Raw genomic sequence first — 60948 nt, 5'->3', positions numbered from 1 at the left:
AATGGTCTAATGTTGTTATGGTCTAATTTGAATGAATGTTGTTATGTTCTAATGTTGTTATTCTAATGTTAATGTTCTAAATGTTTGTTATGGTCTAATGGTTATGGTCTAAATGTAATGTTATGGTCTAATGGTCTAAATTGTTATGGTCTAATGGTCTAATGTTGTTATGGTCTAATGGTCTAATGTTGTTATGGTCTAATGTTGTTATGTCTAATGGTCTAATGTTGTTATGTCTAATGGTCTAATGTTGTTATGGTCTAATGTTGTTATGTTCTAATGTTGTTATGGTCTAATGGTCTAATGTTGTTATGGTCTAATGTTGTTATGGCATGGTCTAAAATGGTCTAATTGTTATGGTCTAATGGTCTAATGGTGTTATGTCTAATGGTGTTATGGTCTAATGGTCTAATGTTGTTATGGTCTAATGTTGTTATGGTCTAATGTTGTTATGGTCTAATGTTGTTATGGTCTAATGTTGTTATGATCTAATGTTGTTATGGTCTAATGGTCTAATGTTGTTATGGTCTAATGGTCTAATGTTGTTTGATCTAAATGGTAAGTTATGGTCTAATGTTGTTATGGTCTAATGTTATGGTCTAATGGTCTAATGCTGTTATGATCTAATGGTCAATGTTGTTTTAATTGTCTAATGTTGTTATGGTCTAATGGTCTAATGTTGTTATGATCTAATGGTCTAATGTTGTTATGGTCTAATGTTGTTATGGTCTATGGTCTAATGGTCTAATGTTGTTATGGATCTAATGTTGTTATGCTAATGGTCTAATGCTGTTTGGTCTAATGTTGTTTTAAAAATGGTTTGTTGTTATTATATACCATACTGAACGATGACGTCTAAATCATTGTCGTGGTCATCATTGTCCTGCTGGCAGAATACTGGTGGCTTGAGACCTGCAATTTGCCCTTTTAAAAAATCGCACTCTCATGAGTCACTGCAAAGCTGGCTGTTAAAGGCGCTACATGGTCAATCTGGAGGCTGCATTGGCCGTGAAGCATTTACGGCGATATGGCCTCTGCAGAGGTCAGGTCAGGGCAGCGCCGAGCAGCGCTGTTGTGAAGGAAGTTGTCAAGGAAGTGAGTTTGTGTTTATACAGGACCTCCCGCCCTCACCTGTCCTCAACCAATCATGTCAATGCGGAGCTATACCGAGCCCTCCCTATTGTTACAACGTTTGAGGGGCATACCGCGATGTGGTACAGAACTCAATTTGGCCTCTGCGTGCCTGCTCCGGATGCTCCGCGATTGCGTCACACCATCCATTTAGTGGCTTCGACCACATTTTCAGGTCAGGCATATATTGGCTCTTGCTGTTATGAGAGTTCGTTCGTAGAGTCAGAAGGTGTAGCCTGGTAGCGTATTCAATCATGTATTTTTTGAAACGGAGGAGTCGGACAGGATTTTTCAGTCAACATTAATATCCTAACCGATGGCGCCTAGGCAGCTGAAAACATGTGCTCAGCATGTCAGTCTGCATGCTGTGAAAGGAATATAGCTCCACTTTCTATTTTTCCCCAATGACGTCTGAAAGCTTAGGATAGGCTATGATTTTCTGCAAACCGAATGGCGTTGTTTGTGTATGAAATTGGATTGTGAAACGATGCCCACTTTCTCGCTGACCTGACTCACTGTGGCTCTGGACGGTTTAGATTTGGTCTTTTATTTTCATAAGGGATCTTTGCTCCACATGAAAATCTCGAACGATAAATGCGCACAAAACTGAATGCCATAGGGGTGAACAGGTGACGTCAGTTTAGTATGCTCAGACTGGAGATGCTGGTCCCATGGATGTGTCTCGACGGGAATACGGTTCAGTGATTTGCAGTTCCAGCCCGAGCGCGTTCTACTAACGGAATCGCTTATGATGCCCAGAGGTCTACGGAGGCTCGTGCACCTGGTGCTGTTTTGCCCTATGTCGAAGGGGCTGCAGGTGGGACCACTAGCTGAGATTTGGCTGCGTTTTTGTGCCCTATATGCCATCAGATCGTTACAAATAAGAGTATTCTATCTCTCTCTATTTGTCAGTAAATTGCTAAACTATAGACTTTTAATTAGGTAATAACACAATATACCATTGTATTGATTTGATTGTGTCTGCACAAAGTTTAGACCAGGCTATTTGCCTTATGGACACGGGTGCTATTGAATATCAATGTTGGAAAGATTTGAGTGATATACATCCGTGGTATTCATTTCTTGAATACACAAGCCTTTCAGTTTTGGCTGCAGTGAAGGCCCTGAAACTGTGAATAATGGCTTGGCAAGTTGCATTAAAATCGGGACAATTTACTACCCCCAGAGTATAGGTTCTGCACGCACTTATGTATTAAACGTGATTATTCATATTCATTTGCAACCTTGTCTCAGAGCATTGCATATCATTCTGTACGTACACTAATCAAAAATATACATGCAACATGTAAAGTGTTAGTCCCATGTTTCATAAACTGAAATTAAAGATTCCAGAAATGTTCCATATGCACAAAAAGCTTATTTTTCTCAACGTTGTGTTTACATCCCTGTTAGTGAGTATTTCTCATTCGCCAAGAGCATCCATCCACCTGACAGGTGTGGCATATCAAGAAGCTGATTAAACAGCAGTTTTGTCACACAACACAATGCCACAGATGTCTCAAGTTTTGGGGTAGCGTGCAATTGGCATGCTGACTGCAGGAATGTCGACCAGGGCTGTTGCCAGAGAATTGAATGTTAATTTCTATACCATAGGCCACCTTCAATGTCATTTTAGAAAATTTGGCAGGTACGTTCAACCGGCCTCACAAACGCAGACCATGTGTATGGCGTCGTGTGGGTAAGCAGTTTGCTGACGTCAATGTTGTGGTACAAAGTTCCCCATGGTGGCGGTAGGGTATGGTGATCACACCAGATACTGACTGGTTTTCAGATCCATGCCCTTATTGTTTTTTAAGCTATCTGTGAACAACAGATGCATATCTGGGCCTAATGAATTTATTTAAATTGACTGATTTCTTTATATGAACTGTAACTCAGTAAAATTGTTCAATGTTGCGTTTATATTTTTGTTCAGTGTAAATCCTGGACACTCCATTTTAGTATGATATATTATGTTTGGTATGGTTACATAAAACAGATGGTTACTTAAGACAAAAACGAAGGAGGGTGGCTGGTCGGTGTGACTGGGTAGGCGTATAACGTGAATGTTTAGCAACCCAAAGGTTGTGAGTTCAAATATCATCACAATTTTGTTTTGCATTTTAGCACATTTTAAACTACTTACTACTTCTGAGCTACTTTGCAACTACTTAGCATGTTTGCTAACCGTTCCCCTAACCTGAACCCTTTAATCTAACTCCTAAACTTAACCCTAACCCCTAGGTAACGTTAGCCACCTAGCTAGAATTCGTAACATAGCTTACATTTGCAAATTTGTGACATGTTGTACATTTTTCAAATTCATAAAATATTGTACGTTTTTCAAATTCGTAACATATAGTACAAATCGTAATTGGTAATATATCATATGAAATGGGGGATGGACATCCACAAATGAATACATGCCATACGAAACATAACATAACATACTAAATGGAGTTTCTCAGGTTTGCGTACAGCATAATACAAAATGCTCTGAGACCAGGTTGTCATTTTGTGACAACCAAACCTTATACTCGATGAACGTTTGAGGAGTAAAAGAAAGGTGCCAGGAATGGAAGACTGCAAATTTATTTGCACATTAGAGAGTTCAACAAGAGGGCATCTGTTTAAAATGTAACTTTGTAGATGCCCCTCTCTGATATGGCACTACAGCCAACAGTAAATTGCCACACATGCTCCTGCGCCCATCATTACACACACCTGTCACCATCGTTGGCTTGAGAGGTTTTCTTGCCTCGGTTGGCTCGGCAGGCTCCTACCTCAGCTGACTCGTCAGGCCCACGCCTCAGCCGGCTCGTCAGGCTCCCATGCCTCAGTGGGATCGCCAGGCTTTCACGCCTCAGCCAGCTCGTCAGGCTTCCATGCCCAAGCCGGCTCCCATGTCTTGGCCGGCCCATCAGGCTCACCCAGGTGGGACGCTGGGTGGCACCCCTAGAGGGGGTGGGGTACTGTCACACCAGCTCCCGCTCCTCCTGCCTGGCGCTCGAGGACGCCAGGCTGCCCATTATTACGCACACCTGTCACCATCGTTACGCGCATCTGTGCTTCTTTGGACTCACCTGGACTCCATTACTTTGTCGATTTTTCCCTCCTATATCTGTCTTTTCCTCGGTTTGATCTCCGTGTCAGTATTATTGTTGTTGTTTCCCCTGTTCAGACGATGTCCTTGTTTGTTTCATGTCAGATATTTATTAAATGTTTACTCCCTGTACTTGCTTCTCATCTCCCAGTGTCTGTCCTTACATAAATACAGGTTTGAATGGGTCATTGAGTTAGAGCATGCTGCTGGCCAAATCAGGGTTGTGCATTTTCTTCCCCGCAATGGCCATGCTGATAGTTCTGTATTTCGCCTTGGAGAAGAATGTCTTCCACAAGACCATATTATAAAGATTGCTTAGCTTTCTCAGTGTCTTTATGGCCTAAAACCCCTCTCTTCCTCCGTATGTTTGTCTTGTTTGGGATAAAGCAGAAGACCCATATCTGTAGGACTGTGGACTTTGGTCAATGTGTAATCTTCTCCTCTCCTGTGTAGAGTCGTCTCCCGGCGTTAAAGGTGAAGTACCTGCTGCTGGCCTGGCTGGGGATCCTGGTAGCCAGCTGGGTCCTCTACATGCAGTACGCCTCCTACTCAGAGCTCTGCCGAGGACACGTCTGCCACATGGTCATTGTAAGTATGAAACAGCGTGAACACCCTGACACCTCCTACGAAGGAAGGAGAAAGAGAGAGCGTGGGAGTAATGGATTGGAAGAACATTTAAAGGGACTGGAAGGGCAAGCTGTGGGTGGAAGATGGAACACTAAGGTCTGGAAATGGACAGATGGAAAGAGTGAATGAGAATAAGAGTCATCTGTATTTAGTGTCAGTGACTGCTGAGTGCAGGATGGTTCCTCTTATAATAGAGCAGGAAAGAGTATTCACAGAATACCTGATAAGAGTCACACTGGATGAAAAATCAGTGATGTAACAGAGAGCCTGCATTCAAAATGTCATCTTATTTACTCAGGCTCTGTCCAAAATGTGTGCACTAAATAGGGAATAGGGTGCCATTTAATGGTAGCCAGGCCACAGGAGAAGTGACTCTACTCTAGTTTCCTTAAGCATTGTTCCCTGCGATGAACAGTGATGAGAAGTAACCAATCATTCCCAGATCAGCAACGTCAGCACAGTCATTTCCCTCGTCACATATTTTACATTACATTTCAGGTTGAATTTAAGCAGCAAGGGCGAGATCCCTGTGAAATATTACATTTATACTCTGAAGTGGGACTGTTTGTTGCTCAGCAGTCAGCACACACATATTCAGAAGTAAAGGATCAAGAGAGAGAGAGGGGAAGGGTAAAGATGAATGGCCAGCCTGAGGTGGTCCTGTTTTGGTGTCTTTATCTATGTATAGTGTTATTGTGATGAATACGGCAGTACTATCGTGCCCTACTCTTCCTTGTGCTGTGAGAGGGAGAGGCAGGCTGTCTGTCTCAGGACATACAAACAGGGAAAACAGTGTCTGGAAAGGGGGAACATGGAGAGAAGGTAGCGGGATGGAGAGTGTAAAAGAGAGAAGGAAGGAGTGAGAGAAGTGTTGCCATTGTGTGTGTCCCGCTAGGCTAATTTGCACATTAGTGCGACATTAAGGACGACTGGGCCTTTAATTGGTTGGCTCGCAACCAAAGTGGCCAAAATGAAATCCTATTACCATAGCAACTGTTATACCGTGGAGAAGGTCACAGCCTATAGTCTTTATTTATCAATTTTGCTTTGCAAGAGTGAAACTGTTTGGGTGGATCTCGTCTTACTGTGGCACAAGCTACTGGAGCAGTGGATTTAGCTACAGGCTGGCGTGCTGCCTGGATGTTTTACCTGTATGTTTCCTAAACAAGATAATCTCACACCCACACATGCTCATTTATGCAATGACTTTACATCTCCTTTCTGCTTCTGCAAACAGTCTTTTCCAGATATTTTTTGGGGGTTGGGGTATATCGCTACTCAGTGCCAACAATGGTGCCCAGATCAGGGTGGACCAAATATAACCGATACATGTGTATGAACACATAAGCCATCTCACAGGGGGTGAAAATAAGTTGACATCTGTATGGAGACTGGAAAATCCTCACCATTGTTATCTACAGTATAAAAAAAAACGATGGTTTGCGTACAGGTGGGTATCTCCACCTGGGATATAGGCCATAGTACACATGAGGGAGAGATACAATTATTCACATTTGACAAAAGCTGTATTTTTTTTTTTTAGCTCACCCATTTCCTAACCTTTACCTAATTCACCTAACCTGCTAAGTAAGTTCTCCGAACCTGCTATATTGTAGGATCCTTGGATCCTCTTCCTGTTGATAATGTGATGACGTATTTCCTGTTTCCTGTCTGTCTGTCTCAGTGTGACCACTACAGAAGAGGCATTATCTCAGGGTCGTCCTGCAAGGCCCTGTGTGAGGAGAGGAGCCTGACCCTGCAGCGATGCATGTCCACCTCTTCCACACACCAAGTAGGTAACACATACCAAGTAGGTAACACATACCAAGTAGGTAACACATACACACACATCAGGTAATACCCACGCACACACACTCTATCTACTCTGTCTCTATGTAATGGGTATATTTACCTGTGGTTCTAGGTGTACAGTGGTCTGTGGAAGGACAGGCCTGTGGTGATAAAGTGTGGTCTAGAAGAGCCTCTGAAGGGGGACGTGGCTCCTGACTCTGTACTGAGACAGGAAATTACCCTGTTTGACAAGCCCACCCGCGGGACCTCCATGGATGAGTTCAGAGAGATGTTGCACAGCTTTCTCAAGGTCTGGTTGCCCATTTCACTTCCTGTCAGTCAGATTAGATAGAAGAGCTTTCCACAATAGACATGTTGGTTGTTTAGCAACAAAACTGAGGTGTGTGTAACTATGGGGAAAAACGGACAGGGTTGGCTAAGATAGAAGCTATATTTAGTCTCCGATGTTTATTGAAAACTTAAATACATTTGTACAATGACCACTTTTCTTTCAATTAAATCGTTAGTTGTTGGTTAACTAGCTAGTGAACCATTTTAGCATTGACTTGAAATCAGTCAAAACATAGTATCAATAACAAGCTGAAACGAGCCACTTACGATTCCCCACATTTTATTTCTTTACTGTTTTATTTCACCTTTATTTAACCAGGTAGGCTAGTTGAGAACAAGTTCTCATTTACAACTGCGACCTCGCCAAGATAAAGCATAGCAGTGTGAACAGACAACACAGAGTTACACATGGAGTAAACAATTAACAAGTCAATAACACAGTAGAAAAAAGAGAGTCTATATACATTGTGTGCAAAAGGCATGAGGAGGTAGGCGAATAATTACAATTTTGTAGATTAACACTGGAGTGATAAATGATCAGATGGTCATGTACAGGTAGAGATACTGGTGTGCAAAAGAGCAGAAAAGTAAATAAATATAAACAGTATGGGGAAGAGGTAGGTGAAAATGGGTGGGCTGTTTACCAATAGACTATGTACAGCTGCAGCGATCGGTTAGCTGCTCAGATAGCAGATGTTTGAAGTTCGTGAGGGAGATAAGTCTCCAAATTCAGCAATTTTTGCAATTCGTTCCAGTCACAGGCAGCAGACAACTGGAACAAAAGGCGGCCAAATGAGGTGTTGGCTTTAGGGATGATCAGTGAGATACACCTGCTGGAGCGCGTGCTACGGGTGGGTGTTGCCATCGTGACCAGTGAACTGAGATAAGGCGGAGCTTTACCTAGCATGGACTTGTAGATGACCTGGAGCCAGTGGGTCTGGCGACGAATATGTAGCGAGGGCCAGCCGACTAGTGCATATAGGTCGCAGTGGTGGATGGTATAAGGTGCTTTAGTAACAAAACGGATGGCACTGTGATAAACTGCATCCAGTGCTGAGTAGAGTATTGGAAGCTATTTTGTAGATGACATCGCCGAAGTCAAGGATCGGTAGGATAGTCCGTTTTACTAGGGTAAGTTTGGCGGTGTGAGTGAAGGAGGCTTTGTAGCGGAATAGAAAGCTGACTCTAGATTTGATTTTAGATTGGAGATGTTTGATATGAGTCTGGAAGGAGAGTTTACAGTTTAGCCAGACACCTAGGTACTTATAAATGTCCACATATTCTAGGTCGGAACCATCCAGGGTGGTGATGCTAGTCGGGCGTGCGGGTGCAGGCAGCGAACGGTTGAAAAGCATGCATTTGGTTTTACTAGCGTTTAAGAGCAGTTGGAGGCCACGGAAGGAGTGTTGTATGGCATTGAAGCTCGTTTGGAGGTTAGATAGCACAGTGTCCAAGGAAGGGCCGGAAGTATACAGAATGGTGTCGTCTGCGTAGAGGTGGATCAGGGAATCGCCCGCAGCAAGAGCAACATCATTGATATATAAAGAGAAAATATTCGACCTGAGAATTGAACCCTGTGGCACCCCCAGAGACTACCAGAGGACCGGACAACATGCCCTCCGATTTGACACACTGAACTCTGTCTGCAAAGTAATTGGTGAACCAGGAAAGTCAGTCATTAGAAAAACTGAGGCTACTGAGTCTGCCGATAAGAATATGGTGATTGACAGAGTCGAAAGCCTTGGTCAGGTCGATGAAGACTGCTGCACAGTACTGTCTTTTATCGATGGCAGTTATGATATCGTTTAGTACCTTGAGCGTGGCTGAGGTGCACCCGTGACCGGCTCGAAACCAGATTGCACAGGTACGGTGGGATTCGAGATGGTCAGTGACCTGTTTGTTGACTTGGCTTTCGAAGACCTTAGATAGGCAGGGCAGGATGGATATAGGTCTGTAACAGTTTGGGTCCAGGGTGTCTCCCCCTTTGAAGAGGGGGATGACTGCGGCAGCTTTCCAATCCTTGGGGATCTCAGAAGATATGAAAGTGAGGTTGAACAGGCTGGTAATAGGGGTTGCGACAATGGCGGCTGATAGTTTCAGAAATAGAGGGTCCAGATTGTCAAGCCCAGCTGATTTGTACGGGTCCAGGTTTTGCATCTCTTTCAGAACATCTGCTATCTGGATTTGGGTAAAGGAGAACCTGGAGAGGCTTGGGCGAGTAGCTGCGGGGGGGTGGAGCTGTTGGCCGAGGTTGGAGTAGCCAGGAGGAAGGCATGGCCAGCCGTTGAGAAATGCTTGTTGAAGTTTTCGATAATCATGGATTTATCGGTGGTGACCGTGTTACCTAGCCTCAGTGCAGTGGGCAGCTGGGAGGAGGTGCTCTTTTTCTCCATGGACTTTAGTGTCCCAGAACTTTTTGGAGTTAGAGCTACAGGATGCAAATTTCTGCCTGAAGAAGCTGGCCTTGGCTTTCCTGAATGACTGTGTGTATTGGTTCCTGATTTCCCTGAACAGTTGCATATCGCGGGGACTATTCGATGCTATTGCAGTCCGCCACAGGATGTTTTTGTGCTGGTCGAGAGCATTCAGGTCTGGAGTGAACCAAGGGCTATATCTGTTCTTAGTTCTGCATTTTTTGAACGGAGCATGTTTCTTGCCATTCTTGCTAGCAATCTGGCCATCCAGAATCACAACAACAGGATGACATCTGCCTGTGACGTTGTCAGCTAACCCATCTATAGGGAACTGGTGTTTTCTGGTACAGGCTGTGTTACAGGCATGCACATTCAAAATGCAAATGAACTCAACCCCTCAATCAGAGAGGAGGGAGATAGAGAATAGAGTGTGTGATGGAACGAGGCGGTAGGGGGAGGGAGGGAGAGGCAGAGAGAGGTTAGGGGCTGAAGCCCCGTGCCAAATATAACCCTACACGTCATTGTCAGTACAATGGCTCCACTCTCCGCCATATAGAGAAGTGCTGAGAGTGGGGAAGGAATAAGTTATATGGAAGAAATCTAGCACATTTCAATCATTCCTCAGTCTCCTTTTTATTATGGTGTGTACGACTAACTGAACTGAAAAGTGAACTGTTTTTGGTTGTCTATTTTTTTCTTCTTTAAATAGCATTATATGCAGTTTATTAGGTACACCACCCCATTCATGAAAATAGTTTGCTCCTACAGACAATAGCTATATTTCCAGTAACTTGTCCAGCGATTATTATTTTTTTATTTATTTATTTTATTTATTTTCCGACATGTAGAACATTTGAATAGAAAATAGATGTGACAATTGCCTGTTAGTTCAATGGAAACGCAACCTATCTTGAGTCGATTTAAAAACAGCGGGATGTAATGAATTCACACCTAAACAGTTTTCAGAAAAACCCCGTGTCTAATAAAAATGTAGTGGTTGAAGTGTTACCATTGTCCATTCAGGCAAATTGCACGTTAATACATTGCTGGCATTTGTATGCCATCCCATCTGTTTCATGTCTCAGGTAGCATGCAAAAATGGACTAATATTTCCACACTCTAATAACTCCTATGTTCCTATCAAATCGGCTGCCTAGGCTAGTCCGTGCCATAGTGAAATTTGCACTCCTGTAGAGCTGAAATAATTGGATGGTGAAACTTGCCAGCCAACCAGAAAAGCAAGGTGATCAGTGGAAACGCATTCTCTGGAGTGATGAATCACGCTTCACCATCTGGCAACCCGACAGACAAATCTGTCCAATACATAGTGCCAACTGTAAAGTTTGGTGGAGGAGGAATAATGGTCTGGGGCTGTTTTTCATGGTTCGGGCTATGCCCCTTAGTTCCAGTGAAGGGAAATCTTAAAACAACACCATACAATGGCATTATAGATGATTCTGTGCTTCCAACTTTGTGGCAACAGTTTGGGGAAGGCCCTTTCCTGTTTCAGCATGACAATGTACCGTGCACAAAGTGAGGCCCATACAGAAATAGTTTGTCAAGATTGGTGTGGAAGAACTTGACTAGCCTGCACAGAGCCCTGACCTCAACCCCATCGAACATCTTTGGGATGAATTGGAATGCGGACTGCGAGCCAGGCCTAATCGCCCAACATCAGTGCCCGACCTCACTAATGCTCATGTGGCTGAATGGAAGCAAGCCCCCGAGCGATGTTCCAACGTCTAGTGGAAAGCCTTTACAGAAGAGTGGAGCAAATGGAGGACAAACTCCATATTAATGCCCATGATTTTGGAATTAGATGTTCGACAAGCAGGTGTTCATATATTTTTGATCATGCAGCCATATCTAGAAAAAAATAATTCCAAAGACTGGACCTAAAATTGTATATGAACAATAATTCCTATGTCGAAGATGTGAAAAATATTTGTTGGTCTGATTTGTCTAATGAGGAACATTCGGATGCTGCATTTATGAAAATGCTTCTTCTGGTTACTGAAAGGCATGCGCCCATCACGAAACTGACTGTTAGAACTGCCAAATCCCCATGGATAGATGATGAATTGAAAAACTATGGCTGAGAGTGATGAGGCAGAGGGAAATGTCTGACAACAAAGCAGACTGGTAAACATACAGTAAATTGAGAAATCACGTAACTAAACAAAAATAAGAAACTATATTATGGAACAAAGATGAATAATAAAGTACTTTGAATTAAATTTTTGTCAAAAAACAAACTCTGCTCTATCCTTCATTGAGGCAGATGGCTTGTTCCTTTGATTTTGCCAACCACTTTAATAACTGTTTTGTTGACAAGATTAGCAAACGTAGGTATGACATGCAAACAACAAGTATTTAATACTGAACCTCCATATTCATGCATAATTGTTATGGGATTTTTATCATGACTAAGGTATACTGCACTATAACTGGCAATAATTCTACCCTGTCTTTCTTGTAGTATTAAATTATGTTAGGAAGGGGTTATATGGCATGTACCTAGGAAGAAAGGAATGTATGTGGAGATAAGAGAGGACAGGGAGCGCTCCTCCAGAGTTATAGTGTCTGGGGGAGCCTGGAACGGTCAGCTGAGGGGTTAGACTCATGAGAAAATCCATGTTGTATGTATGTATGTATGTATGTATGTATGTATTTATGTATGTATGTGCATAGTTTAGGATGGTATAAGAAGAAATGTATTTGTGAGAAGTTGAGAGCTCTCGCAAATAAATTGGGATCTGATCAATTGTGAGCTGGGAATTCTGTCTGTTTTATTGAAGACCAGAACTTTACAACCTCTGGGTGTCAGACAGATAAATATAATTGGAATTTATGAACACTGATTAAATAATTACTTGACAATAATGGACAAAATAATTAAAGACAAGCACTGTAGTTTTGAGTTACACCAAGGTAAATTGCTGAGGTTGGTAGCAGAGTACATTGTGACTCCTGTTTGCCACATCTTCAATTTAAGCCTGGAAGAAGGCATGTGCCCTCAAACATGGAGGGATGAAAAAGTCATTCCACTGCCCAAGAATAGCAGAGCATCGTTTACTGGCTCAAACAGCCGACCAAACAGCCTGTTACAAGTGCTTAGAAAACTTTGGGGAAAATTGTGTTTTATCAAATACAACATTTATTTTACAGAAAACAAATTAAAAATCATGAACTGGCACACACCCAGAGAAGATGATTTAGTGTAGAGGTGCTGACTAACGGTGAATAAACTGTAAGCTATAAAAACCAAGTGTCACACAATCCATATACAGTTGAAGTGGGAAGTTTACATACACCTCAGCCAAATACATTTAAACTCAGTTTTCACAATTCCTAACATTTAATCCTAGTAACAATTCCCTGTCTTAGGTCAGTTAGGATCACCACTTTATTTTAAGAATGTGAAATGTCAGAATAATAGTAGAGAATGATTTATTTCATCACATTCCCAGCGGGTCAGAAGTTTACAAACACTCAATTAGTATTTGGTAGCATTGCCTTTAAATTGTTTAACTTGGGTCAAACGTTTTGGGTAGCCTACCACAAGCTTCCCACAATAAGTTTGGTGAATTTTGGCCCATTCCTCCTGACAGAGCTGGTGTAACTGAGTCAGGCTTGTAGCCTCCTTGCTCGCACACACTTTTTCAGTTCTGCCAACAGATGTTCTATAGGATTGAGGTCAGGGCTTTGTGATGGCCACTCCAATACCTTGACTTTGTTGTCATTAAGCCATTTTGCCACAACTTTTGAAGTATGCTTGGGGTCATTGTCCATTTGGAAGACCCATTTGCGACCAAGCTTTAACTTCCTGACTGATGTCTTGAGATGTTGCTTCAATATATCCACATAATTTCTCTTCCTCATGATGTCATCTATTTTGTGAAGTGCACCAGTCCCTCCTGCAGCAAAGCACCCCCACAACATGATGCTGCCACCCCTGTGCTTCACGGTTGAGATGGTGTTCTTTGGCACAATTGGCCTAGCGTGGTCCGGGTCAGGGAGAGTTTGGCCGGTAGGGATATCCTTGTCTCATCGCGCACCAGCGACTCCTGTGGCGTGCCAGGCGCAGTGCACGCTAATCAGGTCGCCAGGTGCACAGTGTTTCCTCCGACACATTGGTGCGGCTGGCTTCCGGGTTTGATGCGTGCTGTGATAAGAAGCAGATAGTAATTACTAACAATTGGATACCACGTAATTGAGGAGAAAAGGGAGTTACATTTTATTTTATTTTTTTAATGACCCCAACCTAAGTGTATGTAAACTTCTGACTTCAACTGTGTGTGTGTGTGTGTGTGTGTGTAGACTTTCAGTTTGCTTATATGGACGCTACCGTAGGGCAGCCGACTTGTGCCATTATTGTTTTTACAAATGACCTTTCACTGACCTTGAGTAAAGCCTGTGTGTCAATGAACACTGATGACTCAACAATATACATGTCGGCTGCATCAGTAAAATAAATAACTCTGACGCTTCAGTTTTAGAGGGTAACTAGCAATAGGCCTGTGCTAAAAATCTCAAACTAAAAGCATATTTTTTAGTGCAAATTACGTATGCAACTCTAAACCTTTTTTAGATCTATTTTTGAATAATATGGCTATTGAGCAAATTAAGGAGACAAAACTGCTGGGTGTAACCCTAGATGGTAAGCTGTCATGGTCAAAAAATTTGCACTCAATGGCTGCTAAAATGGGAAGAGGTCTGTCCATGATAGGCTGTTGCTCTGCCTTCTTGACATCTCAGACGACCAGACAGGTCCTACAGGCCCTATTTTATTTTGCACCTGGACTACTGCCCAGCTGTGTGGTCATGTGTGGCAAATAAATGTTTTTTTATATATCTTGTATTGTAATTTGCACTGTACTATGTATTAGACCTAGATATTGTGTGTACTGATATGTAGGCTGTGTGTGACATTTAAATCTAGAGTGCTTTCGGAAAGTTCAGATCCCTTCCCTTTTTCCACATTTTGTTGCGTTACAGCATTGTTCTAAAATTGATCAAATGACCCCATAATGACAAAGCAAAAACAGGTTTTTAAACATTTTTGCAAACGTATTAAAAATAAAAACAGAAATAGCTTATTTACTATAGTATTCAGAATCTTTGCTATGAGACTCAATTGAGCTCAGGTACATCCTGTTTCCATTGATCATCCTTGAGATGCTTCTACGACTTGATTGGAGTCCACCAGTGGTAAATTCAATTGATTGGACATGATTTGGAAAGGCACACACCTGTCTATTTCAGGTCCCACAGTTGACAGTGCATGTCAGAGCAAAAAACAAGCCATGAGGTTGAAGGAATTGTCCAAAGAGAGATGAGACAGGATTGTGTCTGCAGCATTGATGGTCCCCAAGAACACAGTGGCCTCCATCATTCTTAAATGAAAGAAGTTAGGAACCACCAAGAACCCAATAGTCACTCTAACAGAGCCTCAGAGTTCCTCTGTGGAAATGGACAACCACCTCTGCAGCATTCCACCAAGAGTGGATGATCGAGTGGCCAGACGGAAGCCACTCTTTAGTAAAAAGCACAACAGTCTGCTTTGAGAGTGCCAAAATGCACCTAAAAGACTCTCAGACCATGAGAAACTAGATTCTCTGGTCTGATGAAATCAAGACTGAATTATTTTGCCTGAATGTCAAGCGTCACATCTGGAGGAAACCTGGCACCATCCTACGGTGAAGTATGGTGGTGGCAGTATCATGCTGTGGGGATGTTTTGCAGCGGCAGGGACTGGGAGATGAGGGTAATATGAACGGAACGAAGTACAGTGAGATCCTTGATGAAAAACTTCTCTAGAGCACTCAGGGCCTCAGACTGGGGACAGGACAACGACCCTAAGCACACAGCCAACACAATGCAGGAGTGGCCCAGTCAGAGCCCGGACTTGAACCCAATCAAATATCTCTGGAGAAATCTGAAAATAGCTGTTCAGCGACGATCCCCATCCAACCTGCCAGAGCTTGAGAGGATCTGCAGAGAAGAATGGGAGAAACTCCACAAATACAGGAGTGCCAAGTTGATAGTGTCATACCCAAGAAGACTCGAGGCTATAATTGCTGCTAAAGGTGCTTCAACAAAATATTAATGTAAATGAGTAAATGATATGAATACTTGTGTAAATGTATCAGTTTCTTTTTATATACATTTGCAAAAAATCCTAAACCTGTTTTTGCCTTGTCATTGTGGGGTATTTTGTGTAGGTTGATGAGAATTTTTTTTAAATAAGGCTGTAACAAAATGTGGAAAAAGTCAAGGTGTCTGAATACCGAATGCACTGGATTTCAGTCCTTTACTAATAATGTTCTGTATTATGTCATGTTTCATGTGGACCCCAGGAAGAGTAGCTGATACTTTTGCCATGGCTAATGGGGATCCTAACAGCAGATCCCAACGGATCTGTGACCAACAGATACATATCTGGATTTCCATGTGAAATCCATAGATTTAGGCCTAATATTTATCAATCGACTGATTTCCATATATGAACTGTAATTCAGTAAATCTTTGAAATTGTTGCATGTTGCGTTTTTTATATTTCAGTGTAGATGGGTGTACCTAATAAACTGTCCATGAAGTGTATATTTAAACTGTTATTCTAGTCTTAGCTGGCTGATATTTACGCCGTTGCTTAGTGGTCAAAAACTGTAACATTCGATTGCAAGGTTTGAACATCATGGTCTCCTGTACATATCAGTTCCTCACTTCGTTTTCTCTCTGTCCTCCCTGCAGTCTAACCTGGGAGAGCAACCTTCTCTCACCACCTTGGTGGGTCGTGTCATCACCCTGGCCGATGTCAACAAGGACCGCAAGGTGTCCCTGGCGGAAGCCAAGTCTGTGTGGGCTCTCCTCCAGATTAACGAGTTCCTTCTGATGGTAGCCCTGCAGGAGAAGGAGCATACCCCCAAACTGCTGGGCTTCTGCGGGGACCTGTACGTGACTGAGCGTGTGGGCCACAGGTAAGGACTACTTTGGAAATAAGGGTTTTAATTAAAGAATGACTGTATTGGCTGATTTTAATTGGTTTTGTCCATGTAATTTTCAAGAAATGCCACTACAAACATTTGTGTCTTGGATGTGTGGTTTGATTAGGTGTTCATTGGTTTCAAATTATATTATCTGGGATTAAATGCACATCTTGTTGGTGTATGTATTTTTTTTTAACCCAGAAATAATATTACATTAAATCTACAGCTCCCTCTATAAGTTTGAGGTCCCCAGCTACCTGCAGGCATTAGTCCCAGAGGCCCTGAGCTCCAGCCTGAACCAGTGGCTGGCCCCGGCGTGGCCCCGGAGGGCCCGCATCACCATCGGCCTGCTGGAGTTTATAGAGGAGGTAAAGATAAGATAGGAGGAGCCATAGAGATAGAGGACTCATCTTTGTATCTGTGCCATTATAGCGTATGTGACAGCATGGGCAGTGCCATTGAGGCCACCTCCATTTTAAAGTAGTCAATTTTCTTCACGATTGGCTGATCCCTCCTGATGACATGGTTGAACATGACTCCAAAAGGATCACCAGGAGGGATCAGCCAATGAAATTGGAAGTTTCCCCCTGGGTTGACTCAATTAAAATGGTGGAAGCCCAATGGTACTGCCCATGCTAATATGACCTTTTGGCCACTGGTTGCGGCTCTGTGAATACATAAAACATATCAAGCTTAGACAGAGGACAGACAATTTATAATCATTGGGAATAGAAAGTGTAGTTGTCTGATTTATAATAATCTATACACTAAACATCTGTACCCCATCAATTCCAACAGGTGTTCCACGGGGCCTACGGCAGCTTCCTGATGTGTGACGCCAGCCTGCGCCACGTGGGGTATAACTTCAGGTATGACTGCAAGATGGCAGACCTGCGCAGCGTGGCGTCCGAGATGGCGGTCCGCAGGTTTCTGCGGGGACGTCACTGCGAGACAAACGCTGACTGCACCTTCGGGCGTGACTGCACTGCCACCTGCGATCGGCTGGTGAAGCAATGTAACACAGAGGTGGTCCAGCCCAACCTAGCCAAGGTGTGTGTGATGCTACAGGACTATCTGGTGTCTGGGGCGCCCCAGGACCTCCGCATAGACCTGGAGAATCAGCTCCGTACGTGTGTGACGCTCAGCGGCCTGGCTAGCCAGATGGAGGTGCACCACTCGCTGGTCCTCAACAACCTCAAAACCCTGCTGTGGAAGACCATCTCCAACACACAGTACTCCTGAGGACCACAGAAGAGCTGCTGGGAGCCATATGTAGGCCTGGGTCGTATTCATTTGACACCAAATAAAGGAAAATGGATTGAAACAAATGGACAATCTGAAGTTGTCCAGTAAGAAATGCAACTGTATAAACTGTTGCATAATTTTCTACGGTATGCCCTAATGACTACAACTCATTTTTCCTTAGACCGACCTTAACCAGGAAAAACAAAACACCAGGACCTACCCATAGGAGTGAGGGAGGTCCAAACTCTACCCTATTATTTACCCTAGAGGTACTTCCCCTCCTACCCTACTTTTTTACAAACATGCCAAAAGCTTGAGTAAAACAGACTAGTAAATCACTGGCTGAAAGTGAAAATGATTTAAAAGTAAAGGCAGTTTATTTTTATGGAAGGATTCTTTATTTTGTGAAGGAGGAAACTGTCTGGTCTATTCTCAGGGCCTTGTCTATGTAATGATAATTAACTGTACAGTATTCTACTTTAAAGAGTAGTTAAGTGTATAACTTCTATCAGGGAACGTCAATGTAGAGGTGTAATGCCATGAAAATATGGGCGTGATGTAACAGTATGTGAAAAAACGACTATTTTATCTGTGTGTGAATGGTCCATCAGACAAGGTCAAATGAGATGGAAATATGGAGGGATCAATTGAGCTTTTGTGATAGATCATAACCAATCTATATTACTCAGATGAAAAGAAAAAAAATACAGCACTCCAAACTATGGCAATTTTTCTAGACTAAAAAAATTGAAGTCTCAGTATTTTATGAATTATACAACAGGTTGGTCTAATGCTGATTGGGTAAAACCACATTCCAGCCAGTGTCTGTACCACCATCTAACTTACTATTTACTGTTCCATCCGATTGCGCAATCCACTGTCTGGCGATATCGCACCTCATTAGCTCATTGCTATGATGCATCCAAATAAACAATAAACATTATCCAAACAAATGTCACAAAACAGCTTAAACAAATGCAGCTATTCAGGCTGCACTGTTTGACGTGACTAAGTTAGCCGTAGTTGGCTAGCTAGCAAGCAAGGGATAAGAAGGTTGCCAGCCAGCATGGCAATGGAACGTTAAGAATGAACGACTGACACAACATAAAATTGAACGACTGTGGCGCGTCTCTGGCAACCGAAACACCAGCTTGGGTAGCAACCCTAGATCTGTGTCGGGACTGTCTTGTGGAACGATGAAATAGTATGAACAAATTCATCAAATCAAAATGTTAATCATTAGTTGAATATGTTGATAAAAGTGAATATGCACTCAAAGCCGGTGTGGAGGATATTGGCACGGTTTGCCGGCCCTAGTCATGGGCCTAACACCCGTGCCAATATATACTCCAAACACCGGCTTCTCTGGCATTATCACTTAAGGGGAAAAAGCTGTCTTTTACCATTGTGTTTTCGCCCCAACAGTATTTTGCAATTCACATTCCAACCAACCATGTTCTCGCCTCAAGTTCCATCCATCTTTCCATGGCACCAATATATTAATTTTACAGGTGTACTTGTTAAAATAGTCTCCAGTATCAGTAGATACATTGTAATAGTGACATGTTTCGGTATCTGAAGGGGAACGCTCATAAGAAAATATATTTCAACCAGTGAGATCAGCTTGAGATTTGAATTAGCTTGAAAATTGCATCATGATAAAAGTGACACTCAAAACCAAAGTCTGGTCCATAAGGCAATTTGATTCTTAAATTGGATCCAAATACTGCCTATTTAAATAAAGGGTACACAGTCCAGAGGTTAACATGATCATCCATCTACCCAAATACAGTGCCTATCAGATTCTACCAACTTTACGCAACTCTTATAGCAACATGCACAGTGTACAAAAAATTATGAATACCTTCATAATATCAAGTTGCACCTGATTGTGCCCTCAGAACAGCCTCAATTTGTCTGGCCATGGACTCCACAAGGTCTAGAAAGCTTTCCACAAGGATGCTGGCCCATGTTGACTCCAATGCGTCCCACAGTTGTGTCAAATTGGCTGGTAGTGGATCTCTATACCGAATAGTTCATTCCATCTCATCCCACAGATGCTCAATTGGATTGAGATCTGGTGACTGGGCAGGCCACTGCAGTAAGCAGAATACATCATTCGTGGAACCATTCCTGGACAATCCAAGCCTTGTGCCATTATCCTGCTGAGAAAAAAAATCCATTCACAGATTGATACACTCCTGCCATGAAGGGATGCACCCGATTGACAATGATGTTTATATATCCCTTGGCATTCAAACATTGTGCCACTTATCAACTGGCTCAATGTGTGCCATGAAAACACACCACCAACCTGCAATGTTGACATGCGGCATGATGGATGCATGTACTCGTGGTTCTCAACATACCAAAGCCCTCCCATCAGCGTGAAACAGCAGGAACCGGGATTCATCAGACCAGGCAATGTTTTTCAAATTCTCTATGGTTTGTTCCTTAGTCCACTGCAACCCATTCATTTTTTTTGTGCTGAAAGAGGAACTCCAAGGTCGTCGACTGCCACACCCCATTCGTGTCAAGGTACGACGAGTTGTGCATTCTTTTGGGTCTTTGGGCACCAATGTTGTACTGGGCTGTCAGTTGACTAACTGTAGCCAGTCTGTTGCTCTGCACAATTCAGGTCAGCCTCCTTTGTCGTCTTTCGTCAAAGACCCATTTTCGGCCACAGGCCTACCGTTGGCTGGATGTCCTTTAGGCGGTGGACCATTCTTGAGACACGGGAAACTTGAGCGTGAAAAACCCAGCAGCATTGCAGTTCTTGACAAACTGATACGCCTGGCAGCTACTACCATACTCCGTTACAAAGGCACTTCGATCTTGCCCATTCACCCTCTGAATGGCACACATACACAATCCATGTGTCTCAAGTATTAAATCTTTTAACCCATCTCCTCACCTTCATTTACACAGTTTGAAGTGGATTCAACATGACATCAAGGATCATAGCTTTCACCTGGTCAGGCCATGTCATGGAAAGAGCAGATGTTCCTAATGTTTTGTACACAGTGGTTGTTGCCGTAAGAGTTCTGCAAAGTTGGTAGAATCTTATTCCAAATGATTCAGAACTAATGGATGCCAAAGGTGCTTCCAAGTACTATGTTTAGGATGGAGACTTGTCCAAATTATGGTATTTCAGTGTTTAATTTGTTACATTTTCTATAACTTTAACGTTGGTTGTGTAGATCTGTAGGAATATAATAAAATGTAACCAATTAATGCAGCAAAACAGTGCCCTACACTATAGAAGATGTCACCATAAACAGGCAAGAGTGTGGCCTGCACAATACTTTCTCTACCATCACCTTGAATCTTCAACTTTGAAACTGGCCACATCTTGGCTTCTTCGTCACATCTGCAATCTGTCAAAGAATCAGGAAATGGGTGAGAAATGGGTGAGACAACGATAGCCAAAAGACCTATCAATCCTCCAAAATGATCAAGAAAAGTAGACCTCGGATCAAAGTCAATCAAAACTCAAAGTCTTGGACTAATGGCAGTTACCAGTCAGTAAACAAATTAACACAAGAAACACAACTGCTGAGGGTGAGGGATCTTGAAGGAAAAGTCCACCACAGTTTTTGGTGTTTGTTCCATTGTTGACATAAGTAAAACATTTTTGGTGTTTGTTCCATTGTTGACATAAGTAAAACATTTTTGGTGTTTGTTCCATTGTTGACATAAGTAAAACATTTTTGGACAATGTCACCAATGGACTAAAACAATAAATACCAAACTATTTTTTCTTTAACTGGCTCACTCCTGTTCAAACACTTCCTGTACACTAAGAACCCTTTTCAGAGGGTCTAAATGGTTCCTTGGTGGCCAAAAGCTATGATCATTTCAAGTACCCACCGTTCTGGGTCCTCAGCATATAAATATCTTTCACTCTCCGCCCCTCATCACACAGGCTCAACATGTAAAGTCAGACTGCAACGCCTCGAGGGGCGGATTGGTCAGAGACCAATACACTTAGCCAGTACGTTACCCAGTGAGGAGTGTAATGACCATGGCTTATGGCTTGGTCATCCCCCACTACGACCACAGTCGCTACTGCTGCACCTCCAGACTGCTCTTCATCTGAAATTAACATCCAAAAGACTATAGGTTAGGTTTGAAGAGCCACAAGGAAACGGATTAAGGCAACAAAGTCAAAAGTACATAAAGTAGTTAGTCCAAGTACATTGCTGCTAGTTCTACAGCATCCATTTTACACCAAGATGAACCATTCTTTGATTAGACTGGTTGGCTGACAATGTCACAAATTACGTAGGTGTCGATGTGGCCTGAAGGCTTGATTCTAACATGTCAGATAGCTATCAACAATGACAAGAAGCTGCCATGTGGGGAATCGTAGGTGACACATCTCAGCTAGTTCTCTTGTTGAGACCATGTCTTGTTTAGAGGAATTTTCACAGATTTCATGTCAATGTTAATATGGCTCAAATTTTCTAGCCGGCCAACAACTTTCAATGTATTTGAGACAAGTGCTCATTTTGTATTTGTATTTATTATGGATCAGCTACTCTTCTTGGGGTTCAGCAAAATGAAGACAGTTTACACAATCTTAAAAACATTACAATACATTCACAGATTTCACAACACACTGTGTGCCCTCAGGCCCCTAACTCCAACACTACCACATATCTACAGTACTAAATCCATGTGTATGTATACTGCGTATTTTATTGTGTGTGTGTTTCTGTGTGTTTGTTTGTGTGTGAGTGTGTGCATGTGTCTGTGCTAATGTGTGTGTTGCTTCACAGTCCCCGCTGTTCCATAAGGTGTTTTTTAATCTGTTTTTTAAATCAAATTTTACTTGATGTGGAATAGAGTTCCGTGTAGTCATGGCTCTATGTAGTACTGTGTGCCTCCCATAGTCTGTTCCGCACTTGGGGACTGTGAAGAGACCTCTTGTGGCATTGTGCAGATGTATTTATGTTTTCAATAAACATTGAGACGAAAGTTCAAATGTTGTCAATCATCTAAGCCAAACCCATGTGTTTTACCCCATAGTTGACACACATCGGTTGTTGCTAAATAACCAGTCTATAGGTTAAACATACCCTGTCCTTCTGGTGAGGGTCAGGGTTTATCTGGCCCAGTTCCGTACCCGCTGGACAGGGCAGTAGAGCCATCATGTGTCAGTTTGTCTGCCCGGTCAATGCACAACCGTGGCACTGGTACCACAGTTACATCTGAAGGGAGGAATAAACCCAGAGACTATTGTTCTTACCAGTTCCAGAAGAAACAGTTAGAACCCATGAACCGTTATTACAGGCCCCAGACATACCATTCAAAACAACCTTGTGAGCATGCATTTGTATGTGGCTGCGCAGGTCTCAGATAATGTGCATGATTTCTCATCACAGACCTATATATTTCATGCAGACTGAATTAAGGCCACCCGTTGCTTACTATTAGGTGTGCACACCATTCTTTCAGGGAGGAACGACAGGCTGTTATTTTCCTGTTTCATCAGCTTGGCCAGTGGGACCCAAATGATCATGGTGGTAGAGAAAATAGATCATTTGAGAAATGACTGACATGGATACCAGTAATTATTTACCCTCAACATTTTATATACACTGACCAAAAATAGAAACGCAATAATTAAGATTTTACGGAGTTAGTTCATATAAGGAAATCAGTAAATTGAAATAAATTAAATTGATCAATTAGGGCCTAACCTATATATTTCACATGACTGAGAATATAAATGTATCAGATTGATCACAGATAGCGTCAATAAAAGGTGGGGCGTGGATCAGAAAACCAGTCAGTATCTGTTGTGACCATTTGCCTGATGCAGCGTGACATCTTCGCATTGAGTTGATCTGTTGATTGTGGCCTGTTCAATGTTCTCCCACTTTTCAATTGTTTTGTGAAGTTACTGGGTATTGGCAGGAACTGGAACGTACTGTCGTACACATTGATCCAGAGCATCATAAAAATGCTCAATGGGTGCCATGTATGGTGAGTATGCAGGCCATGGAAGACCTGGGACATGTTCAGCTTACAGGAATTGTGTACAGATCCTTGCAAAATGGGGCTGTGCATTATCATGCTGAAACATGAGGTGATGGCGGGGGATGAATGGCACTACAATGGGCCTCAGGATCTCAAGATACAGTGCCTTGCGAAAGTATTCGGCCCCCTTGAACTTTGCGACCTTTTGCCACATTTCAAGCTTCAAACATAAAGATATAAAACTGTATTTTTTTGTGAAGAATCAACAAGTGGGACACAATCATGAAGTGGAACGACATTTATTGGATATTTCAAACTTTTTTAACAAATCAAAAACTGAAAAATTGGGCATGCAAAATTATTCAGCCCCTTTACTTTCAGTGCAGCAAACTCTCCAGAAGTTCAGTGAGGATCTCTCGATAATCCAATGTTGACCTAAATGACTAATGATGATAAATACAATCCACCTGTGTGTAATCAAGTCCCCGTATAAATGCACCTGTAATGTGATAGTCTCAGAGGTCCGTTAAAAGCGCAGAGAGCATCATGAAGAACAAGGAACACACCAGGCAGGTCCGAGATACTGTTGTGAAGAAGTTTAAAGCCAGATTTGGATACAAAAAGATTTCCCAAGCTTTAAACATCCCAAGGAGCATTGTGCAAGCGATAATATTGAAATGGAAGGAGTATCAGACCACTGCAAATCTACCAAGACCTGGCCGTCCCTCTAAACTTTCAGCTCATACAAGGAGAAGACTGATCAGAGATGCAGCCAAGGGGCCCATGATCACTCTGGATGAACTGCAGAGATCTACAGCTGTGGTGGGAGACTGTCCATAGGACAACAATCAGTCGTATATTGCACAAATCTGGCCTTTATGGAAGAGTGGCAAGAAGAAAGCCATTTCTTAAAGATATCCATAAAAAGTGTTGTTTAAAGTTTGCCACAAGCCACCTGGGAGACACACCAAACATGTGGAAGAAGGTGCTCTGGTCAGATGAAACCAAAATTGAACTTTTTGGCAACAATGCAAAACGTTATGTTTGGCATAAAAGAAACACCCTGAACACCCCATCCCCACTGTCAAACATGGTGGTGGCAGCATCATGGTTTGGGCCTGCTTTTCTTCAGCAGGGACAGGGAAGATGGTTAAAATTGATGGGAAGATGGATGGAGCCAAATACAGGACCATTCTGGAAGAAAACCTGATGGAGTCTGCAAAAGACCTGAGACTGGGACGGAGATTTGTCTTCCAACAAGACAATGATCCAAAACATAAAGCAACATCTACAATGGAATGGTTCAAAAATAAACATATCCAGGTGTTAGAATGGCCAAGTCAATGTCCAGACCTGAATCCAATCGAGAATCTGTGGAAAGAACTGAAAACTGCTGTTCACAAATGCTCTCCATCCAACCTCACTGAGCTCGAGCTGTTTTGCAAGGAGGAATGGGAAAAAATGCAAAACTGATAGAGACATACCCCAAGCGACTTACCACTGTAATCGCAGCAAAAGCTGGCGCTACAAAGTATTAACTTAAGGGGGCTGAATAATTTTGCACGCCCAATTTTTCAGTTTTTGATTTGTTCAAAATGTTTGAAATATCCAATAAATGTTGTTCCACTTCATTATTGTGTCCCACTTGTTGTTGATTCTTCACAAAGAAATACAGTTTTATATCTTTATGTTTGAAGCCTGAAATGTGGCAAAAGGTCGCAAAGTTCAAGGTGGCCGAATACTTTCGCAAGGCACTGTATCTGTGCATTCAAATTGCCATCGATAAAATTAATTTGGATGTTGTCCATAGCTTATGCCAGCCCAAACCACATCATGCTCACACAACACCATACACCTTGTCTGCCATCTACCCGGGATTCATCCGTGAAGAGCACAATTCTCCAGTGTGCCAGTGACCATCGAAGGTGAACATTTGCCCACGGCGCCAAATTGCAGTCAGGTCAGGACCCCGGTGACGTTGATGAGCACACAGATGAGCTTCCCCGAGACGGTTTCTGACAGTTTGTGCAGAAATTCTTTGGTTGTGCAAACCCAGTGTCATCAGCTGTCCAAGTGGCTGGTCTCAGACAATCCTGCAGGTGATGTGGAGGTCCTGGGCTGGCTTAGTTACATTTAGTCTGTGGTTGTGAGGCAGGTTGGAGGTACTGCCAAATTCTCCAAAACAACATTTGAAGCGGCTTATGGCAGAGAAATTAACATTCAGTTCTCTGGCAACAGCTCTCATGGACATTCCTGCAGTCAGCATGCCAATTGTACGCTCACTCAACTTCAGACATCTGTGGCATTGGGTTGTGACAAAACTGTACATTTTAGAGTGGTCTTGTCCCCAGCACAAGGTGCACCTGTAATGATTGTGCAGTTTAATCAGCTTCTTGATGCCACACTTGTAAGGTGGATGGATTATCTTAGCAAAGGAGAAATGCTCACTAACAGGGATGTAAACAAATTTGGCAAATGAGAGGAATACATTTTGTGCGTGTAGAACATTTCTGGGATCTTTTATTTCAGCTCATGAAACCAACACTTTGCATTTATATTTGTTGGCAATTTGAATGCACAGAGAAACCAAGACAATATTATCGCAAGGCCCATTGTTGCCAGGTTCTGTACACAATTCCTGGAAGCTGAAAATGTCTAATTTCTTCCATGACTTGCATACTCAGACATGTCACCCATTGTGCATGTTTGGGATGCTCTGGATTAAAATGACAGAGTTCCAATTCCAGCCACTTCACACAGCCATTGAAGAGTGGGGCAACATTCCACAGGTGGATCAACTCCATGCTAAGGAAAGGTGTCAGGCTGCATGAAGCCAATTGTGGTCACACCAGATACTGACTTGTTTTCTTAGGCTGCATCACATCCGGCCGTGATTGGGAGTCCCATAGGGTGGCGCACAATTGGCCCAGCGTCCTCCGGGATTGGCCGGGGTAGGCCGTCATTGGAAATAAGAATTTGATCTTAACTGACTTGCCTAGTTAAATAAAGGTTAAATAAAAAATAAAAATACATTCTTATCCACGCCCCTACTTTTTAAAAAGGTATCTGTGAAATGTTTACTGACAAGCCCTTAACCAACAATGTGGTTTTAAGAAACTAAACCCCCAAAAATAAGAGATAAGAATAACAAATTATTAAAAACAAGCAGTATAACAATAGTTGGGATGTATACGGTACAGAGTCAATGTGCGGGGGCACTGGTGTTGAGGTAATTGAGGTAATATGTGCATGTAGGTAGAGTTATTAAAGTGACTATGCATAGATAATAACAGAGAGTAGCAGCAGCGTTCCAGCTGTTCAGGAGTCTTATGGCTTGGGGGTAGAAGCTATTTAGGAGCCTCTTGGACCTAGACTTGGCACTGTCTATGACTAAGGTGGCTGGAGTCTTTGACATATTTTAGGGCCTTCCTCTGACACTGCCTGGTATAGAGGTCCTGGATGGCAGGAAGCTTGGCCCTGGTGATGTACTGGGCCATACGCACTACCCTCTGTAGTACCTTGCGGTCGGATGCAGAGCAGTTGCCATACCAGGCAGTGATGCAACCCGTCAGGATGCTCTCGATGGTTGTTAAGGGATTTTTATGAATAATGACTAAATTATGTATACATTTCAATCAGAACTATGACTAAACAGAATACTACTATGTTACTGTATGGATGTATGTATCTTATTATAATCATAATACTGAATGTAATGTGTGTAGTTTTCGTCCAGAATTAGAAGGACTGTCTGTTCCTTGTTAGAAACAAATGGAGCTATCGTAAGACTGGCTGGAATGCTGTGTTCCTTACAGGACATCCTGTCTCTACACAGGGAGAGGAGAGACCTTGGGCTAGTAGTAGATTATTTAACAGCTGGTGGACAATGTGGGAAGGCTTGTGAACTGTACTGCCATTGTATCGGAGTGGAGGAAGGACAGAATAAAACCTATGATGTCATTTTTAGTATATAACCTGTTGTAAATTGTACCATGATCAGTACTCTCGAGAATAAACTCTATTGATTGATTTTGAAACTGGTCTCTGTCCATTTTATGCAAAATAAGTATGTTACAAATCCTTAGAAATGGGCAGAGTGTTTTAATTGAATTGGTTGATAAACATATAGGAATCAAATTCTTTTAACAATGGTGCAGCTGTAAAACCTTTTGAAGATCTGGGGACCCATGCCAAATCTTTTCAGTCTCCTGAGCGGGAATAGGTTTTGTTTCACGACTTTCTTGGTGTGCTTCGACCATGTTAGTTTGCTGGTGATCTGGACGCCAAGGAACTTGAAGCTCTCAACCTGCTCCACTACAGCCCTGTTGATGAGAATGGGGGTGTGCTCGGTCCTCCTTTTCCTGTAGTCCACAATCATCTCCTTTGTCTTGATCACGTTGAGGGAGATTGTGCTTGCACCTCACGGCCAGGTCTCTGACCTCCTCCCTATAAGCTGTCTCATCGTTGTCGGTGATCAGGCCTACCACTGTTGTGTCATCAGCAAACTTAATGATGATGTTGGAGTCGTGCCTGGCCATGCAGTCATGAGTGAACAGGGAGTACAGGAGGGGTGTAAGCACTCACCCCTGAGGGGCCACCGTGTTGAGAATCAGCGTGGCAGATGTTTTGTTACCTACCCTTACCACGTGGGGGCGGCCCGTCAGGAAGTCCAGGATCCAGTTGCAGAGGGATGTGTTTAGTTCCAGGATCCTTAGCTTACTGATGAGCTTTGAGGACACTATGGTGTTGAATGCTGAGCTGTAGTCAATGAATAGCATTCTCACATAGGTGTTCCTTTTGTCCAGGTGTGCAAGGTCAGTGTGGAGTGCAATAGAGATGGTGTCATCTGTGGATCTGTTGGGGCAGTATGCAAATTGGAGTGGGTCTAGGATTTCTGGGATAATGGTGTTTATGTGAGCCATGACCAGCCAGCCTTCCAAAGCATTTCATGGCTACAGACGTGGGTGCTACGTGTAGGTAGTCATTAAGGCAGGTTACCTGTTCTTGGGCACAAGGACTATGATGGTCTGCTTGAAACATGTTGGTATTACAGACTCAGACAGGGAGAGGTTGAAAATGTCAGTGAAGACACTTGCCAGTTGTTCAGCGCATCTTCGCAGTACATGTCCTGGTAATCTATCTGGCCCTGCGGCCTTGTGAATGTTGACCTGTTTAAAGGTCTTTCTCACATCGGCTGAAGGGGGGCGTGATCACGCAGTTGTCCCGAACAGCTGATGCCCTCATGCATGTTTCAGTCTTATTTCTCTTTAAGCGAGCATAGAAATTATTTAGCTTGTCTGGTAGGCTTGTGTCACTGGGCAGCTCTTGGCTGTGCTTCCCTTTGTAGTCTGTAATAGTTTGCAGGCCCTGACAAATCAGACGAGTGTCGGAGCTGGTGTAGTACGATTCGATCTTAGTCCTGTATTGGCGCTATGTTATGCACGGCCACACAGTCGTGGGTGAAGAGGGAGTACAGGAGGGGACTAAGCACCACTCCTTGAGGGGCTCCCGTGTTGAGGTTCAGCAAGGCAGATATTTTATGCCTACCCTCAACACATGGGGGTGGCCCGTTTGGAAGTCCAGGATCCAGTTACAGAGGGAGGTGTTCAGTCCCAGGGAGCTTAGCTTAGTGATGATCTTTGAGGGCACTATGGTGTTGAATGCTGAGCTATAGTCAATGAACAGCATTCTCACGTAGTTGTTCCTTTTGTCCAAGTGAGAAGGGGCAGTGAGTGCAATAGTGATTGCGTCATCTGTGGATCTTTTGGGGCAGTATGCGAGTTGGAGAGAGGCCAGGGTCTCTGGGATGATGGTGTTAATGTGAGCCATAGATTCGGGGCAATAGTCATTTAGACAGGTTAACTTGGCGTTCTTGGGCACAGGGACTATGGTGGTCTGCTTGACATATGTAGGTATTACAGACTGGGCCAGGGAGAGGTTGAAATGTAATTGAAGACACTTGCCAGCTGATCAGCGCATGCTCTGAATACGCTTCCTGGTAATACATCTGGCCCTGGGGCCTTGTGAATGTTAACCTGTTTAAAGGTTTTACATTGGCTACGGACAGCGTGATCACACAGTTGTTTGGTTTGTGTCATAGGGCAGCTCGTGGCTGGATTTCCTTTTGTAATCCGTGATAGTTTGCAAGCCCTGCCACATCCAACAAGCATCAGAGCCAGTGTAGTAGGCTTTGATCTTAGTCCTGTATTGATGCTTTGCCTGTTTGATGGTTCATCAGAGTGCGTAGCGGCATTTCTTATAAGTGTCCGGATTTGTGTCCCGTTCCTTGAAAGCATCAACTCTATAGCCTTTAGCTCAGTGCGGATGTTGCCTGTATTCCATGGTTTCTTGTTGGAATATATACGTAAGGTCACTGTGGGGACGACTTGGTCGATGTGCTTATTAATAAAACTGGTGACTGATGTGGTAAACTCCTCAATGTCATCGGATAAATCCCAGAACATATTCCAGTCTGTGCAAGCAAAACAGTTTAGCATCCACTTCATCGCACCACTTCCGAATTGAGTGTGTCACTGGTACTTCCTGTTTGAGTTATTGCTTGTAAACATTCTTCAGGATCGGTGGGTCCCCTGTGGGATGGTTAATGTGATTAGCATGCAGTTCTAAGTAACAAGAACATTTCCCAGGACAGAGACATATCTGGTATTGACAGAAAGCTTAAATTATTGTTAATCTAACTGCACTGTCCAATTTACAGTAGCTATTACAGTGAAATAATATCATGCTATTGTTTGAGGAGAGTGCACAGTTCTGAACATGAAAAGTTATTAATAAACAAATTAGGCATATTTGGGCAGTCTTGATACAAGATTTTGAACAGAAATGCAATTGTTCATTGGATCAGTCTAAAAATTTGCACATACACTGCTAAATTGCACCTTGGCTGGAATAATACATTAAGGCCTTTCTCTTGCATTTCAAAGACGATGGTACCAAAAAAACAAATAAAATGGGTTAGTTTTTTCTTTGTATTATCTTTTACCAGATCTAATGTGTTATATTCTTCTACATTCCTTTCACATTTCCACAAACGTCAGTGTTTCCTTTCAAATGGTACCAAGAATATGCATATCCTTGCTTCAGTGCCTGAGCTACAGGCAGTTAGATTTGGGTATGTCATTTTAGGCGGAAATTGAAAAAAAGAGTCAGATCCTTACTTGAGATGGAGTCAGGAGTATAGGGTTATGGTCAGATTTGCCAAATGGATAGCGAGGGAAAGCTTTATATGCGTGTGTGGAGTAAAGATTATTTTGTTTTTTACCACTAGTTGTACAGGTGGCATGCTGGTAGAAATTAGGTAAAACGGATTTAAGTTTTCCTGTATTAAAATCACTGCCAACTAGGAGCGCATTTTCTTGTTGGCTTATGGCGCTATACAGATCGTTGAGTGCAGTCTTAGTGCCAGCATCGGTTTGTGGTGATCAGTATACAACTACGAAAAATATTGATGAAAACTCTCTTGGTAAATAGTATGGTCTACAGCTTATCGTGAGATATTCTAACTCAGGCGAGCAGAACCTCAAGATTGTGCACCAGCTGTTGTTAACAGACACACACCTCTGCTCTTGAGTTTACGAGACACTGACGTTCTGTCCTGCCGATGCATAGAAAAAAACAGCTAGATTCATATTAACCATGTCCTTGTTCAGCCAAGACTCCACGAAGCATAGGATGTTACAATAGGACATTCTCAAACGGAGCCTGTCTCATTTGTTCTCCAGTGATTGTACAATCGCCAATAGAACAGGGGGTAGAGGTAGTTTCATCAGGCTGCCCCCACATCTCTGTCTTTTCCTCTTCCGGGTGTCGGGGATTAGGACCTGGTCCAGGGTGAGCAGTATGTCTTGAGCGGCCAAACCGGTCATATGAAACAATGGCAGAAACAATGTACAAAATAAAAAGTTAAGATCAGCGGAAAATAGTATAATTGGTCAGGAACCCATAAAACAGCCACTATACATGCCAGTGCCATTTTGTATTTTATTGCTACAATGATAAGGATGTTAGATGAATTCAGACATTGATTTTATATGACTGGGAACACTAAGATTTTAGCCCAGTATTACAATTCAAGGAAATAGTTGGAATGTCGAAAACGCACGAGACCACACATATTTAGTGAAAAGAAAGTTTACCTAATAAATAGTATGAGTGCATTCATGTCATTTGATACAGAAATAGCTTCTTTTTTATTTTATTTGACCAGACAATGTCAAGCTGAATGTTAGAAATAATCTGGAAACATGATCAGTGTGATGGAGCAAACACTGCAATTACATACTTTGTAAACCTCAGTTTCTTCAGATAAATCTAGACAAAGAGCAATAACTCTGTACAAATGCACCAAATCTGTTGCTGAAAAACAGTGCTTCATATAGCATTTTAGCAGTAGTCCTTGGCCATATTTGACTATATATATATTTTCTACCTTTAACTAGGCAAGTCAGTTAAGAACAAATTCTAATTTACAATGATAGGCCTAGGAACAGTGGGTTAACTGTCTTGTTCAGAACTACAGATGTTTACCTTGTCAGTTCGGGGATTTGATCAAGCAACCTTTCGGTTACTGGCCCAACACTAACCACTAGGCTACCTGCCGCACCTAAATGAATGCTTTACCCACCCTTGGCATAGATCCCTAATCTGACATGAACATAATATTTTTTTATTTCTTAATTCCATTATTTTACTTTGAGATGTGTGTTTTGCTGTGAACTATTAGATACTACCGCACTGTTGGCGCTAGGAACACAAACATTTCGATACACCTGACCAATAATGATATTTGTTATGTTGTTGTAAACATTGAAATGGAACACTTGCTTTCAAATACTACACTTGATCTTAACCAAAAGGCAGAGGTTTTACCTATCATTTCAGATCAGGGTTAACTTCAAGGGAGTAAAATTTAATAAGGCATTTTCAAATCACTCAAAAAGGGTCCCTTCATTAATTCCACCAGTGCCTCTCACGAGGAACCCTGTGTGAGGCCCGCTGGTGATAGACCCTGCAGCAGCTCCATCTGCCTCCTTTTGTCCTTGGCCCTGTTGATGGTCATCTTGAAGAGGCGGCAGTACAGCTCCATTGCGGCTGGTGTGTCATCATTCCCAGGCACCGGGTATGTCACCAGGCTGGGGTTGCAGTTAGAGTCCACCACACCCACCGTGGGTATATTCATCTTGGCTGCATCGCGGACCCCCACATGCTGCTGGAAGACGTTGTTGAGAGTTGAGAGAAAGACGATGAGGTCAGGCAGCCTGACCCCCGGGCCGTACTGGATTGGGGCATTGGTGAGCAGACCACCCTGCCAGTAGCGTGTGTGGGCATATTCTCCACAGTCCCCTGCCGTGCTCTCCACCACGTGGCCGAACTGTCGGCGGCGGGAGACGAAGAGGATGATGCCGCCGCGGTAGGCGATGTGGGCGGTGAAGTTCAGGGCACTCTGGAGGTGCGCCATTGTCTGGTCCAGGTCGATGATGTCCTGGCCCAGACGACTGCCGAACAGATAGGGCTCCATCAGTCTAGTAGAGAGGGATGAAGGGAGAGAGAATCAAGATCAATGTTTATTTGACAATGTGCTCCTGTTCATACCTACAGTATGCGGTCTGTTTCTGTATATGAAATCTGCAAGGCATGTTTTGGGATGGCAGGTAGCCTAGCAGTTAAGAGCGTTGGGCCAGGAACCGAAAGGTTGCTGGATCGAATCCCTGAGCTGACAAGTTATAAATAGGTCCTTCTGCCCCAGAACAAGGCAGTTAACCCACTGTTCCCTGGTAGGCCGTCATTGTAAAATAAGAATTTGTTCTTAAGTTCTTAACTGACTTGCCTAGTTAAATAAAAAGGGTTAATAAAAACATATGTATATGTTTTAATGTTGCCCTATGAAGATAATCCAGCTGGTTTTATTTTACTCTGATGCAAGAGTAAAGTAAATATGGTAGATAAGGTCAATATGAACCACAATGAGAACATAACTGTCAAATGAACTATGAAAATCAGCCATCCAACCTGTGTCTGCAGCCTTTCTTGTGTCCAAGGTGCACTCTGGCATCAAATAGATCTTTTAAGGAGAAGAGTTCTGACAAGCGAAAGAAATCTGGCGTTTCAAAGGCAAGTTCTGGATCTTGTCAGTGACAGCTATTAAAAAAAAAGATAATATCGAGAAATGGTTAGTTCTTTGTGATTGTAGAGAAGCTTTATGAATTCGTGTTAAATATCCATAGCATGAAGTACTGCAAGACAGCTAACTGTACGTGTCACTTACAACTCGGCCTACCCGTGCTGTCAGTTTGCAAAGGGAGTGTTTTGACTGCGGTAGCAGTCGCATAGAGAGGTCCACTACAGGAGTATCCGGCTGCAACAATCCGGGGCTGGCGGAACCCGCACAAACCTACAAGACACCCACCAGCAGTCAGTTAGCTAGCAGTCAGACGATAAAGACAGCAGCTAACTACAACATATAAAACATTACATTGTAACGTTGGCCATCCAACTTGATGCTACTGCTAGCTAACGTTAGCAATGGTTGTGTAATTGAATTGTCAATTAAAAACGAGGATACAGTACAGTCTTTGTAGTCTTGCAAGGTAGCAAAAGAGATGCTAAATATAGTTCATGTCATAACCAAAATATATGAATTGATTGTATAATGTAAATAAAAATGTACCTTTGGTAAGAACTCCAGCTGCCATGCTTGCTCGTGCTGTCCCCTCCCACTGAAGGTCAAAGAAATATGCGACTGGTAGTTGAAGTCCATTGGATGTCTCGTACGCACTAGATCACGTGTCAATAATTTCCTTTGGACCACAACTCCCATGAGCACGCATGTAGTTGAATGCTCATTCAAAAACTTTATTGAATTGTAATACCACATTTTATTGTCAAATTCTAGCCAAATACTGTAACATCTACATTTTTTGGGATATGTTGATTTTCAGAACTGTTTTTTTCTTCAATAAATTATATTTTAACATTAATATGAATGTGATGTAGAAGTCAATCTATAAAATGTATTGAAATGGAAAACGTTCCTCAACAACTGTCAATTTGAATATTGAGAACCCATAGCCAAATAAAAACAAACATTAAACAAACAAAAATAATTAAAACATTGTTGTACAATAACAAGTGCAATTTCAACATAACCAACATAATTCAGAATCAAACAATTCACATACAACAGACAAACCCTCTTCACCAACAATAACAGTTTTCATCCGCATGACTAAGTCGCTTTGGATATAAGCATTTGCTAAATGGCATATACGCATTTAAATGTTTGATAAGAAATCTTGAAAGATCTTCCTGTACAAAAAAACATCTGTGCTTCTGTTGCTTTACTTCCCAGTTGCTTTATTTTTCCTGCAAAGAAACATAATTCATTACACTCAATGAACCCTCCTTATCTTCTAATTTAATCATGTCTGTGCCTAATCCTTTATTTATCTATGTGTTGTACTATTGTGTTATCAAGTAGGTTAAATATGACAAGATTTGCCTACAAAATGTACCTGGATAGAGGTAGAAATTGGAGCATTCTCTTCACAGGTTTCTCAAATTTGGTCTTCTGAAAAAGAGCCCAGAAAGAATAGATTGTTAACAAACCAAGCCAACAAACACCAATTCATCACAAACCTATTCCAGACAGATTGGAACACACTGTAAAGCCCCTTGCACACTGCCCATTACAATGCCTACTAAACTCCAACAAAAACATAGGGGCACACCCAGTACTTAATTTGTAAATCGGGAGGTACCGGAACAAAATGTGAGCAGGAGAGAGGGGTGACCTAGGGAGCTCTGAGGTACTGGAACAAAATGTGAGCGGGAGAGAGGGGTGACCTAGGGAGCTCTGAGGTACTGGAGCAAAATGTGAGCAGGAGAGAGGGGTGACCTAGGGAGCTCTGAGGTACTGGAGCAAAATGTGAGCAGGAGAGAGGGGTGACCTAGAGAGCTCTGAGGTACTGGAACAAAATGTGAGCGGGAGAAAGGGGTGACCTAGAGAGCTCTGAGGTACTGGAACAAAATGTGAGTGGGAGAAAGGGGTGACCTAGGGAGCTCTGAGGTACTGGAACAAAATGTGAGAGGGAGAAAGGGGTGACCTAGGGAGCTCTGAGGTACTGGAACAAAATGTGAGCGGGAGAAAGGGGTGACCTAGGGAGCTCTGAGGTCCTGGAACAAAATGTGAGCGGGAGAGAGGGGTGACCTAGAGAGCTCTGAGGTACTGGAACAAATTGTGAGCGGGAGAAAGGGGTGACCTAGAAGTCAGGGCTGGCCCAACCCAAATCAACTCTTGGAATATCAGGCCCAGGAGGAAAATCAACTTTTTCACATTACGTTTTTTTGGTTGGGTTGGGGCAGGACAATAAATGAAGAGGTAACTCAAATTAACTTTGATCTCTTTCATTTGAATTTTTACATTGTAAAAAGTGACAACTATTTTTCATGCCATGAGAGGTACCGGATCCGGCCAAACAGCTGCCAGAACAAAACTGTCCAAAACAGGGAGGTGCCAGCTGAAATTAAGCACTAGTCACACCTATCCATCGGTTTCTGGTTGGTGTTTGATTGGCATTGTATGGACAGTGTGCAACGTGCTTAACTGTCCACGTACGTCACTGTACCTTTGGCTGATTTACAGCAACAGCTTTACACATCCATCTGAACCTCTTGCTCCTTTCCTCTGTGTTCAATGCTATGTAAGGGCTGAGGGTGATACCAGGGTCAATGGAGCTGGACAGAGACCTGGGGCAAGGCAGAGTAGGGGAGGAAACATCCGTGCATGTTAATGTAGACAGACTAATCTACACATCACCTTGCATTATAAATGACTACTCATTATGGTCGCATTCCCCTGCTCAGATGTTGCATGCATCAACCAATGGTTGCGTGCCACGTCATCGACTGTGCCGTCATACACCAGATAGCTATAACATGTTGTTCACGTGCTGTAAAATGCCTATCCAGGCATTGTAAGAGCCGGCATGCGTCAGCTAAGCCTGGACAGGGGAACACACCCTATAATTTGGGATTGGCAATCAGCGACTGAGCAAAATTTATGTCGAACACATACTCCTATCCTCACTCTGCTTATGCATTAGACATTATGAACATCATGATAACCATGAAGCCAGTACGATCATATCACTCTCAACAGTAGAGAAATGTAAACGGTGTGGCCGGCTGGCCGCAGACCAGACTTTTACATGCTGTTACCAGAGGGAAATGTTGAGAGATCAAGGAGAGAGAAGCCTTTGAGTTACTCATTCATGTATCCAAGTCAGTCTGTCTGTCTGTCTAATATAATGTATTGTGGCCCAAGGTACTGCTGAACCCCTCACTGCTGAGTAATTCTGATTTGGTAATATGATGAGGTCAGAGGACACTAAGGATTTTAACATTAACTAAATGAGTCATATAGAGGGATAATATAGCAAGAGTTACAGTTGGTTTCACAGAAATGCACATTTCTCCAGTGGAAAAGTGTCCTTCTGAAGAGTAGCAGCTGATAAGAACACCTTGAAGAGCTGTAATGCATGTACAGCCCATCTTTGTTGAGGAATATCAAGGTGTTTAGAATATTGTTGAGGATACATTTTAATTGAATTCGATAAGAGATGCACCACTATTGATGAAATTCACTCTTTATTACACAGTTGCACTTTAAAAGATACAGTCAAAGTTCTTCCTTTGACAGTGAAAAGGGAGAAAAGTTAAATTTTTGCTAATTATTTATGAAAACTGGCGATGCACAGCATGTTCAGTACAATTATTTTTTTCCTCCTTTTTTCCATAAACAAAAATAAATAATATTTTCACGTAACAAAATTCAAGAAAACTACTAGAACATCGAACAAAAAACAACCAAATTGCAAGTCAAGAAATACAAAGAGCCTTGATGATTTGTGTGCTGTTGACAGTTTGTCAGAGGGAAATCAACCATTGATATGGGAAATGTGCCTATGATTGTAGAGGAAAATCTCTTCTTGAACTTAAAAGGTATTTGTATATTGTCAGCGACAGAACAAATATACAAAAACCACATGTAAAAACAGCATTTGTGACTGGGGTTAGTTGCGTTTGTTATTTTAACCACTGCTGACAGAACCCTTAAAAGAGAACAAACATAAATATATGCCTACTTTATGACAATGTTTAAACTTGCTTGTCATGAGAATATGATACTTTTTTTGTTTAAATGTGTTAATGCCACAAAAAAAAAAAAAAAGAGGAAGACTATATTAGAATGCAAAGGGAAGATTTTGGCCGATGGACAAATTACAAGGAGGGCAAGTGGAACAAAACACAAATATTAGTTGAATACAGTCTGACGTATTTGCATGATAAAAATAAGTCCCTTCAGTCACTCATCCATGGAGCTACAAAACACTAACTCACTGCTCCCTGTAAAATGATGTCTTCAATTGATCATTTTGACCCAATATTTTATTGTACCAATTACTCATATAGTATATTTGGGTGGTTAGGCCTATATCTTTGGCCTGATAACTTTAAGAGGGCTTCGATAGGATGTTCATATGTTGTATCTTTACAAAAACAGTCATTGAAACATTGGTGAGACAAAAATAACCATCTTATTTCCTATAAGAAACAACCAACACACAGCTGTGCATTGGGTGGTACTAACATTCATGCACTTTGCTTGTTGATTCAGGGCGGTGGCTGATATTGCTTAAGGGTTTAATGATAAGAATTTAAAATAATAATCTAAGAGCACAAATTAAAAAAGGAACATTTTAGTCTTAAATTCTCAATGACATTGCGTTAGAGTATTTAAATAGATGTATAAAATGTACAAACATATAAAAAGAGGCTTTGTGTGTATTAACAACAAACAAACAAACAAACCATTGGAACCTACGAACTAACAAATGTACTTGAATTGACATGACATCCACCAGGAAGGAGGACACACTCAATACGCTAACTAATATTAAAAATTAAAAAAGATGTGATGCCGCTATGTGACCTAACAAACAAGAAAAAAAGCCTGCACTTACAAAGTGTGAAAGCCCTGCTGCTCTGGGCTCGTCCTCTCATCTGACTCGCTGACGTCGGTCTCATCTACACACTCCTCTCCTCGTCTTCCTATCTGCTCTGTCTTCCTGCACTCCCTTTCTCTCTCACTCTCTCCTGCTGGCAAGTCTCTCCTCCTTTCCTCCTTTCCCTCACTCACTTTCACCTCCCTGCTTCTGACCTGAACATGGTTGGTCTCGTTCGTGAACAGTTCAACAAACATAGTCTTGTCCTTGGCCACGTGTACCACGCTGCTCTCCGACAGCCCCGGGGTCAGGGTTGGGGTTTGACTCCAGCGGCTGCCTGACTCATGACCCTGAAGGAAGTACCTCCCTGATGGTCCTGTCTCCGTAGGTCTCCTGGTCAGGCTGGGGAACGGGGAGCTGAAGACGGCAGCCGACGTAGATATGGTCTCTGAGGATGAGGGGCGGTGGAATGGAACCAGTGGTGATCTGATGCTGCTCCCAGTCCGTACAGCAGCAGGTCGGGTAGAGACAGGTGTATCCGGTGCAGGCTCAATATTCCTCCTACGCGAATAGATACTGGCTGGTACTACACACTGATACGCTGGAGTGGTGGCTCTCTTCTCACCAAAACTAGGTGAGCTGTACTGGAATGGGTTCCTGTTATGGATCTTCTCTTTTGTCTCAGTGGTGGGGATCACTTGGCTCTTACGCCACTGCTCCGAGTCAGTCCTGGACAAGGGGTAGCTGGTGCTGGGAAATGACCTGTAGCTGTGCTCCCTTGCCATCTCAGAGTTGGCACTCAGGTGGGTATCACCGCTTCCTGGATCTGAACTAGAGCTCTTCCTCTTCTCTGATCTGGCAGCCCCAGACACAGCGCCATTGGCAGGCTCCAGCGCTGGAGGATAGGAGCTGGGGGTGAGGGTTGAAAGGAGGCACGACCCCCTGGCTGTTTCTGGGGTGTGGTTTCCTGGCACTGGCTGGATAGGGGGTGTGTTTGGAAAGATTCCTCTTTCCGGAACTCCTCTCTGCTCACAACTGCTCTGACGAGGCAGGTCAGGGAATTGAGCAACATCTATCCTTGGAATTTCAGCCAGCAGATTTTCCAATTTTATGCATTTCTCCTTGAGAGGGACTGCTGTTTTGCCTTTGCCATTCACAATCTCCTCTCTGTCATCTGTTTTCACTGTGGTAGTAGAAACCTTGGCCTTTTCTGCCAGGAACTTTCTGATCTCCTGTTCGATGCTGTCGTCACTGTCCACTGAACTGCTCTCTTCCTTGATCTGAACAACTGGGATAGTCTCTCTTGACAGGCCTTCTACATCCCTGTTCCCTTGAGATCGGTCCATCTCATCTGTCTGGTTGAGGGGCTCTTTCTTCTCATTGCTCTGTGGATACTGTGACACATTCGTACTAAATGTGCCTTTTTTTCTGTTGTTGTTACTACTCTGGGCAGTAGTAGTAGTGATTTTAAGGCTAGTTTTCAAAAGGCTGGTAGTCTTGGGCACATGGTCCATACCCAGCTTCTTTAACTCTGTTTTTCTAGACAACGGCTTCTCATCCTCAAGGCCCTTCCTTGACTTCAACTTCATATCTCTAGTCTTCTTTTTCAACTTCTTCTTAGTCTTAAGCAAGTCTTTTATTGCAGTGTCCAGGTCCTCGTCACTGTCCAGTGAGCTACTCTTGTCTCCACTCTTAGGTTCCCCTCTCATCACTGATTTCAGTGGGGATTTTTTCAGGTTGGAAACAGATGACCTTGACCTTTGGTCATGCTTGGTCAAATGCTTTCGGACTGCCTCTTCTTTCATTTTGAGATGACTCTCTCCTTCCTTGGAACCCCTCCTGCTGCCAACTCCTCTTTGAGATTTATTTTCTGCTTCACAGATAGCCTCAGTGTTTTCTTCTGGGCCGGACTCAGTTTGGTGTTTTTCTCTGGTTCTGTTATTGTGTTGGTTCCACCTGGACTTGTAGTACCAACATCTGAGCCGGGTCCAGATGGCAGTTTGTGCATTTGGGCTTTGTTCTCAAGAAACTTCCGGATTTCCTGTTCGATCCCATCCTCACTGTCAATGGAGCTCTCATCATCACTTGTATTATTATCATCATCATCATGGCAATTTGTGGAGAAAAGAGAAGTGGTGGCAGTGGACTCCGTGGAGCTACTGTTAATATTGATATGGCCTGCTGATGCTACATTAGGGTTAAAGGCCCCTGGCATTTTAATGACAGCTTTAGAAATGTCCAGAATAGCCTCAGCACACATCAGCTCAGCTGTGGTGGTGGTGTTCACCTTCAGAGTGGCTGGGCATGGGGTGGTGTGCTGCTCTTGCTCCCTCTCTCGCAGCGGCTCCACTTTAGTTGACAAGAGGAGGCCATTCCCTTTGGGGCTGCTAACTGCTAATCTCTTCTTGATAAGAGAGAGTGAGGAACCAGGAGTTTGAGAAGGTAGAGATGATTTTAAATCCCTAGTCTCAGGTTTCTTCTTTTTAGACAGTTTGTGTTTTTTCATGGCTGACGCCTGAGTGCTTGTGCTCTCTGAACAGTGCAGGGGAGCCGCTGCTTTACCCAATTGCTTTTGTTTGGGTAGAAATAGAGAGAGCGTCGGTACACCCTTCTCTTTCTGCTTCTCCAGCTGGTAGTGGCGGATGGCCTCCTCTATTCCGTCATCACTGCTGCTGGAGTCTGACTCCTCTTTGAAAACGAGAAGGGGTATGGAGGACTTAGGGCCTCCTTCATGTCTCTCTTTCTTCTTCTCCTGCTGGTAACGTTGAATAGCCTCCTCAATGCCGTCATCACTACTGCTGCTGCTGTCACTGTCAGACAAGTGTTCCTCCAACTTCACTGCTTTCAGTACAGGAATCTTCTGTTTGTCAGAGAGAGGGTTGGAATTAGAGGGGCCTCTCTTCTGTTCCAAAGATTGTTTTTTTACCACCGCTGTGTTGCTTATTGTGTCCAGTTTCCAGGGATTCTCTTTGCAGGTGGGTATTTTACTTTTCAAACATTTTTTCATGGGTAGTGCTGTGTTGTGTGTCTCTGTTTGGACACTTCTCAGAACCTGGTTGCTGGCAGTTAAAATCTTATTGCTGTCGGAATGTTGTTTAGTAGGTTCTGGAAAGGTTGGAGCAGCCTCCCTCCGGGGAATCTTCGGTGGCTGTAAAATATTAGTGGCTGGTTCTGGCTCAGCCTTGCGTTTGTGGTCATCCTTTTCCTTCAGGTACTCCTGAATAGCCTCCTCGATGCCTCTATCTACAGAGTCATCGCCGTCAGAACTCTCTGAATCAACATTATAGGAAACTTCTGGCAGTGCCGGCAAGTTATCAGTGTGAGTGAGAGGAAGAGGGCCTCTGAATTTGGGCTTGGGTCCCATAACCACAGGAGGCCCCCTCCGGACCTTGAAGCCTTGGCCCTGGGAGCCCCGGGCTCCAGCCTCCTGTACCAGTTGCCCTGATAGCACTTGGTTCCCCTCTGTCTCGTCGCCCATGTTGAGTGAGGACTGGGTGCTCCTTAGGCTCTCTATGATCATCTGGACCTTCTCTGAGATGGGTGTTCCAGTGGTGGACAAGTCGCTGTCAGAGTCATTGAAGCACAGGGGCAGACCGCTAAAGCCTCTGGGCAGACCACCGCACGATGACCTCCATTCTGTGTGCAAAGCCGCGACTGGAGGCAAGTTCAAGTACATTCTAGTGTGGTGCTGGGGTGGGTGGGGGGGCTGAAGCATGGGATCACAGCTGCCTCAGACCACACTCACATCTTTACATCTGAAACAAAAAAGGAAACAAGAGTCAAAATACAGCTTTTGTATTCATATCACAATATTTTTTATTATTATTGTTCATATTTTCACTGTAGGCACAAAGTATGTGAGGGAGGTGGTCTGGAGGGGAGCTTATCCCCTGTCCATAAATTGGATAATTTTGTATTTTTCAAACACATGAAACAGCCCCTGTGCCCCCTATGGGCACAATGCCCCACATTGGTCTTGTATTTTTGATTATGCACCTAGAAAGGAATAGAAAACCTTTGAAAAGTACATCACGTTACTGCTGAAATTGTCCTTTACTGAGTATCATAATAATTACAATACTTTAATTTAACCTCTATTTATACAGGGAATCCCAATTGAGACCAGGGTATAGCTACAGCAATGCAGTAAGGGCATTGGCCTAAATTGGTAAAAATACAAAATCTGCCAGAATATAAACGTTTTATTAATTTAACACTCAACCAAATTAGGGTATTCTACAAATAGACTACGTCATGCACTGCATCAAACTAGCAGGTGTAAGGGGCAGTCATGTGTTGCGCGATACTCAAACCCGCCATTCTGTATCAACCAAGTAAAGTGATAAACAACGTCGCCGAAACCCCAGGCTGCAGTAGCCAGATGAGAAAGAAGGGAGGGCTGCAAGCCAAAGGTTACTGTTTAATCAAATAATATACCACAACAACTCAGATATCGTTGGTCACGAATACAACGTGGACAGATGAGTCAATGTAACTTACTGTATAGCCAGTTAAAATAGACGACAATCCATGTCCAAATGTGATTTGCCGTCATCATACATAATAGCCGAGAACGACTTTTAACACTGAATCCAAAAATAATTTGTTACCATCCATACAAACATTTAACTTTACCTGTGGTAACAGTAACATCGTCTGCATATGGCTATAGCTGATAAATAGTTACGTTTGCTTTCCAACAAAATCGTATGTTGAGGACATTGTCTCCGAACCTCAATGCCTTGGTTGTCGCAACGCCACCCCCGGCAGGCCCGTATCCCTCTAGCGGCTCGGGCGGCACTATTGCCCGGTGTGCATCACTAGGAGACACCGCAGAGCAACCATGTTCCTCCGCTACCTGGCCACTGCTCCATCAAACCCTCTCTTCACGTTGTCATATTCTCAAAGGACACCGGTAATTCGACAATATTTTTCTCACTAATTACGATATTAATAGAAAAGGTATAAAACAGGCGGAATAGGGGATATCCCACTGAACCCATTCGGTGTATTGAGAAATAAGATACTGGCGGGCCTGCTGTAGAACAGGCATTTTTCTGCGAAGAAAACATTTGTATTGTGCACCTCGACAACCTCTAAATATTAACACACACGGCACAAGACATATCGGCACATCTACTTAGTTCAATTTACCTGGTTATGGTTGAATTACACGTAGGCCCTACACGTGAATTTAATTTCCCTGGTAATTCTTCAGATTTTAGCATCCACACACAGAACAGACACGCGCAAACAGTGCACGACCTCGAGCACCCCTTCGTCTCCACCTCCGCTTGACAGGAAACGCCGTATTAAATTGCATTGAATTCTGTCAGGCCGAAATTAACGTTTGAATCAGGAAAGTTCTCTCACGACCTCTACATGCCAGAATGTTGAATACAATTATATTTTGGCGTACTTTACCAGTTGTCCGTGCGACAAATTGGCCATCTTTAAAGGAACAGTAAAATAACATATAGACTATCTCTCAAAGTTGACCACCACTGACTTTCAGTAAGGACTATGCTAGCTTTATGTAACAGCTCCTCCTGATGTTAACCTCCTCCTGTATTACGTTAGCTTTGTGTTACAGCCCCTCCTGATGCTAACCTCCTCCTGTATTACGTTAGCTTTGTGTAACAGCTCCTCCTGATGTTAACTTCCTCCTGTATTACTTTAGCTTTGTGTAACAGCCCCTCCTGATGTTAACCTCCTCCTGTATTACTTTAGCTTTGTGTAACAGCCCCTCCTGATGTTAACCTCCTTGTATTAACCTACAAACCATTTTATATGATTAAAATATTATTGATATGGACAGCCAGGCATATTAGAAATCAGGCCTAATTATTTTAAAGTAGCCTATGATGTTAGAAATTATATTACACAAATGTATTTACATATTACGAAATATTGTGGCCTAATTACATTTGGCAATAATTAGACCTTCTTAAATGAGTTACAAGTAAATACTCATAATAGTATTATAAGTTGATGGCACTTTTATTCCAACAAATATGTTTAATATAAAGCTACAGGTCCAGACAATACAGTTACAAATATACATGTAGTGCAGCTCAAATGATTAATAGTAGCCTTATAGAAAGTAATGGGAATTCACTTAAAAACGGACACAAATGAATTGTCGACTATGTTCCATGCATTTACTGTAGGTTGGTGAACGTGACAGTAGCAATATAAATACTATACATAAAGTGAGCTATACTACATATGCTGTATCTGTAGTTGTTTCAAATACCACAAGATGATGCTGTATGCAAGCACAAACCATCTCTTCTTTTCTTCTCTCTCATTTCCTATCCTCTCTCCCTCTTCATCTCTATTCTCTCACCCTCTTTCCCCTCTCATCATCTCTTTTCTCTCTTTCTCTTTCCCTCGGGTGCAGTTACACCCCAGGTTCAAAATACTAATACTTTTTGTCTCAATTTCTTCAACTTGGATTGGTGTAGGCATGGGCTAGAGAAAGTTCCCCATGCCAGTAATTTCCTTTCAAGGGAAGTGAACAAGTGCAAACTTCAGGGGAAAATAGATATTATGGGGATAGAAGGAGTTCAAATCAAATCAAATCAAATTGTATTTATATAGCCCTTCGTACATCAGCTGATATCTCAAAGTGCTGTACAGAAACCCAGCCTAAAACCCCAAACAGCAAGCAATGCAGGTGTAGAAGCACGGTGGCTAGGAAAAACTCCCTAGAAAGGCCAAAACCTAGGAAGAAACCTAGAGAGGAACCAGGCTTATGTAGGGTGGCCAGTCCTCTTCTGGCTGTGCCGGGTGGAGATTATAACAGAACATGGCCAAGATGTTCAAATGTTCATAAATGACCAGCATGGTCGAATAATAGTAAGGCAGAACAGTTGAAACTGGAGCAGCAGCATGGCCAGGTGGACTGGGGACAGCAAGGAGTCATCATGTCAGGTAGTCCTGGGGCATGGTCCTAGGGCTCAGGTCCTCCGAGAGAGAGAAAGAAAGAAGGAGAGAATTAGAGAACGCACACTTAGATTCACACAGGACACCGAATAGGACAGGGGAAGTACTCCAGATATAAAAAACTGACCCTAGCCCCCCGACACAAACTACTGCAGCATAAATACTGGAGGCTGAGACAGGAGGGGTTAGGAGACACTGTGGCCCCATCCGAGTTATGGGGACACAAACCCTCTCTCCCTCTGTCACCTTCCTCCCTCCATCTTTATTATGATTCACTCGAACAGGCTTCTATCACAGTGATTCTCAGTGGAGTCAGTTCATTTCTCTTTCTCTCTAATTAATTTAAATGACCATTAAACAGGTTCCCATATCCCAGACTGTAGCGTTAAGATATTTTAAGCCTGTGTGTGAGATAATGTCTGTGTCCAAAATGGCACCCTATTCCCTAAAGTGTAGTTAAGATATTTTAAGCCTGTGTGTGAGATAATGTCTGTGTCCAAAATGGCACCCTATTCCCTAAAGTGTAGTTAAGATATTTTAAGCCTGTGTGTGAGATAATGTCTGTGTCCAAAATGGCACCCTATTCCCTAAAGTGTAGGGAATAGGGTGCCATTTGGGGCAGGGCACAGAACACTATCTCACACACAGGCTTAAAATATCTTAAAGCTACAGTCTGGGTTATGGGAATCTGTTTAATGGTCTTTTAAATTCTTAAATAATATAACATGCCTCATGACTCATGAGCTTTGCACTGCCCTTGGATCTAGAGCACTGTCTATGAATTTGCGAGGGGTCTCATTTCCCCCTGAGACCCTTCCCTTAGATGAATACCAAAACAAATGGAGGGGCTGCCATTTGGTTGAAACATGAATCCCAGATTGCAGCTCTATTGACAACATCCTATCACAGTAGTGAGTGTCTGTGTCCCAAATGGAACCCCATTCCCTGGGTATTTCCATAAAATTAGTGTCTTTAGCGTCTCTTTGATATTTAAGTAGAAATTGTACAACAGTATTGCATTTTGAAGCCTGTTATGAAGTGCCTTTTAATACAGACCATGTAGATAATTCAATAAATCAGATTTTGAATATGGAAAAAAAGCTTTCTGAAATACCAAATTTCAGCATTTTGACATGTCCCTTTGATCAACCTTGTGTCATTTCTAGAAAGATTTTAACAAATTGAATCCCAACATTTCTCAAAGTTTCACCATCATTGTAAAGACCTAGTTATTTTATTTGTTTGAGTCTTTTCTGGACCGGAAAGGTCTTTTCTGAAAATTAGTATTTATTTAATGTGATTAGTGGTTAATTTATGTCTGTCCCTCATTTTAAGGTCAACCCTGTTATGTGAACATATCTCTCATTTAATATGGTGAAACTATTCCTTTTAAATATATACATTTTTAAAGAAACATTGAACATCTAACTGAACAAACATATAAACTCATCATGCAACAATTTCAAAAATGTTACTGAGTTATAGCTCATATAAGAAAATAAGTAAATTGAAATAAATAAATGAGTCCCTAATCTATGGACTTCACATGACTGGGAATACAGATATGCATCTGTTGGTAACAAATACCTTTTAAAAAAAGTTAGGGGCGTGGATCAGAAAACCAGTCATGATCTGGTGTGACCACTATTTCCCTCATACAGCACAAAGTATCTCCTTTGCGTAGAGTTGATCAGGCTGTTGATTGTGGCATGTGAAATGTTGTCCCACTCCTCTTCAATGGCTGTGTGAAGTTGCTGGTTATCGTCAATCGAGAGCATCCCAAACATGCTCAATAGGTGACATAACTGGTGAATATGCAGGCTATGGTGGAACTGGGACATTTTCAACTCGTTGTCATGTTTTGTCATATATTGTCATGTCTTGTCCCTGTGCTTTCTCTTCTATTCGTTTCCCCCTGCTGGTCTTATTAGGTTTCTTTCCCTCTCTCTCTATCCCTCTCTCTCTATCCCCTCTCTCTCTATCGTTTCGTTCCTGCTCCCAGCTGTTCCTCATTCTCCTAACTACCTCGTTTACTCTTTCACACCTGTCCCCTATTTTGCCCTCTGATTAAGTCCCTATTTCTCTCTCTGTTTCTGCTTCTGTCCTTGTCGGATCCTTGTTTGATGTTTGCTGTTCGCTGTGTACTTGTTCCGTCCTGTCGTGTTTTTGCCTTCATCAGATGCTGCGTGTGAGCAGGTGTCTCTGTCAGCTACGACCTGCGCCTACTCGAAGCGACCTGCAATCTGTGGCCGCTTAAAGTTATTCCCCTCTACAGACTAGAGGATTTCTGTTATTCCCCGTTTGGACAGTTCCTGTTAAGGATTCAGGATTTGTCGTTTTCTGTTTGGACTTGAATAAACTCTGTTTCTGTTAAGTCGCTTTTGGGTCCTCACTCACCTGCATAACACTTGTGTACAGAACCTTGTGTACAGATCTAGGAATTGTGTACAGATCCATGGGGGCCGTGCATTATCATGCTAAAATATGAGGTGATGGCGGCGGATGAATGGCATGACAATGGGCCTCTGAATCTCCTCATGGTATCTCTGTGCATTCAAATTGCCATCTATAAAATGCAATTGTGTTCATTGTTCGTAGCTTATGCCTGCCCATACCGTAACCCCACCCCAACCATGGGGCACTCTGTTCACAACGTTGACATCAGTTAACTGCTCGCCCACACAACGCCATACATACTGTCTGCCATCTGTCCAGTACAGTTGAAACCGGGATCCATCCATGAAGATCACGCTTTTCCAGCATGATTGGGAGTCCCATAGGGCGGTGCACAATTGGCCCAGCTGCGTCTGGATTAGGGTTTGGCTGGGGTAGGTCGTCATTGTAAGCAATAATTTGTTCTTAACTGACTTGCCTAGTTGAATAAAGGTTAAATCAAATAAAAAAGTTGGACTGTCAGCACATGCAGTCATTCCAAACTTCTCAATGTCTCTCACTGCTCTCACTTGTTTTCATTTCCCCTAACTATGTGTGTGAACTCCATCCTCATACACTGAGGTTCAGGAGAATGAGCCTTAGTGTTACAATACCCATTTGTTATTGAGGGCTGCATCAATACAATGTGAGGTAGGCAGTCACATTGGATGTAGCAGTGGAGGCAGAGAAGGATATAAACATTTAAAAAACATCTACTGTTCTTAGCAAAAGTGGAAAATAAATAGGCACCAAAAGTAGGATACTTACAATATTTACAAATTAATAAACAGGACAAAGAGCAACATAAGTAAAAGCACTGTCCTAACCTTAATAATTCATTTGACCCATAATGCATTTCACCATGGGATATCCCATTAGACATGAATGAGCAATTAACATCAAGATCATGATTGGCATATATTCAGGCAATAAACATTTTACCGATAGCACACACTTCCATCAAGGTGCTAAACAATGCCTTAAAGAGCGACTGCCCCTAAAAACCAACTCATCCCTTATGAAACTGCAATGCTCGTCATGGGTGGAAGAAGAGGAGGACCAATGCGCAGCGTGGTAAGTGTCCATATTGTTTTTAATAAGAATACTGAACACTGAACAAAAACAATAAAACGACAAACGAACAGTCCTGAAGCAAAACACAGAACAGAAAATAATCACCCACACCACACAGGTGGGAAAAGGCTGTGGTTACGTTTAGATTACAATTATGTCAACAAATCGTGCCCCCTTTTACCAAGCTCCACATGCAAATCACCCCTCTGCCCACTTTGCTTCACTTAATTTAATGGAGTTCAGTTGTTTCATCGCTCCAAACACGTTCAAAGGATCATTACTTTTTGTAGACTTTACCCTTTGCCAAAGTTTCAAACAATTGCATTGTTTAGAAGGAGTGCATGGGTTAGGACGAATTGAGTTATTACAGACCCGCAATTCATAGAGTACGCTTTTCTAATGGAAATATGCAAATACGTGCTAGAACGTGCCAATAAGATCTCGCTAGCTCATGCTGTGGTCAATGTTGGGTTAGTTATAAAAAAAGTAAATAAAAACATGGGGATGAGGTAGGTAGTTGGATGGGCTATTTACAGTGAGGGAGAAATAAGTCTCCAACTTCAGCGATTTTTGCAATTTGTTTAAGTCATTGGCAGCAGAGAACTGGAAGGAAAGGCAGCCAACTGAGGTGTTGGCTTTGTGGATGTCCAGTGAGATAAACCTGCTGGAGTGCGTGCTAAGGGTGGGTGTTGTTATCGTGACCAGTGAGCTGAGATAAGGCGGAGCTTTTACCTAGCAAAGACTTATAGATGACCTGGAGCCAGTGGGTCTGGCGACGAATATGTAGCGAGGGCCAGCCGATGAGAGCATACAGGCCGCAGTGGTGGGTGATATATGGGGCTTTGGTGACAAAACGGATGGCACTGTGACAGACTGCATCCAGTTTGCTGAGTAGAGTGTTGGAGGCTATTTTTTAAATGACATCGCCAAAGTCGAGGATCGGAAGGATTGTCCGTTTTACGAGGGTATGTTTGGCAGCGTGAGTGAAGGAGGCTTTGTTGCGAAATAGAAAGCCGATTCTATATTTAATTTTGGATTGGAGATGCTTAATGTAAGTCTGGAAGGAGAATTTACAGTCTAGCCAGACACCTAGGTATTTGCAGTTGTCTACATATTCTAAGTCAGAACTGTCCAGAGTAGTGATGCTAGTCGGGCGGGCGGGTGTGGGCAGTGATCGGTTGAAAAGCATGCTTTTAGTTTTACTAGCGTTTAAGAGCAGTTGGAGGCCACGGAAAGAGTGTTGTATGGCATTGAAGCTCGTTTGGAGGTTTGTTAACACAGTGTCCAAAGAAGGGCCAGATGTATACAGAATGGTGTCGTCTGCGTAGAGGTGGATCAAGGAATCACCAGCAGCAAGAGCGACATTGTTGATATATGTAGAGAAAAGAGTCTGCCCGAGAATTGAACCCTGTGGCACACCCATAGAGACTGCCAGAGGTCCGGACAACAGGCCCTCAGATTTTACACACTGAACTCTATCTGAGAAGTAGTTGGTGAACCAGGCAAGGCAGTTATTTGATAAACCAAGGCTGTTGAGTCTGCCGATAAGAATGGGGTGATTGACAGAGTCGAAAGCGGGAATGCACAAAATCAAATCAAATCAAATTTTATTTGTCACATACACATGGTTAGCAGATGTTAATGTGAGTGTAGCGAAATGCTTGTGCTTCTAGTTCCGACAATGCAGTGATAACCAACAAGTAATCTAACTAACAATTCCAAAACTACTGTCTTATACACAGTGTAAGGGGATAAAGAATATGTACATAAAGATATATGAATGAGTGATGATACAGAGCAGCATACAGTAGATGGTATCGAGTACAGTATATACATATGAGATGAGTATGTAGACAAAGTAAACAAAGTGGCATAGTTAAAGTGGCTAGTGATACATGTATTACATAAGGATGCAGTTGATGATGTAGAGTACAGTATATACGTATGCATATGAGATGAATAATGTAGGGTAAGTAACATTATATAAGGTAGCATTGTTTAAAGTGGCTAGTGATATATTTACATAATTTCCCATCAATTCCCATTATTAGAGTGGCTGGAGTTGGGTCAGTGTCAATGACAGTGTGTTGGCAGCAGCCACTCAATGTTAGTGGTGGCTGTTTAACAGTCTGATGGCCTTGAGATAGAAGCTGTTTTTCAGTCTCTCGGTCCCAGCTTTGATGCACCTGTACTGACCTCGCCTTCTGGATGATAGCGGGGTGAACAGGCAGTGGTTCGGGTGGTTGATGTCCTTGATGATCTTTATGGCCTTCCTGTAACATCGGGTGGTGTAGGTGTCCTGGAGGGCAGGTAGTTTGCCCCCGGTGATGCGTTGTGCAGACCTCACTACCCTCTGGAGAGCCTTACGGTTGAGGGCGGAGCAGTTGCCGTACCAGGTGATACAGCCCGCCAGGATGCTCTCGATTGTGCATCTGTAGAAGTTTGTGAGTGCTTTTGGTGACAAGCCAAATTTCTTCAGCCTCCTGAGGTTGAAGAGGCGCTGCTGCGCCTTCTTCACCATGCTGTCAGTGTGAGTGGACCAATTCAGTTTGTCTGTGATAAACAATTGTTGTTTATTTTCTTCTTCTTTGATGCATATAATGTCCAGGGCATAACCTAGCCTGGAAGCAGACTAATCGATTTGTTCACCAGTCTATTTCACGTCACATTTTATGATATCTGAAGTGAAATAGAAAGGTGAATCAGTGATTGGGTTGGTTCCACCAGCCTAATCATAACCACCATTGATAATGTAATCAGTGCTCTGTGTGTATGAGTGTGTGTGTGTGTGTGTGTTTATGTGTGACCGACCAGTATCTTTGATGAGGGGCCAGGAGATGAGCTACGCTCCTATGCCCGTCAATGGGGCTCTGGCAAAGACCTCACCTCCAGCCCCACCTCCTGCCTGCTCACCAATGGTCGTCGATGGTGAGAACAGAATTAGGTAGGTTTAATCTGACTTGTTCAAACTTCAACATAGTATATGTTTCTGTGTCAAATACCAACTGCCATTGCTAATATAACAGTGACTGTGTGTATGTGTTCACCGATGCATGATATGAGAGACCTGACACTCAACACATTCACTCAACACATCCACAATGAGGTTTGTGTCACGCCCTGGTCGAAGTGTTTTGTGTTTATCTTCATGTATTGGGTCAGGCCAGGGTGTGGCATGGGGTTTTTGTATTGTGGTGTGTTTTGTCTTGGGGTTTTGGTGTTGGTATTGGGATTGTAGCTTAGTGGGGTATCTAGCAAAGTCTATGGCTGTCTGGAGTGGTTCTCAATAAGAGGCAGGTGTTTATCGTTGTCTCTGATTGGGAACCATATTTAGGCAGCCATATTCTTTGAGTTTGTCGTGGGTCATTGTCCTTAGTGTCTTTGTTCATGTCGCTGTGTTATTTGACACAAGTATAGGCTGTTTTCGTTTCGTTATTTATGTTCTTTGTTTTGTAGTGTTTGTGTTAATTCGTGTTTACGTTGTTCATTAAACATGGATCGCAATCTACACGCTGCATTTTGGTCCGACTCTCCTTCACACCTAGAAAACCGTTACAGTTTGTACCTATAATACAGTAAAGCACAAATGTCCAGTAATAGCAACAACCTTTTCATTCCATGTGTCACTGATGAACTCTCCCTCAACTCTGCCTATTTCTACAGAAGGACTGGAGATGCTTTTGCCAGACGGCAGCCTCAGTTGTTTAATGGGGAGACCATAATTGGGTAGGTTTTGTCTGATCTGTTCAAACTTCAACATAGTACCTTTTTGTGTTTCAGATATTACGTATCCTAACTGCCATTGGTAATGGAACAGTGACTATGTGTGTATGTGTTCACAGAAACATGTATGGAGCCAGCACATGGAGACTTGCAAGATGATGTGATGAAGTCCAGAATGATAGACGGGCTTGATATGGATATCTCTGAATGGAGAGAGACATGGGACTCGACATTAACATTTTACTAGACACAGCTTTTCATTGTATTGCCTTTTTTATTACTGAATTGAATGCTATCAGTCAACATGGGGAGGGAGAAACAGTGTATTCTGCACCAGGATAAAGGAAATCCTATTGTAATAAGGGACACCTCTCAGGAAGGTATGACCAGTCTGACATGTTTGCCAAGGTAGCCCCATTACCACCAGACAAAGTGTCGATAGGCACAGTACCTGTATCGGCTGGGAATGACAAATGAAAGATGAAAGGTGCACATTGTTATATTATCAGAACACTGCTTCTATGGTATAATGTAAAGTTTTGTTTATTCTATATGGACCTGTTACTACATTTGAAAGTTATCAAAACACTTAGTTTAGAATATCTACATAAATTCAGCAATTGCATTCTTCTCATATTACTGTGTAGCCTACTGACCTATTCACAGCTTCCATCGTCATCTCACATTACATCTGCAAGTAGTTAATGAACTCAACCTGCACAAGGTTTGTTTGTTGTGGCTGAGTGGGGGAAACCGCTGAGTGCAAGGTTCTGACAGATGGGTGTGTCTTGATGGTGGCAAGGACAGACGCAAGAAACACACACCTTAAACCACACCCCCAATCCAACTCACGTTTGGCTTCTGTCATAGCCGCCAGCATTTCTTGAGGAGAAAGCCCCCATAAATTGGCCTAATCATCGGGTCCAGGGTTCCCCTAATAGTTACACATTTCAATATTTTCCAATTATTCTCCCCCTGGCCCTGGGACAATTAACAGGTGTACGATCCACTACACAGTTCAAAAATGCCATTCTCAAACGCATCTCCAATTGCGGTCATACTCTCCAACCAGGAAACATGAAACTACCTCAATAATTAGGTTCAAATAAAGTAAGCATTCACATTTCTTTAGCTTAACTTTAGCGTTAATTCTTAAACATGATCACTTTACTTATGAATACACTTTGTAATTATACTTTCAATTAACACATGCATACATGGAACAGTAATTAGTCTGGAGCTGCTAACAAAAGTTTGGCCCCAAAATCTAATTAGCTGGTGTGACCACACATTTTCATACACGTCTTTTCTCACAATCAAAATATCTGCAAACATTGCTGCAAAGTATATTTCTATTTTTATTGCCTGTCAGTTACACAGAATAGGACCAGATGCTCAGACTTCACTATTCAAACAAATGTGTTTTGTTTGGCAACTTATACCAATTCATAATTGATAGTTGTCTTTGGCCAGGATATAAAGGCCTTGCTTTATTGCGCCTCGAGCAGCACAATGATTATTTGAGTCAAATTAGCATTTTCCCCTGCTCTGGCTGAGGAGATGAGCTTGTAAGGAGTCAGTCACTACAGTCGGTACATACTAATAACTGTGTTTTCAGTTGTAGCTTTGTGAATAATATAGCCCTATCTCAGGGTTGGCTGGTGGTGGAGCCAGGAGAATGACATGTAATGAGAACACACGGAAGCGAGGGAGGAGAGGGGAGAGAGGGAGAGACAACAGCCTGAGAGGGGTGGGGATAGAGGGAGGATGGAAAGAGAGATATGATGGTGAGAACCTTTGGAGGGGGAAGACATGCCACAAACTGATAGAGAGAGAGATAGAGAGAGAATGGAGAGGGAGAGAGAGAGAGAGAGATGTGATATAAGAAGAGGAAGGAGTGTGAAGGGCAGGGGAGAGATGGAGTGTAGGAATGAGAGTGGGGCCTTGAGTAGGAGTAGAGCCTTGGAGGAAATGTCAAAGGTTGTAGTGTTGAGATGTCAAGCAAAGATCCTTGGTGTGCTCTAGTTCATCCTTTTCCTTTCAATCTAAACAGAACAATAGATCAGGATGGATTTCAAAGGCATTGTTGCCAATACTAAAAAGCATGTTCATAACACTGAAAGCAGCTAAGTTGCAGTGTTTATTAGAATGCAACACACAAATTGTTCCAACTTCTATTCTTTGTTAGTGTGACACCACAGGAAGAATATTTACTATGATCACAAGCCTCCAGTATTAATAATTAATGAATGATTTATTAATTCAAAGTATAAGTGACATGATTAATGATACAATTCTTGCTGCTGTCGACTTATCATCTTTCGTTGACAAGGATGTCCTTGAAGAGGCTTGATGGCCGTTAGTGAGTGAATTAATGAGTTCGCACATCGAGCAAAAAAATATACATTTTTTTTCCTCTCTGGTGGACAGATGACTTCGTTGTAGGTCACCTAGAGACAGATGACTTCGTTGTAGGTCACCTAGAGACAGATGTGAGAAGGGCTGATTTAGTGAAGTTCCCTTTATTTGGTCAATGTTTGCAGAAAAAACCACACACACACACACACACACACGCACACACACACACGCACACACACACACACACACACACACACACACACACACACACACACACACACACACACACACACACACACACACACACACACACACACACAAAGTGACCCTTGGCTGGCTGTGAGGACAGTGTGATGTTAGAGACAAGAGGGCAGTTTCACCTCACAATATGTGTGTGTGTGTGTTTCACCCCACAGTGTGTGTGTATGTGTGTTTCACCCCACAGTGTGTGTGTGTGTGTGTGTTTCACCCCACAGTGTGTGTGTATGTGTTTCACCCCATGGCCCTTTCCTTGCTGTTCCTCTTCGGTCCTCTCCCTGCCCCACAATGTGATATTGATCGTAGAAGAAAATACGTTTAATATCTCCCTCAGCAGGTTGGCTGCTGTGGCCAACTGTCCTTGAGGCCTCCGTTTGACTTATTTTAATGGAATATTACAGAGAAAGAGGGAGAGAGAGTGAAAGAGGGATGGAGAGGGAGGGAGTGAGAAAGAAAGAGAGAGCAATAGAGGGAGAGAGAGAGAGAGAGAGAGAGAGAGAGAGAGAGAGAGAAAGGGGGTAGTGTGTGTGTGAGAGGGAGGGAGAGAGAAGGGGAGAGATAGATATAGAGGGAAGGAGAGAGAGAGAGAGGGAGGGCGAGAGGGAAAGAGAGAGCGAAAGAAAGAGAGAGATGCCCCCTCTAACCTCTGCTCTCCAGAGGGACTATTGAGTTGATGGGGTTTTGTCAGAAAAATATGCACTTTGCAGTGTATACAAGATGTTGTCATCCAGATGCTGTCAATAACTAAAATAACAGGCTAGAGCTTATTATGTTTATAATTAATCCTCTGCATTGCTTTACGTCAACTAGTGCTCTCAAAGCACTTTTCTACATGATAAGTAACCTTTGCAGGGGAATGTTAATTCCTGATGTGCATCAATAGTAACACCTAGATATACACATAATTGAATATCAGATATATAATTATTAGGTGCTTGATTTAAAAGAAAAGTGAGAACTTAAAAGTACACTTAGTCCTTAGAGCTTTGCATAACAGTTGTCTCTCAGTGCCTGTGGGAGTGTTTGTGACTTTCCAAAGCCCAGCAACAGGGTTCCCAGCGGGGCTTTGGCCCTCATATGTCCCCCACATGTCCTTGGCAACCCCTTTACCCTGGCAACCCCTCTCCCCAGGGTTCCAGCTGGAACATCATAACTCATTAGAGAAAGAGGATGACATCATCGAGGGTAATTTCTGTGCCTCTATAGTTTCTTTGTGGAACACCTGAAAACCCTGGAGAGTTAGTTGGCCTCTAGGGGATCCTGTCCTCTGCTCACAGCTGAGGTAGACAAGAAATGTCTGTTGTCAAACACGTGGCAGTTGTAAAGTAGTACTTATGAAAAAGCATCTGTCGGCTTATGTGTTTATAATTAGTAGTAATAGTAGCCTGGTTATTTTGGGTGACTAGTAGTAGTTTAATCACAAGTTTTTTAAATGTTTTTTTAAGATCCATAAACGTTCCCTCACAAATAACAAACATATTTTGTCAGTTTGAGTTTGCGCTGCAATAGATAGCTCTTTAGATACAAAGATACTGTAGCATCCTCGTCTTCTGTGACTCACAATGGCAGCCTGAGGCCTCTGTTCTACATTACATTTACATTTAAGTCATTTAGCAGACGCTCTTATCCAGAGCGACTTACAAATTACACAGGGGCAGCAGGTAGCCTAGCGGTTAAGAGTGTTTGGCCAGTAACCGAAACGTCACTTGTTTGAATCCCAGAGTCAACTAGGGGAAAAGTCTGTTGATGTGCCCTTGTGCAAGGAACTTAACCCTAATTTCTCTGGATAAGAATGTCTGCTAAACAACACCATCTTAAAGGGAAACAGTGATGTTTCCTGAACGCCGGGCATCCTTCCACCCCCTCTCCTCAGGTTCCTAGTAGAAAGGAGTTCCAGGGAAGAACACAGGCATGGGATGACCCATGATGATTATCTTCCTTGTCGCACTCCACACAAGATACTCTTGGTTGGCCACCATTCTAATAATCAATTAGAATCTGGTATAGGGATATCCAAGCCTAGACCCTGAAAGTAAAAGAGATAGTGAGGAATTTGCCAATATGACAACCAAATATAAACAATACTATTTGCCGAAAACAACTGGTCAAAGGAGAAATGTGGGATTTGACAGCACTAGCACTACTACAAAAAAGGCATCTCTGCAAAAATAAATGAATGCTTGCTAGATATATGTTTTTCCTGCGTTTAGATAGCTATGCTTTTCCAGCGTTTTCAATGTATCCAATTTCAGTTTGTGTGGTTGATGGTTTAGTTTCGTCACTTTGTGGCAAATATGACGTCCACTTGGTGCAGTGATTTAGAACAGTATTAAGGCTCTTATTGTTGGAACTTCTTAAGAGGTGTCCAATGTCTTTTCCAAATGCCCATATATCTGAAGCTAATGCACACTCTAGAATGGCCTTCTAGCCAATCAGAATAGAGTATTCAACAATGCCGTGGTTTAACAGAGAGGAAGAGTGGAGTTGGAAAAGAAGGGAAGTCGAAGTTTCTGTCAGCAGAGTGTGTTGCAGCTTGTCAAGCATCAGCAGCTTACATCCACTCCATTCCTGCTCCAGGTGACGCACACCTGTTTCTGTCAGGGTTTTCCTGTGGTGAAGTAGAGGAGGACCAAAACGCAGCGTAGTTATATTGACTCATGTTTAATCAAAAAACGGATAAACATGAACACTACAAAACAATGAACGTGGAAACCAAAAAACAGCCTTATCTGGTGCAAAACACAGAGACAGGAACAATCACCCACAAAACCCAACACAAAACAGGCTACCTAAATATGGTTCCCAATCAGAGACAATGACTAACACCTGCCTCTGATTGAGAACCATATCAGGCCAAACATAGAAATAGACAAACCAGACACACAACATAGAATGCCCACCCAGCTCACGTCCTGAGCAACACTAAAACAAGAAAAACACATACGAACGATGGACAGAACGTGACAGTTTCAGTCATCTCCACTGTAGTAGGCTATAGTCTGTAGCTTCTCTTAGCCAGCGACAGCCCTTTTCTGTGTGTAGTGTGTAGTGTGTAGTGTGTGTGTCCTCAGATCTCACTTGTCTCCTTTATTACATACATATTTGTCCCATCTCTCTCTTATTGTTCAAGAGAGAAAAGCATCCAATATCTGGATTGGCAGGTCAAGGGGTGATAAAAAAAACTTCATCAATTACAATACTCCCCTCCCTCCAGTTCTAAAACTCCCATGAAAATTGAATCGATCAGGCATTTTCCAACTAGTTTCATACAGTGAGGGAAAAAAGTTTTTGATCCCCTGCTGATTTTGTATGTTTGCCAACTGACAAAGAAATGATCAGTCTATAATTTTAATGGTAGGTTAATTTGAACAGTGAGAGACAGAATAACAACAACAAAAAATGTTATAAATTGATTTGCATTTTAATGAGGGAAATAAGTATTTGGCCCCTCTGCAAAACATGACTTAGTACTTGGTGGCAAAACCCTTGTTGGCAATCATAGAGGCAATCACAAAACCCTTGTTGGCAATCACAGAGGCAATCACAAAACCCTTGTTGGCAATCACTTTGCAGCTCTTCTCCAAGTCATTAAGGTTTTGAGGCTGACGTTTGGCAACTTGAACCTTCAGCTCCCTCCACAGATGTTCTATGGGATTAAGGTCTGGAGACTGGCTAGGCCACTCCAGGACCTTAATGTGCTTCTTCTTGAGCCACTCCTTTGTTGCCTTGGCCGTGTGTTTGGGGTCATTGCCATGCTGGAATACCCATCCACGACCCATTTTCAATGCCCTGGCTGAGGGAAGGAAGTTCTCACCCAAGATTTGACGGTACATGGCCCCGTACATCGTCCCTTTGATGTGGTGAAGTTGTCCTGTCCCCTTAGCAGAAAAACACCCCCAAAGCATAATGTTTCCACCTCCATGTTTCACGGTGGGGATGGTGTTCTTAGGGTCGTAGGCAGCATTCCTCCTCCTCCAAACACGGCAAGTTGAGTTGATGCCAAAGAGCTTGATTTTGGTCTCAGCTGACCACAACACTTTCACCCAGTTGTCCTCTGAATCATTCAGATGTTCATTGGCAAACTTTAGACGGGCATGTATATGTGCTTTCTTGAGCAGAGGGACCTTGCAGGCGCTGCAGGATTTCAGTCCTTCACGGCATAGTGTGTTACCAATTGTTTTCTTGGTGACTATAGTCCCAGCTGCCTTGAGATCATTGACAAGATCCTCCCGTGTAGTTCTGGGCTGATTCCTTACCATTCTCATGTCACGTTCTGACCTTAGTTCCTTTGTTATGTCTTTGTTATAGTATGGTCAGGGCGTGAGTTGGGGTGGGCAGTCTATGTTTGTTTTTCTATGTTGTATTTTGTGTTTGGCCTGGTATGTTTTTCAATCAGAGGCAGGTGTCGTTTGTTGTCTCTGATTGAGAATCATACCTAGGTCGCCTTTTCCCATCAGTGTTTCGTGGGTGATTGTTTTCTGTGTCTGTGTGTTCCACATGGAACTGTTTCGGTTTTCGTTTCTGTCTTTCTATTTGTTATTTTGTATTTTCGTGTTCAGTGATTTTGTTCATTAAAACATGACGAACACGTAACATGCTGCATATTGGTCCGATCTCTAATACCCCTCGTCAGAGGAGGACGAATCCCGTTACATCTCATGATCATTGCAACTCCACAAGGTGAGATCTTGCATGGAGCCCCAGGCCGAGGGAGATTGACAGTTCTTTTGTGTTTCTTCTGTTGTCACATTCTCACCAAGCTGCTTGGCGATGGTCTTGTAGCCCATTCCAGCCTTGTGTATGTCTACAATCTTGAACCTGACATCCTTGGAGAGCTCTTTGGTCTTGGCCATGGTGGAGAGTTTGGAATCTGATTGATTGATTGCTTCTGTGGACAGGTGTCTTTTATACAGGTTACAAAATGATATTAGGAGAACTCCCTTTAAGAGTGTGCTCCTAATCTCAGGTTGTTACCTGTATTAAATACACCTGGGAGCCAGAAATCTTTCTTATGGAGAGAGGGTCAAATACATATTTCCCTCATTAAAATGCAAATCAATTTATAACATTTTTGACATGCGTTTTTCTGGATTTTGTTGTTATTCTGTCTCTCACTGTTCAAATATACCTATCATTAAAATTATAGACTGATCATTTCTTTGTCAGTGGGCAAACGTACAAAATCAGCAGGGGATCAAATACTTTTTTCCCTCACTGTAGCTAGTTTCATAGCTGCGCTATAAATCTCCTTCTTTCAATCTTTCCTCATTTTCCCATGTTGATTGACATCTCAAGGTCAATATTCAATTTCAGAAGTCAGTGAGAATATCAACCCTCTGCTGGTGTGGCATTTCACACCCAGCGACGGTCCAATACCTCCTTTATGACAGTGTATAAATGGCAGGATTAACATCGATGGGAGCTTATGGCGAATCCTGCTGTGTTCTTGGCAGCCAGGAAAAAAATGTTTGCCTAGTCAATGTGACTTTTACCCA

General features: G+C 42.7%; 3 protein-coding genes and 1 non-coding gene across 6 annotated transcripts; 1 reads left to right on the top strand and 3 right to left on the bottom strand.

Annotated features, from left to right (window-relative positions):
• Positions 1-1196: 1196 nt before the first annotated feature.
• On the top strand, positions 1197-21417 carry LOC124049155 (divergent protein kinase domain 1B-like). Of its 3 annotated transcripts, none has more exons than XM_046370530.1 (7): positions 1197-1306; positions 4688-4822; positions 6546-6653; positions 6786-6962; positions 16171-16397; positions 16633-16774; positions 17205-21417. In XM_046370530.1, exons 2-7 carry the CDS (start codon positions 4766-4768, stop codon positions 17646-17648), a joined length of 1155 nt encoding a protein of 384 aa, XP_046226486.1. In that variant the 5' UTR covers positions 1197-1306; positions 4688-4765; the 3' UTR covers positions 17649-21417. The 3 variants fall into 3 exon arrangements, with proteins under 3 accessions (XP_046226486.1, XP_046226484.1, XP_046226485.1); XM_046370528.1 differs by lacking the exon at positions 1197-1306 and adding an exon at positions 1317-1948; XM_046370529.1 differs by lacking the exon at positions 1197-1306 and adding an exon at positions 2639-2779.
• A 72-nt stretch (positions 21418-21489) lies between these two features.
• On the bottom strand, positions 21490-21618 carry LOC123989648. The gene has a single exon (XR_006830603.1). It is a non-coding gene; the product is annotated as a small nucleolar RNA SNORA17 (small nucleolar RNA).
• Positions 21619-31819: 10201 nt separating this feature from the next.
• On the bottom strand, positions 31820-34476 carry LOC124049152 (28S ribosomal protein S2, mitochondrial-like). The gene is given in 5 exon segments (XM_046370526.1): positions 31820-33178; positions 33666-33756; positions 33759-33794; positions 33934-34047; positions 34324-34476. Coding segments are annotated over 5 exon segments (819 nt in total). The 5' UTR covers positions 34349-34476; the 3' UTR covers positions 31820-32625.
• Positions 34477-34494: 18 nt separating this feature from the next.
• On the bottom strand, positions 34495-44296 carry LOC124049154 (protein phosphatase 1 regulatory subunit 26-like). The gene is given in 6 exon segments (XM_046370527.1): positions 34495-35018; positions 35168-35223; positions 36281-36401; positions 38678-40467; positions 40470-42414; positions 43814-44296. Coding segments are annotated over 5 exon segments (3858 nt in total). The 5' UTR covers positions 42336-42414; positions 43814-44296; the 3' UTR covers positions 34495-34993.
• Between the last annotated feature and the right edge of the window lie 16652 nt (positions 44297-60948).

This window comes from Oncorhynchus gorbuscha, linkage group LG11 (genome assembly GCF_021184085.1).
Source record: "Oncorhynchus gorbuscha isolate QuinsamMale2020 ecotype Even-year linkage group LG11, OgorEven_v1.0, whole genome shotgun sequence".
NCBI classification, from domain to species: Eukaryota; Metazoa; Chordata; class Actinopteri; order Salmoniformes; family Salmonidae; genus Oncorhynchus; species Oncorhynchus gorbuscha.
The sequence above is the reverse complement of the archived record's forward strand: the minus strand, read 5'-3'. Positions and strand labels throughout refer to the sequence as shown.

What these genes read in the sequence shown, in the direction of transcription:
- LOC124049155 (XM_046370528.1), top strand. Translation starts at nt 1,880, where the DNA reads ATGATGCCCAGAGGTCTACGGAGGCTCGTGCACCTGGTGCTGTTTTGC. An exon ending in TGTTGCACAGCTTTCTCAAG is followed by an intron (nt 6,963 to 16,170) that starts GTCTGGTTGCCC and finishes TCCTCCCTGCAG; the next exon opens with TCTAACCTGGGAGAGCAACC. An exon ending in ACTGAGCGTGTGGGCCACAG is followed by an intron (nt 16,398 to 16,632) that starts GTAAGGACTACT and finishes TTAAATCTACAG; the next exon opens with CTCCCTCTATAAGTTTGAGG.